This window comes from Phragmites australis, chromosome 2, assembly GCF_958298935.1.
Source record: "Phragmites australis chromosome 2, lpPhrAust1.1, whole genome shotgun sequence".
Classification (NCBI taxonomy): domain Eukaryota; kingdom Viridiplantae; phylum Streptophyta; class Magnoliopsida; order Poales; family Poaceae; genus Phragmites; species Phragmites australis.
Genome location: NC_084922.1, coordinates 46511594 through 46581849, shown reverse-complemented (window position 1 = coordinate 46581849; position 70256 = coordinate 46511594). Strand labels below are relative to the sequence as shown.

Genomic DNA, 70256 nt, shown 5'->3' with positions numbered 1-70256 from the left:
TCTTGTTAGTGTATTTAGCTCTTTTTGCTTCCCTAGCAATAATAAGCTGGAATGATTTAATAATGCAACGCGGGTTGTATACATTCTAGGATGTAAAAGGTCGGAACTTTTTACTTTATTAAAAAACGTATAAACAACACTTAGATTGCATATTTATACACTTTTGCAGGGTTATACTTGTTGCAGACTCCAGTAACAGGAAATTAAAGAAGAAGAAGAATCTTAAATTAGTTATCCTACTGGCATTGACAGCAGCTTTTGGGTGGTTAGTTAGGTCTACCTCTATTTTCTAAGAAGATACTGGTAGCATCTAAGGTCATTTTTAACGCATACATTAAAAATTTATCCTCTATAATATTATTATGGTATTCTCTAACACTATTACAGTATCTCTTATTTTTTCATCTTCAACAGCTACTATATTTACTAATTTTTATTACTCTTCTACTCTATTCGGACCCACATGCATACTCTAGCTATAATAATACAGAATTTTTTTTCCTCCGCAAATTTGTTAACTTCCCACCCCAACCTATATCCTGCAAAGGTTGATATGGGAGCTGTTAGAGTGCTTTGCGGTACGTTAGGATGGTAAAAAGAACATAAAAGCGGTTGTCACAGTGATTTACGGGACGAAAGTCGGCTCCGGCGTAAGGCCATCTCCAAGAAAGCCCTCAAATCTCACTTTTCTAGTGCTACAGTGTTTTTGCGGGCTACTGTAGCACTGAAAATTCATCCCCACCCGATCCTCTATCTAGTGCTACATTGCTGCTAGTAGAAAAATAGGGGATACTGTAATAGTATTTTGAGAATGAAAATTTAAGATAGCTGTTGGAGATGATCTAAGCAAGATTATACTGCACAAACCATTGCACAAACCATCGCATAGGAATGTGCACTGGGATCAGAATCTTACTCGTACTGCTATAGTCACCAAAGGGTTAATAGTGGGACATTAATAACTAGATACTTTTTAGATAATAGAAAAAAGTTTTCAGCCTCTAGGCCGTGCCGTTGTGCTAGCCTTGCACTGCATCCAGAGACATTGTTATTGACATGTCGCCGCATTGGATTCTCCATCTTTTCTGCCGCTAATGACAGCTCACCCAGAGCGTTACCCATCACAGACAAGCCGATTTTATTGCATTATCCTTACAAAGTGTTTGTCACATCATTTTTACCAGTTTCCTGTATCAGTTCCAGAGATGGTAGTAGCCGTTCCTTATATCACAATCCAAGTACTAGTCAAGTGCACAACGGGTAAAGGACTTGCATATTCTGGTTTTCTTTCTTTTTCTATGACGGATTCTCTTTTGTTAGAGACAGTCTCTGTAATTCTCTACAACCCAATCAACACTAACCCATAAAATTCGATCCTATTGCAGGCAAGTTGTGCTCGTAAGGCCATCTCCAATGAAGTCTCCAAATTTGAGGATTCTAGTGTTACAGTGTTTTGCGGTATACTGTAGCACTAGAAATCCATCTCCAACAGATCCTCTATCCAGTGATACAGTACTGCTACAGTGTTAGGGATAAAGGATACTGTAATAGTGATAGGGGATGCTGTAATAGTATTTTGAGGATGAAGTGTCGTGTGGTTGCAGATGATCCGCATAAACATCTGGCGGTAGGGTACCTTTGAGTCTCAGGGAATCAGCAGGCCACGCAGTCCTCCTCGCATCCTCCACAGAGTCACGCACTTGAGAGTTGCAATGATAACCATCTTCCTTCTTCCCCATCACAACAACAGAAGACCACTCACTCGAATTCTCCCTTGGCAGCAAAGGGAGTCACAGACTCACAGTCCCTTTGCTTACACACGCACAAGCTCACCATCTGCTAATCCAGCAATCCTAATCATCGTAACGACTAACACGACTAACACACTTGCATAGATACATCCATCATACATTCAGACATCCATGACATGCGGACGTGTTGTACTAGAATGGATGTATACACCGCCAGTTACCTGACGTGGACCATTGATGCGCATCAGAGGCCGATTGGTTCCCTGCACAAAGGCCGCACTTCCCTTCTTTCCACGAGCTGCTTTTCCTGCATCGCCCGCGTCCGGCCATTCCATTTCTTTCGCTTTCTTTTCCTTCGTCCTGGCCTTGGCCTCAGGTACAGGCTACAGGCCTTTGAATGATTTCTCCCCTCCTCGCCTATACGGGCACTAGTCTTTATAGGACTATCATGCGGGCTGCTGCTGCTACAGAGTGTGCATGGGAGTGGGGAGCCACTCCTCCGAGCTGCCCAAACATGATTCTGAGATTATATTTTGTGCCAGTCTCGCAGCCTTGCCTTCAACAGTTTTTCACATCAACTGTTGAAGACGAGTGTGGCAGCCTTTCTCGCGGCACTCTTTTTGTTCCTCGAGACTTTTTCGCTCTTTAGTTTTCTCCCCGCTCCACATTGCCACCACCAGATCAGCTGAGATCTCACTTTCGATTCAGTGACTTGTTTTAAGTAGAGGCAGCCGCCACTGAGCAGAGCTCCCGTGATCCCACGAGCACAGCCAAGGCTGATAGGGCTATAGGCAGTTGCTACCTCCTGCCTTCAGTTCAGTTTAGAGAGTGCGGGGTGCTAGTGCTGAAGACTGCTTAAGATAGGGATTCGTAGGGTATACACTCTACCCTCTATTCTATTGTTTTTCCGTGGTGCCACTCACAATACAATATAAGGTCAGTGGGTAAAGACTTATTTATAGACTCTATTTTCACATACTACATATTTTTTTGATAAACTGTTAGACTCTAAAATCATGTCATCAACCACGATCAGATATATCAGTTATATGAATTTACAATATACTTAGACCCTAACATATATGTGTGAGTCACATGCTATGATCATATTGTATATGAGATTAATTCTAATATGATCACATGAGCCAACAGCATGTAGAGCCGATCTTGCAAAGTAAACCCAACTATTCCACCATGTGTTGTACCGGGGCTAAAATATATGTGTACATATAAATTCCAATAGAATATATCTCAATCAATTCCTTATTCCAGCATAATCGCACTCGGCACCTAAGTATTAATTACTCGAGTTAAATTTCGCATCAAATATTCCCCGTCATATACAATAGTTAAACAAATATTTTCATATTGAATTGAATGAAAAAAATCACAATTATATAACTATGAATAAATGCTGAAAGAAAAAAAAAAGTCCAACACTAAGCCACAATGTATGCTCTCTTTAGCCTGCAATGCACGTATAATTCTGAATCCTCTTATGTTGCTCCTGTTTCTTCTCCTCTCCCTTTTCATTTTTTTTTCAGTTTTCGGGGTTGATCAGTGGCAGTGAAGGAATAGAGGAGATAGCGAAATAGTTGCTATGAGTTCTTAGTGTGATCCTTGATTCTTTCTGAGACTTCATCATTGGTCATAGAGTAGCTAGTCTCAGTTCCAAAAGCAGTCAGCATTCAGTTCTTGACCCTTAACTAGTCGCCAATTGTGCAACTGAAATTACAACTAGATGCCATTTCTTCAGCAAAACTGCTTACCAAACTGAAAATGCATGGCGTGCAGGGAGTCGTTTGATTGCAAGCGAAGAAGTGTGCGCCGATCAGCCATGAGCGGGTTCGGGCAGAGGTCGCGGCCATGGCCAGGGCCAGGGGACTCCGCATCCACGCCGTCAGAGCCAGCTGCTGCAGTTGCTGCGGCCGCGGACGCGAGGGGCGAGGCGTCCACGCTCAAGGACTTCGGCACGTCGATGGACGCCATCTCCTTCGGGTTCGCGGCCACGGCCATCCTCATCTCTCTCTTCCTCCTCACGACCATCTTCGAGCACCTCATCAAGCCCCTGGCTTTCCCACCGAACTCCCCCGACGGAAGGCCCCACGCCGCCCGCCACCGGCACAGCCGCTCGCCTGGCAAGCTCCGGAGCCCGCCCATGGTAAGATCACCCAACCGTGGCAACCACTCGCCGTTCTTCTTGTGTGCCTTGCAATGTGTGCATGTACAAGATGGGATCTTGATTGGTTAATCTTGGCATGTTTTGGCTGTTTCTGGTAAAAACATTGGCACGTTTCAGGTGGAGGCGGTGCTGCAGGCCGCGGACCTGTCGGTCCTGATGCCGGGGCAGCGGTACCCGACGTACCTGGCGCAGCCGGCGCCGCTGCCGCCGTCGTGCCACAGGGAAGGCGTGCACTGGCCGCCGCACGACCACCACAACTCCTACATGCCACCTTAATTCTCCACAGAAACATGTTACTCACATGCTGTGGACCGTAATGTTCATTCGTTGTATAGCGGCGGAGAGGTTGTAAAATGCAGGAGAGATGATGAGTCGGATATGGACATTCTGTCCTGCTTGCCCTATTGTTCTTGTCCGTATGCATGGTCTTTTCAGGTTTTCAGATGCTGAAATTCGCGAATATCTCAGGCACAACCGTCCAAGTTAACCGGTTGGTTAAACTAAACTATCGCGTGCCATGTGTAGATTGGTTGAGTTTATGCTGACTTAACCAACATAACATGGCACCTGATTCCTGCAGAGGCCACGGAAACAATAGGAATGTGTGGTCACAGGAGAAAATTCAGCCAGTTGCAATCAGTTTCAGTTAAGGCATAACCGCAAAAACGTCAGACCAAAACTGTTTCCGCTCCTCTAAAAGTCAGTAAAAGAGGAGGATCTAGTCCGGTAAAATATACCATGTGCTGATACAGTGTTCACAACGCAGGCACAGTCTGGTGTGCCCTGCCCGTCGGACACGGCAAGAAAGCAGAGGAGAAGTTTGCGCCCGGTGTCACCTCCCTGTCCCTGGTCAACACAGAGCTGCAACTGTCAACTATGAAAGTAACAAGATCCGAGAGACTCGAGCTTTGCACATTAACAGTGCGAGCTCCAAGTTAACGACAGGTCAAAGAACAACGTTTAGCTAGTTTACGAGTAGTACTACTGATGCAATAACGCAAAATTGACTGTTCTCTCGAGTTGAACGTTTCGGGCACGGTCCTCTTTACAGGCAGAGCGTATCCACCTCTCTGTTCTCAGCTGCCTGTCGTCCCAACACCGCTGTGTCACGCTCGAATTTAGCTACAGCAACTACACAATTTCTTGTTGTCATCTGAACATAAGCACGTAGTGTAACACATCACGACTACACGAGGTATGAATACATGCCATGTGATCGCTAGTTTTAATCAAACTCTCCATACTACTCTGGCAAAAACAACATTAGTCAGTAGTGCACAAACACGCCGAATCAGACTCTCCATGCTGCTCTGGCTGGTTCACCGGGTGCAAAGCCAAGGCACGGGACATCCCTACACACCAACACCAACTCGTTCAGTTCAGCGTCAGGCCCACCGCCGCCAGCAGCAGCACCCCCGAGCGCATCGCAGTCGCCGGGGACGACAGACCGGAACGCCCACCAAGCGGCTGGCCCGCCACGTTCGTCCCCGCGTTCCGAGGGTTCAGGCAAATCCACAGGCAACAGCCTCCCGTCCCGCACTCCCGCCTCATGTCGTCCGCGTTGCCTCGCGCGTCCGGGAACGGGGCTCGTGCGCGCACACCGGCCTTCGTCACGCAGAGCCGGTTCCCGAACGGCTCATGGCCACGCAGCTCGTGTACGGCAGAACGCCCACGGTGAGAGGGCGCGGGCGTTGACGGATCAAGCTTCAGCAGGAACACCAGACATGATCGTGTAATCCGGAAAGGATCGCACTGCACGCGTCCCTTTTCTGTTCTGAAAAAATCGCACTGCAACGGGCGATTCAGGTCTAGTAAAGGAAAGAGCCGTCTCTTTCAGAGGTTAGTCTCCTTTGGCAATCGGCTCGTACTTCCTTTTCCCCCCACGTGCAAGCATGCATGAATGTGCACAAAAGTTTGCGTGACGCTATGAGAAAAAGGATTGACGTATCAACGGGCCCTTGCTACGTTGCACGGAAATGACAACCGGCAGTGGTCGTCGGTCGTACTCCAGAGACGAAAGTGCAGACGAGAGAGGTGCCTCGTGCCTGTGTCTACGCCACGCACGTTGAAGCAAGGTACAATTGCGCAGCACAACGCCATGCACGTTGACCGCCAGCCAGCGCATACATGCGCGGGCCCTACAAGTGGCCAAGGAAAACGGTGGGTCCCACGTGCAGCGACGCAGCCGCCGCGCGAGGCGAGAACCCTAACCACAATAGCCCACTTCCGTGCGCCACGAGACGCAGGCAGCCCATCGTTTATTACTGCAACTGGTTTCCCTGTCGTTATTCTTCCCGCACCGGGCTGCCCTCCCCCTCTCCCCTCTGCCTCCCTCCTCGAGCTCCATGTCGACGCCATCCCGACGCTCCTCCACGCCTCATTGGATCCCAGGAAGCAATCGTGCCGATCGGAGCCGCCTGGCGCCGGGAATTAGGGCCGGAGGCTGGCGCTAGCTCGAGCTCGCCGCTGCGGCAAGGTCGGTGGTTAGGTCTCGGCGCTTGATGATTCCAGCCCTAATCAGTGGTTAGGTTTTTGTTTGCTCGTGCTCCCGGTTCCTGTGTAGTCGCGGTGGTGCTTAGGGATTGGGCTCTTCTGAGGCTCCGATGCTTGCATGGAGTCCAATTTAGGCTAATCCGTTCGATGATTGACTTGTGCTGGGTTTGAGCGTAGCCGCTTTTACTTCCCACTTTTTGGTGCACGAGGTCACGAATTGCGTCAAATCTGAATCGAATTCGCTAATGATTGAGCTTTTGTGGTTGTGGGCATGCTGAAATTTGGGATAATCCCCGCTTAGGTTTTAGGGAGATTGGGTTTGGCGGTGCAAATTGGGAGTCCATCGTTTCCGCGCTTCAGGCTTCATCCTGATCCCACTTAGGGTAACTTGGGTGCTCAGATTTGTGGAGCATCTGAAGCATTTGGTTCCAGAACTGGTTTTAGCGTAACCTGATTAACGCATCGATGATTTATTTGGATCCAATACATGATTGTTTCAGTTCGGGGTTTGCGGCTTCCATTAATCTCTTTGGCGCCACTCATAGGGTTCCAATTGGCAGCGTGGCTAAATGCACCTATTGCTTTATGTGATTTTTACGTTGCTGGTGCTGATTGTGGTCAGATTGTTTGATTTTTTTCTGTTGGCTTCGGTGAAAGCTTTTTTCACGGACGAATTTTTACGTTCGTGTGCTCAATCTGAATCCCTGCCTTAGGGTTTCCTCCGTCTAGCACTAAATTTTGTGTTTTGATGCTAGGACTGGTTGAATTGAGGGCTATTAGTGGTATCTTGTTTGCATAGTAGCGCAAAGATTTTCTTTTGTTGGGCGCATTTTAAGTTGTGACACTCACTCTTCGGTGCGGTGTTTGGAATCACTTGTATTGACATTCTTGATGGGCGATTATATTCAACTGATTGGGAAATTTGATACTTTCTTGGGCGTCAACTGTGATGAAATTTATTTACTTTATTCAGATTTCATCAGGACCTAATGTTTTGCAGTTTGTCTTGCCACAGGTGCTGGAAAGGTGAGGTGTCCTCAGTACTTTTTGGGTGCATTTGAAACCAGCTGCTCTATTCTGGTAATTATATCCAATTTCTGGTCAACAACAGGAGTTCTTTTTTTCAGTTGTTGCTTGTGAAATCCTTGGATTGCTACTTGTTGCATTTTATCCATTGAAGAATGTTACAATGGTCTATCAACTCTAAATTGATAGGTTTGGAGTATAGCTATGATGGCACTAACAAAAGGAAGCATGTTATGGTACAAATCTAAAAATGCTTTAGTTATAAGGTCATATTTAGTTATGTCTTGGCTGGGGTTTGTATTCTAATATTTGAAGAGAGTTTAATCTATAGGGCAGTGGTATGATTTACTTCAATTGTATGACTGGGTCACAGGTCAAGCAGTCACAAAGAATATGACTGCAGCTAAAGCAGAGTCACAAAGAGTAAACTTGCCAATCAACTTGCCTCTGAAATTTTGAAAGCTCCAGTATCAAAGATCCTCAGGTTATTAAAAAATCACACTCTTAAAATAGTAAATATATTTATGAAAGTCCTATTTATCCAAGGCGACTTCATTATTCACACGGCATATGTAATTCCATCCAATGACAACCAACTCTGTCGTTGAAGCTTGCTCCACCTAATGATAACTAGCAAACTTACCAATGCATCAATAGATCTATTGCTACATATCCCATCATATGTAGTTACCTAATTGGTCCATTATATTATAATTCTGCTTGTAACTACAAAATATATTCAAATATAAGAGGCTCTGGAATTCACTTGATCTTTGCAAAACTCTGGCATCTTGTACTTCTAACTACTAGCCAAGATTAATTGATCACCATAGTTAATAGATTTATTGGTTTGATCTCCATAGCAACTGTTCGTTGTCAACTTTAGAAATGATGGTCTTGAATTTGTATACCTTTTATGATAGGAACCTTAAATATGTATGTGCCAGCTAACTGGAATATCCTCCAACCTTTGACACTATCGGGTTTGGAAATGTTCCAGGCTACCTGATAACTTGAACTAGCTCTAACATCGCTTGGTCATAAATGAGCTCTTAAATCATGTTGCTGATACTCTTTCATACACATATTGTTTTAATCTACTCACATATTTAGTAAGACTTCTCCTATTCGTTCATGCTAGTCTTATCAACAAACAGATCACCTGGAAAAAGCTAATTCCATAGCATACATAACCGATTAAGGTGCTTTTGCATACATACCCACACAGCCACACTAGTCATTCACTCATCAGCTCTGCTTTCATGCTTGAGGTCTCACTTGTACTGCCATCTGCTTCTTATGATAAAGGATTTTTAGTTGATATTTACAGACAGCATTTGCTGGTATGCTGTTAGTTTCCTTTTGGTGTTTAGTTTCTATTGTTGAGACAGCCATGAAATGGAAGTCTGAACATCCTCAGTGAATTGTTCGGTACATTTCGGTAATTAAGCTGAACTTTTTATATTAGTTCAGTTCAGATTTTGTTTTTTAGTTTCCGTTATTCAGACAGACATGAAATGGAAGTATGAACATCATTACTGAATAGTTTTAGTATGCTTTGGTAAAGTTCAACGTTTTATTTTAGTTCAGTTCAGTTTTGGTGGGGTTTTCAGTTTTCACTTCCAAAAGACCAGACCAGACCAGACGAAAACTGAATAAACAGCCTTTATTACTATGCATTTCTATGATTTTGAATTGATAACAAACATGTACTGTTTGTCTGTTTCTGCACGTTATGGAAGTTGATAGTGCTTTTTAAAGATTATCATTATCTTGCTAGCTTCAGGTTGCTTTTTTGGTATGGAAACATGCTTTCAGTCGTTGGCACTGGATTCTTTGGTCAATTAGAGTTGTCTATCAAATCTCACTTGATCTGTTTAGTTTTATTTCTATGAAGAACTGGGTAACCATCTACTTGGCCATAAGATGATCCGGTTTGTTTCTACATAGATCGGGGTGACATATACCTCACGTATAGAATCGTGAGGTAGCAATGTTGTCCAGAAAATGAAAATGCATGTTAGAAAGTCCCGATATATGCCAATTTATTGTTTTTGTATCGTGCAGCACTTTTTGCGTTATGTTTTTTCAAATTTAAGGCCTGATAATTGTGTACTGCTGCAACGCAGAACTAGAGATGCTCGACGTCAGAGAATGAGTTCAACTGCAAGGAGAATAGATTAACATCGCATCAGTGGTCAGAGACAACATCCATGAACTCGAAAGGTCCAGAGAGGTCTTCAGGTGCAGCTTACTACTCTCCCTCTCACTATTTACATCGCACTACATTATATACAGTCATCCAACTGTTGCCATGCGCCCAAACTTGCCTGCGCCACCAACAGATGATCCAATCTCATCCTTGCACCTCCCAGCCGCACTAACCTCCATTCTTCCACCACCATTGCTACCCCCACCCCCGCGGCCTTTTCCTCTGCGTGGGCTAGCGCACTTCCTGCAGATGAAATTTTCAGGGACGTCCTCAAAATCACTGATTCCTGAGCACCTGGTGTGCTGCCAGACTCCACACACGTCACATGCTAGCATCCGTTCCCCATCATCATCCTTGGCACCACATGAGCAGTCAACCGTCCAGTTCTCCAAACCCCTCTCCATCCTGAATTGTACAATTCTCCTGTAATCCCCAGTGCAACGCCCCCTTACCCAAACAAGCTGGCCTGATCCAAGCACATGCTTCACTGGGGTTGTGTCGCTGAAGTCTGGGAAGTCAGGGAGCTGTTCAGCCTGGAAACTTTGGAACATGAGGTACGTTTCTTGGAAGGCCCTTGAAGCCTGTACTTTTAGTTCAGCAAGGGTAGCACTTGCTGGTAGAAGTACAAGTTCCTCTGGAGGTGTTGTGTAATCTTTTGGGTGATCAAGCAGTTCAGTGGAGCATCTCACACAGAGCAGGAATGGGTTCGAAGGAGTGTGCAGAGCATGCTCATCATAATGTTTGATGAACTGCTTGCAGTCAAGAATCTTTGCTGCTGCGCTGTGTGATGATGCACCCACCACCTCTGGTTGTGAAGACAGCATGGACTCTGGGTTCAGCACAGCATCATAGAGGAATCTAAGATCATGCAGGAGATGTTCAACAGAAGGCCCAAACGTGGATGCATTAACTGGTGACTGAATGGAGGAAGATTCCATCCTGCTTATCATGAAATAATGGTCAGGAAAGTTACCAATTGAAGTTCAGCAATTGTAGCAAGGGACTGCAGACAGGGCTCACCTGTATTCAATTGCATTTGTCTCAACATTGCAGCGGACAGCAATGAAATGATCATCATCCAGTTGTTTTCCACCCAATCCTCGGAGAGAATAATCAAGCAGCTCCTGTGAATCAACAGCCTTTGATGCAGCTCCCCTAAGTGCGCGCCAGGACACCCACTGTCCAGTTTGGACAGCCCGGAGAACCTTGAGCATTGCTGCTTCTGCTCGATCAATATCTTCTTTTGTCCACATAGAGAGCACATTAGATGTATGCTCTTTGTGCTTGTCCATGGAGGGTTTTGACGTCTTCTGAGCTTGATGAAGCAGGTGCAGAATGAAGCGAAAAAGGTCCCGTAGTGTCACTAGTTGGCGATCAGAGAGTGTCCAATAAAGAGCAATTGTGTTCTGCAATGGGGTCCTAATGGGGTTGCGATGTGAGAAGTACAGCGCCAGATGTATACTGGAAAGCATGTCTACTGCGTTTTGGTATGTGTCTGAGGTGAGTGCAAAGCTGCCCGCGCCGAACTTGTATCCCCATTCGCCATACCATGGGTGCCCACTTGTGACTGCGTGCAGAAGCCTGTAGTCCATTCCATGTTTCTTGGATATGTCCATAACGGTGACCTTCCTGCAGTGATGGAAATGATGGTTAGGTTGAAGGAAGCATTTTGGATAGAGGTCAATGGCAATGAAACATTGATGTTCTGCTCACTGCACCGACCAAAAATGTCATTTACCTCACATGTAGCACCTTGCACAGGCGATCCCAGAAGCTCATTATGTCACGGCCAGTGAGGAATCTTGAGCCACCTTCACGGCCATTGACCCTGAGAAGGTGCCCGTAACCGTTCGCATGCACCACAGCATGCAGCAAGTGAGTGGAGTCGTCCAGATGCAGGTAAGCACACTCCTCGAGCTCCTCACCTTCCATATCAAAGTTGCACAGGACGCACCTAGAGAAGGCATTGCATTCAGAGTCAGGTTTGGTTGATTCTGAAAAACTTTCTACGCAACAGAAACACATTTGCACTTGGCATTTTTTGCACATGCAACCAAAGCGCCATCTAAACGCAACGTATTTGCAGAGGGCATCATTGTAGTTACGAGCTGCTTGCATTTAGGTTCGAGCATTCGCTGATGCATTCACACTTCAACCAGAACACTATTGGCAACAAAGACGCAGCATGTTGAAATCGAAGGGCCATGTAATCATGTATATTTTCTCCTTCCATGGTTATTATATTTTCTGAAAAGTTCTTCCCACCTTGATTCTCCAGCGACCATGGGAGTCCCGCATCGGAGGCAGCAGGTGCGCCGGCAGCCAGACATCTGGTTACTGTCGTTCTCGATGATGAAATGGTATCGCTTCCCGCAGACCGGGTGCCCACTCCACCCTGCAACAAGACAGACACATATGAGACACGAAAGTCCATTGCATATAACAGTATATGACAAGGCAGATTGGATCAATCATGGTCCTTTGGGGATTGTACATTGAAAGCAACAGCCTAACGATCGGCAAACAAGAAAAGCTTCCAGAAATCACAACGCAACAGGTCGAAGGTGGCATTGCCCCTCTATTTCCCCCCAAATTTCAATAGAATTTGAACAGAAATAGAGAGACGTTGGATTTTAAAAAGCACTTAGCGCTCAAAAAATCGAGAAAAACAAAGCAGATCGAATCAGAAGACGAAAGGCATTATCCCGTGAGCGCGTATCTCTTTAAAAAAAATAAAAAAAAAAATTATGGGAAAAACATTTTTCCGCCAAAAAGGAAAGGAAAAAGAGAGGAAAGCAACTCACCCACGACTCTGCACTGATCACAATACACAGATCGCGATCGGAGCACGTCTTCCTCCACGACGTTGAGCTCCACCCGGCCGCCGCCACCGCCGTCCTCCCCTGCCTCCCCAACGCTCAGCGACACCCTCCAGATCAGCAGGTGCGGCGGGGCGGCCGCGGCCGCCGGCGAGAAGATGGACGGCAGCGGGAGCAACCTTGCGTGCCTCGCGAGGAACCCCCTCACCGCCTCCCTGAACGTCATAGCCGCTCCGCCATCCCCGGTCGCCGGGAAGCCGGCGAAGTCCCTGGCCTCCATCCGCGCCCTCGCCCTCTTCAGCGGCCGGCCGTTCACCACCATATCCCCCTCCGCCGCCGTCGGATCCCTTCAGATCTGCCACCTCACCGTCGTCTTCCTCGTCGTCGATTAACCAGATCGGAACTCGGGTTAGGGTTTGCGGCGGCGGCGGCTGCGAAATAAAGAGGAGGAAGGTGATGAGGTCGATTCCTTCGAGGGGAAGCTTGATCCGGTACGCAAGGTCTTTGGGCACCGGAGCGCTGGAATAGGTTTCGGGCCCACGTAGGAGTGTGGGGTGCACTGTGGAATGGGTGCATGCAAGTTGTGGTGGAATGGGCTCGTCAGGACGTGGCAGGGCGCTAACCAGGGTTAACCGGTGGCTCGGGTTTGGTTGGTGGTTGGGTTGGAGCCTTTCCAAAAGGGAGAAAAGGGAGGGAATAAAGGCTCGGAGTAGTATCGTCATTTCGTACCCCGGGTTTCCGGAGGGGCCGAGTACGGTGCACCAACGTGTCCTTGTGTAGGTCAAATTACACAAGTGCCCCTTGGTCCTCAGGGTTTGATGTTTCCTGGATTCGTTGGCTATTCTGTTGCACCGCTGTGCGCTCTCCACGTAGCTTAATGCGGACTAAGGGTGCGTTGGATGGGATAGAATGTGCGTGTGATTCAATTTTCGGTTTAATCAGATATATATAATGAATCAGTTTTCTATTTGATCGATAAGATTAAAGTGGATAGTATAAACTAATTTTTTATTTGATTTGATGAATTGGATAAGCTGAATTGATTACGGTAGTCTTAAGGGTCTATTTGGATGAACTAGTGCATGTTTGAATTTATTTGAATTCAAATTGAATTAAAAAGTGAATATAACGTTAAATGAAAAAAAAAATATAAATAGAGCTTTATAAAGTAACTCATTTTTCATCAAATAATCTAGGGTTAAAATATTTTTATAAATTAGTACATCATATGAGAAGAATATTAATAATTTTTTTTCATATTTTTAGAAATTTATTTGAAGCATTAAAAATTGTTAGAAATTACAAATGTAGGATTTTTTAATAATTTTAATTAAATATTGACTTAGTTTTTTATTAAATTAATTAAAAAAGATTGCTAGTGAGATCTAGTCAGCTCATAAAAATATTTAGAAATTTTAGATCACTCTTATACTTCTAAATAAAATCAAGAATTAAATGAAAAATATAAACACATATGTACGCACATGTACACCAAGGAATTAATGAACGCCACCCGCCTGCTAACACGCGAGCGGGAACGCGGACCGCTTTGTCCGGGTCTTTTTAGAGCTCGTCCGGAATCTTAATGAAATATTCCTTTTCTTAGATGACCTATCCGTTTTTGCCCATAAACCAAACAACCGGACCAGGCTAAAAAGCACACCAGGACCAGGCTAACCAAACACTGCCTTAGTTAATTCCTTAGGTCCTCGGTGTTTGAAGTTTATTAGGACTGTTTGGTTCACACATAGAATTCCTAAAGGCATTATAAGATATCATTTTTGAACAATAAAAGGCATAATAAGATTTTTAAGTGGGCAAAAAATTGCTCCCCGCCCTATTGTTATGTGATGTAATTGCTAAAATAATTTTACTAATATTGGAGCATAAGATTGTTTAGGATCACCCTCATATGGTATCATCATAGGGTGAAGACGATGATTGTGATATTGGAGTGTTCTGATAGGGTAATTCGAAAAATTGGTAGTAGAATAGTCGTAGGTCAAGTTTCACTATGAAATACTCATACGGTTGTGATTTACTCTCTTCAATCATAAAATAAGTATCGTTTTAGATTCCGTGCAGTCAATCATTTTAAGTGGCTACCCATTACCCTTTTATTAAGTTTAAATATTTAAAAATGATATAAGTAGATTTATCTCAAAAATAAAATAATATATATTAATAATTATTATAACAAAAAATATTAGTTAAAGTTGTATTTTAAGAACCGTGTTAATATATAAAACAACACTTATTTGTAATTGGAGAGAGTATTAACTATAAGTATGAAGTTCAACTTTCACCCTACAAATTGTGCCATGCAGAAATCAATTAGTATATGCAATTTTATGATCAAATTAAGGCATGCTCTGAAAAATGCTCCCCATTAGAAATACTCCACTTTATTGTTTACAAATACATGTACATTTGTATTTTCCGAAGCCTAATTTTTCATTTATACCCTTGTCGAATGTATACTCACCTGTAGTCTCCCACGGTTCTTCCCGAGCCGTAGCCTCAGGACATTATTTAATCATGTCGGAAAATTAAGGTAGTATATTTCCTCATGCACTCACGCGTGCACTAAAAAAAGGATAAAAGTTAGGGACTGGTGCTCCTAGTTTTGCACTGGATAAACGCGTTTTGGTCAGCCAAGGGACGACGCACTGAAATGCATGGTACCACGGTATTAGAGCAGAAGTAATGCAACACCTATAAAAAAAAGTTTCACGAAAATTCTATTTACATGTTGATGTGGATAATAACAAACATATATGTTGATTTGCACTTACCGATTAAAAGGTTTCACGTGATAGAGTATGCATAGCTGTTATTGTATACGTCATCACGTAAGTAGAATTTTTGTTAAATTCTTTAGTAGTTGTAGCATTACTCGTTAGAGCACTACTACTACCTGCGGGTGGCGAAATATTTTTTATTTTAGTTTTTTTAAATTAATATTTTAAAAATAACATGTGAAATAATAAATTTTTAAGAACAAGTTTCTTTTATCACGCCAAAATATATGGTGTAACTCACCAATATGATCACACTATATGAGTTGGCGTGACTAAGGTGACTACGAGGTGTTGTCACGCTAACACCTTTGACATGACTCATACCAATACAAACCGCCACGCTAGCTGCCCTCCTCTCCCTCCTCCTCTTTCCAAACCGGGTCTAAGGACATTGTTTTCGCCACTCTTCTATCTCATTTAAATCCTCCATCAAATCCATCGATTTTAGGCCTAAATCAAAGGGATTTCACCAGGGATTGTTCATTAAAGGTAAATACTCTATCAATTTAATTTCGATTTTCTTCGTAGTTTTAGATGGTTTTGGGCTAGCTATGGTTTAGAGATTAGCGATGAAAATGTTGAAATTTGGTTCAATTAGCTAATTGTTGTTTGTTGTTGTTTAATTTAGAATGTTTATTATGCTCGTATGTAGACCATTTTACTATTGTAGTTTGTGTTGTAAAATTGATCGTTCTAATATGGTAACTAAGATTAGTCCATAGGATTTGATAGTGTTGAATATAAAAGTATTTGGTGCATATCAAATTCGTAATGGATTGGTATTTATGCAGTTTTATGGTGTGACAGATAATTTATAGCGTAAGCAAAGTGGGCACACATTGGCAAGAAATATCTCGATATTAGTTGTAAGGATGCCCCTGTTCCTCCCGCCCTCCCCGTCCCAACTTGTGACTGTTGTAAACCTGTTATGATCCTTCAGTCGTTACACGAAAATATTGTTGGTCATGCTTACTACATATGTAAGTATTATCGTGTGATTATATATTTTTGTTATGAATTAGGGTAGAAGCATATAGTATTATTTTTGCTGATATGGTATTTTAATAAGTTTGTTCATTGGGTTCCTCCTTCACCAAATCCACCAAAACTGACGAATAAATAGAAGTGAGAAGTGAGCAGAAGATGTGTAGCTGATCCTCTGTTATGCAAGTGTGGGAAGTGAAACGTGTTTTATGAACCTTCTGTGGGATCTCCTTACTTCCATTGTGAAGGAATGACAAAGGTAAAAACTGATCATCGTTGCTTGTTTACAATTTGAATGAGGTAGAATTAGATGTCGTGTACCTTGTATCATGAATTCGAATACAATGTCATGGTGCTACTTGTAACTTTTGAAATTTATTGTATGGTCCTGATAGTGAATGGATAGAGGAGAAAGAGGATCAAGTGAAGTGAAATAGGGTGATAGAACATGTCGTCAAGGAGTTGCACTTGTGGTGTGAAAGCTCGATACGGGATAGTGCACTTCGAACTGGGTGTGGGATACTACTATGAGCATGTGATTGATAAGGATATGATTAGTTTTATTCATGTTATCTATATTTTCTGTTTCGATATCCTATGTTAGTTATACCTTGTTAATGGGAGTTCATATGATTTTGTTTTGGAAAATAGAGTATGCGAAGATGTTCATAGGAGGAGTATCTTGATAAAGATGAGGTGGATCATGAGATTGCATGACGGAGTAAGTGTGAGGAACCGTCTAGATAATATTCTAATTAATCATTAAGTCGATCATTTGTATAATCACAACTACAACGATTAATCAGAATATCACCCTGGCAGTCCTAACACGTGTTCTGTGCTCAAGATTGGAACACATGTATTTTCAACGTATACATCACAACAAAGCTTAAGAAAGAGCGAGTAATTAACATTATATTACAAGTTCTTAAGCATTCGACCATTTACACATTTACAACAAAAGGGATAAACTACGCAGCGGAAGAATTAAAACTTAACAACAACAAAAAGACCAGTGGAGCCATATGCCCTTAGACTCCATCGAAACCTAGCCACATGAGTAGATGACACTACTATTGCCCGCCGCCAGCACCGGCGAACATAAAGTAGCCAAAAGCTAACCTTTCCTCGCCTGTAAACCTGAAAGAGCAGCATGAGTACAAAGGTACTCACAAGACTTAAACCATATAGGACACGTATAAATAGCCCGACTCCAAGGGTTATGCATTGAGTTATTAGCAAGAAAATGCCATAAGGTTAAGTAAATATTCATATGTGTAAGTAGCCTAACATCTATGTGTGAGCACCTATACTTAATCAAAATACATATCAAATCTATCATGTAAACATCAACCTGCACATAAATGTAAAAGGATCCATCTCATGTAACCAAGGATCATCACCAACCATACCCAACATACTCTACATACCAAACATCCTACATTCGTAACTCTACTACTGATGCAGATGGACAAAATCTTGCTCATAACCGAGAGCGTATCAATTCGAATTGATTTTACACCCTGTAGGGGAGTACTCCTAGACCCACACGACACGGGACCACCCTTCGTACAACACGTCGGTTGCAAGCGATGATTCACGCCTCAACCTTTCACGTACCCATCTCGAACCTTTGTCCCCATGCCTGATGCATGTGGAGGCCACCTAGACCCCATGCGTACGACGTATTACTAGCGGATATCATGTGCCTCTACAAGCCCTTGCTCACACCCCGAGCGTATGAGTCAAATGGGCACGGTGACTTATGGTACTTGGCTTACCCGTCCCATATTCGGGTATGTAATGAGCATAGAAAAGTGCTAAAGCCAACGGCACCGACGAACTATGCTTAAACGATGCAAAAAGTTTATAGCATCCAAGCTCCTCTCCTGACTTACCCCTAGCACCACCCACATCTCATCTCATTCCCACATCTCATTCAACTCGACATCATGAGTAAGCCCTAAGCCCGCAAACAACGGCCACGTCATCGCTCAACTTCTACCGAGAACCTAAGCATTGCTAAGTATTTCGATTAACCATTGTAGTTAGACATCGATAATATCATCCTAGGTTACAATGAATAAGGATCATCAACAGATCAAGATAGAGGTAATGCAATAATATAGGTTCTACCCACATAGCCCGATATCGACTCCCTAAACAGGCAAACATACATAAAGCATAATTTATCAATTGAGACTCCATTCAATTTGAACAAAAAGGATGCAATATGCTTAGTTGCTTGTCTTGTGGTTCAGCTTGATCACAAACAACAAAAAAACAACCTCCAGATCGCCCTCGATCACGCCCGCGTTAACCTTCGGTCCTTTGTTCACTAAAGAGAACGTATGCAATGATGAGTATGAGAGATATGTGATGGTATGTGCTACATGATGTATAAAAGTAAATAATGTATCACAAGATCAAGCTACAAGCATAAGGCATACAAAGGAATAAAGAAGACTTACGAACTAAACTACGTTAAAAGTTGACAGCAGTTCGGATCAGGCCAGAGTATCTGGGTTCGGACCCTCCGGGTCAACCTCCGATCTGGTTCTCGGTTAACTCCTAACTCAATTCAATCCGGACTATCCGGATACTCCGGGTTAGTCGGGCTGTCCGGGTTATACTTCGAGAGTGGCTCTCGGTTAAATTTGAACTAAATTACTCGGAGTCTCCAAGTGGACCTGGATACTCCAGATGCTGGAAGACTAGATTTTTGCGGTAATTCTCGCGGTCAATTCAATCATGCATGTTAAATCCATTCCACCTAAACATGGATAAGAACTAGTACAAGGGTTCTAAACCCAATTTGGACCCTAAACCCTCAGGATTTTTGAGCATAATACTCGGAGTATCTGGGTTAAGTCCGGACTATTCGGGTTGCTGCAGAGAGCATGTTCGTGTTATTTCATCGATCGATTCGACTTGCATGTTGAAAGGTAAACCACCTAAACATGTAATGTCACGAATACATTAGTTCTAAACCTAATTTACTCACTCTGCACCCACGAATCAAATGCTAACTCATCCAACACCCTTTTAGCTCTAATGTCTCAAGAACACAACATGCTCCACCATTCCTCGATTGCAATCCACATATCCATCAAAAAACCAACCGAGACATGCACATGCTACCATAGAAACCCTAGGGACATACCCAATGTCCTTGTCAAGACTTGTGACCGTTGGTTGGGGAAGATTCGAAGGGAAAGGCTCGACGAAGAGGGATGCCAAGCTGCTGAAATTTTAGAAGAAAGGGAGGTGACGAAATTAGATGCCAAACCTTCAAATCTTCATGCATATAAGATATTCTTGGGTGGATGTGAAGCTAGAGAGGTGGGGAATGCGGTGGCATAACATGCAAACCTTGATTTAGCTTCTTTAGGGCACATTCTTAAGGAGAGATGAGGGAGTTTGTGAGAGAGGGAGAGTTGAGAGCAGCAGCTCTTGTGTTGCTCATTTAAGAGGGGGAGTGAGAGTGTGGGAGTGTGAGAGAGTGATGGAGAGGGGCTACTGGTGGGGTAGGCAGCCGAGTGGGGAAGGGAAAGAAAAGGGGTGGGGTCGTCTAAGGTGGGCCCTATGAGCTAGAGAGAAGCTAATTTCAGCTACGTAACTATTATAAAAACAAGCGCAGTGACAATAACTTCTAAGCGAGACTTAAACTAACAAAAATCCTTATGTTGGTTATTTTTAAAACGCAAAGCAATTATCAAACCACCAAATAAGATAATAAGCAATCGACCATGCTTTAAACATGATGCTAATGATGTACAAGATGCATGATTACTTGATTAAAGAATTGGGACGTAACAATAAGTGTCATTCGATGGTGCTAGCAAGCTATTTGGAGCACCGTAAGAATGCAACTAGTGATTTTTACCGTTCTATGTATCCCAACACAAGAGGAAAGACATGGAGGGCTAAGATGCAGCGTCTAAGATGGTACAAATGGAGAGAATGAAGATTCTTATTGCTAATTTGCCTATGCTAGTTCGGACGACATGATGATGATGAGTTGCTCTATGATAGGTTGGACGATCAATATGAGGGGCAGTTTGATGGGTATATAGTTAGTGTCTTATATTAACGTACTATGTGATGAACTATTTATGAACTTCATGTGTAAACATCGTCGATGGTAATATATGAACCATATGGACTATTTTATTTATATGTTTGGTATGTTTATTTGAGAAATTTGAACGCGTTAAAATAAGACGAGAGCAACAGTTATGCTAAAATAATGACGGTAGCATAATAGATGGATGCCAAGAACAGTTCTTTAGAAAATGATTATACTATGTTGTGATGGCGAAACTCGTCTACTTCTACGGTAAATACGAGTATCGGCTTTGGTGGGATTAAAAACAAAGTACTTTGAGAATAAAACATAATGCCACCCAACACTCCTCGTGTATTCTTGAAAGTTGTTAATCGTTGAGTTTAAAGCTGTCAATTTAAATGCCTTTTCTATGGTTAAAAATAGTGAACTACTTCGTATAAAGTTGTTCGTTTGTACTTTTGAAGTGTCTATTTTGAAACATAAAGTGGTGACAGAAAGCTATTTCATCCTCCATACCTCGTCATACAATACCCGGTAATTGATAAACACAAGTATAGAGTCAATTAGAAAGACCATAGTCGTGTCCGAGTCCACTCAAATGATGGGAGAAATGCGTCGACCAAGGTACCTCGCCGTGCACTAGGAGTGCACTTGTTCGGGCCTTGCTGACTCAGGGTTATTTCATATTTGTGACCTTCCATCATCAACCGTCACTTGAAATAAGACAAACCTATATACCTCATCCACAACCTCTCTGGTATTTGAAAGTGTGTCTCTCCTTTGCATAATAATAAACCATGTTGTATGGCTTGTGGTGCCACACTGCATAGTCCCTGAGCTAGAACTTCACTTCGTCAAGACTGTCAAATATCATCCCCTTGTTGATCAACTTCTTTTCACTTTCTTGTTCCTCCTCCGTAGACATTAATCCATTATTCATAAAGCTTTCTTAGTCAATGAAATATTCGTGCAGCCCAGCACCTCAGGCACATCCACATGTACAACCTTAAATGTCCTCATCTCCTGCTTTGTGTAAATTCCATTCGATCAAGCCTCCTCCTCATCCATGCTCGCTTCTCCTTCCACCTCAGCACCCACGTGTCGTTGCTCAACACCATACACGTGTTGTAATTCTTCTACCTCATCACCTTCATCTTCGGTCTCACTGTCCGACGAAAAGATTGGTATTTTCTCAACATTTGCTTGGGTTTCTCATCCTCAAAAAACCATCATCAAAGTCATTACTTACCACAGCTAAATCAAAGTTATTGGAACCACCGATAGTTATCTCCTGAACAAAGGCACGAGGTACCTCCGGAACCATAACATTGACGAGTTCGGAGACACCAGCCATTTCTGGGACAATAGCGGTATTTTTCCTAGTCAAATGTTCAACAGGCTCCACTGCCTGATACATCTTGAACTGATGGCATTGAGCTTCCTCCCATACCCACATCTACTATATAATCCACGCAACAAACTTAAGAACCAATCACACAATCCTTGTACAACTTCTAATCATTCTCCGACACTAACTCTATAACAGCATAGTGAGCCCTACCACCACGACCAGTATCAAACCTTCCACGTACAGTTACATCACATATATCCTCGTCAACATTCATAATTGACCTAACCCAAGTAACAATTTCATCAAAGCAAGGTGGTTTCCTAAATTTTAACACATGCTCCCTCATCTTATCAAACTCACTATTTGCATTAACCGTGCCACCACAGAAGACACAAACAACTTGATCCATCTACACAAACCATCCAAACATTTCACATATAAAAAATATCCATCGCTCTAACACATACAAAGCTAATACATAATCCATTTCAATCCCTACATCTCATTATTTCATGGTAACAATTCAAAATTACTCATATGTATATATATAGAGAGAGAGGGGGGGGGGAACATGCTTTGCTCATACACATTAAGCCTAATCATGTATTATTCAATTTCCTACACTCAAATAATTACATACAACAAATTCTATATGTTACACATGTGTAACTATATATCCATAGCACGATATTTAACCTCTGATCTAACTTGAAATATACAAATTTCATAGAACATTATCAACAAAATCGTAAACTCTTAACTACCCTTGAACTAAAAATGAAATCGAAAAAACTTGAAGGGGATTAAGGAGTTACCTTCCTAAGACATGTCCCTGCGAAATCCTCTTCGAATCGGACCCAATTGGTGAACGAATGAGGGTCATCGTTTGACCTTGGACGCCGCCGCCTATGTCACCTCTGGTCGGGGCCCAATTTTTAGAAAGGCGCAGGAGAGAAGGGTCAGCGTGACTCTCTATATGCCCCTGAGTTGTGCTAAAAATGTTAGCATGACAAGCGATCGTGTCAACCTCTTTTGGGTGACTAACACTACCACGTCGATACCACATATTAAGGTATCGGGGTGAATGTTAGTGTGATCACTTTGATCACACCACATATATTAATATGATCGTATTGATGAGTCTCATTATATATTTTGATATAGTAAAATTGGCTAGTTTCTAAAAATTTAATTTTTCACGTACTGTTTTTAAAATATTATATTGAAAAGGATTAAAAAATCCGCTGCAGCAGAGCAGAACCGCAGAAAGTGGAAGAGAATTCATCAGAGCAGAGGGCATTTGCGGAAACACAAACCGACCTAGGAACCGTTGATCCGTGGGCGGACGAAAATGCCCGTCAAAGTGTGAAACGCGAACTCGTCTCCAGTTTCTCGCGGCATCGCCGGGCGTCCAACCGAAACGCCCAAAGCTTCGTCTGGCTTCCCATGCTCCTGACTTGATTGAGAGCCACCGAGAAGTCACATGGGAAGTCAGCTCCTGATGCCAAAAATTCTATGCAACAGTGATATAGACTTATCTTATGGTAGTATCATTTGTGTACCATCAGCTATCCCAACACGTTAATCTCAAAACGATAAATCTCAACTAAAAGAAATTATCATGCATACTTATTACTTAACACATATGATTAGCGTTTTGTAAATCTTATCCATCACTTTAAAATTCACGTTTGAAACATGTAAGTATCTATTTAGACGGTGTTGGAAGAGCATACGTCTGCAGCCGGTAGATTTTTTTTTTGCATCATTATCCATTATCCATGGAGACAAGGATCATGGCAGGAAAAGTAAAGTCCCAAAAGTTTTCCTCACCTGCTGACACTACACTCCATTGCACACAGCCGTTAGCAGCAGGATTCGGACTTCGGAAACAAGCTCCGAAAGGAACACAACTTATATGCCGTCATCACCAAGTTACACCGATGTTGACATCACAGACCGATGCATATGCATTTTTTACGTGGCTCCTCGCATTCCATCTCACACGAAACATGTACAAGCTAGCCATGTGCGCGGAGTCCTCGTGCAATGGCTCAAGCCTCCATCTCCCGCTCACCTTCGCAGTTCACAAATCGATCTGGACGTACGCCAGATGGAGCTCTAGATTGGCAACGAACGGTTTTGACCAGATGACTGATCTCGTCTCATCTGATCATATAGCGACGTTCCAGACGGCTCCTTCGCCTTCGCCGCACGACTTGTGGATGTGCCGCATCCTGTCCGCCGACCTGCACACCCCGCTGCACGACCAGTCGAACGACGCCACGCACACGTTCCCGGCTCGCTTCTTCCACTCGCAATCTACAACGGAAGGGAACGAACAAGCGTTACAGCAGAAACGCAAAGCGAATTCGATCCAGATACTGCGCAATGCTCGGCAGAAGCAGAGAGCTTATCGAATGGCGAATCTGACTCTGAATCGATGAACCTATGAAAGAAAAGGCTGGGTTTTTTTAGGCGGGCCGACCTGGAGGCGTTGCGCAGCACATGCTCCGATCGTCGACGTGCTCGACCTCGAGCCCGATCAGCCACGCGCCGAGAGAGACGCCCTTGTTTGCGAACCTATGCAGGATCGGCCTGGAAACGATCTCCAACACGTACGTCAGATAGGCACCGGCACGCGCACGCAAGATATGGTTGCAGGCATCGCAAGAACCACCATGCTTACTCGTTGATGGAGATGTAGGCGGCGAGATCCTTTGAGATGGCGTAGATCTGGCCCGTGGCGTGGCGGAAGTACTTGTTTCCCTCGTCCCCGAACTTCCAGTACTCTGGCTCGTGGTACTTCACCCCTCTGCAAAAAATAAACAGGTCGAAATCAACGGGTCCGGATGGACTCTGAGTGCAAGTTCTCAGCAGAAATGCATGTTCCTGATACTCGGTACGAGATTTTGCTCACTTTTGCGACAGAACAGGCCCGGATTTCATGCAGCCTGCTCGTCAGCGTCCCTGCAGTTCAGAAAATTTACTGCGACTTGCCCTGTAACATGACACTATACGGTGACATGCTACTGCTGCGTGCGTACCGAGGTTGAGGTGGACGTCGTCGTCGACCTTGACGTAGAAGTCGGCGTCCCAGGTGGTGACGGCGGTGGTGTAGTAGATCCTCGTCGTGGACGACAGCTCGTCTGCTCGTGGTAGCCCTCCACATGGTCCACCCGCAAGAAGTCCCTGGTCTCCGCCTCCTCGGCGTCCAGGGCGCGGTCCATCGCCCCGCCCGGCGTGCCGCGGTGCCCGATCACGAACCGGATCACGATCCCCTTCTCCGTCTCCAGCTTATCCCCTGCGTCGCGTCGCGCGTATCAACAACCAATCAATGCTGGCACAAGGTGAGTGCTGATTTGGCGTTGAGCAATGCATGCATGGCATGGCTGGTGTGTGGTACCTCTGGGGACCCAGGTCTCGCGGAGCGAGTCGCGCCGCTTCTTGCTGGTGAAGGCCGTGTTGATGCCGATCACGACGAAGGCCTTCTGCGGAGGCTTGCACTATATGAAAAAAAACGTTAAGGTGACAAGATCATAACGGATACGGTGACGGATCTTATATCTATCGCTCTAAACACGTCATAGATAATTAATCATTATAATAGTGTAATCGGTGACGGATCATAACCATAAACCGTCACATATAAATGTCTCTTATGTGTTAAGATGAGAGAAAAGTGACGGTTAATTAGGTTACCTGTCACTTATGTCTGTCACTCATGTGCTATGGAGGAATATATAAGTGAGCAACAACTTAGTTATCTGTCACTTATATGTGGGTTATCATGTTGGATTGACCTGCTTTCTGGCTGCATCATAGAGCGTAGCCAGAATTTGACAACCGTCTTCTCCCTACAATCAACATCAACGCATCCAAATTCATATCGGCAAACACTAGCTCAAATAGTATTGATCACATAATCGTAAATGTTACAAAGTTCTAATCAATTTATTACAGAATCACAAATATTACAAAATTTTGATTAACTCATATCACATAAGACCTCACGAACTAGGAGTTCTATAGTGCAACTTACCATGTGTGTTGATGACTTCAGACACCAAGAACGCAACGATCCATCGCCCAATCTCCTAAAATGCGCATTCATTGAAAAAAAGAACGTCAAATTTCTGCATAATTTGACACATAACCAAGATCATACTATCATAGAATTAAACTAATTACCGAAATTAGTTACGAATAATCTCGTTGAACTTACATCGTATAATTTGGTATCCTTCATGCAGAGTGTGAGGAGCATATTCCATGCAACATAAAATTCACATGCATTGTCTGGTGGTTGTTGGTGGTACTGTTGAAAAAAAATTAGTGTTAGATCAAAAAGAAAAAATAGCAACAGAGAGCATTTGGTAATACATTTGGTAACACTTACCGCGAAGCAAGTCTTGTGTGTTAGTCTGCAGCTGTCTTTTTCATTGTAGTCTGGTTGAGCTTGAAAGTACTTATCAAAAGCCCTGCATAAAGATGGATCGATTAGAGAGCATTTGAATGTTAGAAAAATTAAATATATAAACTAAGTCAGGCAGAACTTATGCGTCGAGGATTGCTTTTACAATATTGTAATCATGCTGTCTAAGCTTGCCTTTTAGTCCTACTGGTCATGACTAGTCGAGGTAGAACACCAAATCCCACTTGAGACAAATGATTAGTAAATTCAATAGCCACCGGTATTGTAGGTATCTATCAGGTACTGTATTTTGAAATATTGTTGTATTGCCATGGTCACATGGTCCACAACGTAGTCGGGGTGAAGTTGGATGACCGGTATTGTAATGGCCTCAGGGTCAAGACATGCGATGGAATCCTTATTCTTCTTTGTTTCTTTCATCAAGTGTCTACAGATAAGAACATAGTTAGATTCAAAACTTAGTGGTATTAATTCATAAATATTTAGTTTTAAGTGACTTACAATGTGAAGATCTATAATAACAAAGCGTCTAGACTATCAAGTTTAAAGAGGTCATATAAATCATTGAACCCCACAATGAAGTAGCTGTCGTTATTACTTAAGATGCGTCATCGTTTGTACAGTACGATTATAGATGTGGTATTGCTATCTCTAGAAGCTTGCATGTAGTAATTATGCAGGTCGACACATATTTTTTCCGCTCTTGTTAGACCATCTACCGTCATCATGAGCTTCTCATATTAGAATTTTGTGTTAGCACTAGCCCACACTACTGCAATGTCCGTGGACTTCTTCGCCAATACAATGGACTTCGACATCTTTGGCGGATGCTTCTTAGAGTCTTTCTTCTTAGCCTCATTTTCCTTCTTCTTTGGATTCTCTGGGGGAGATGAAATTGGATCTGGAAGCGAGGTTTCCAGATGCGGAGCCTTCTCTAGAAGTGGGTTGCACGACGACGGTGTACTTAGAGCTCGTCCAGACTGTGATGCACTGGAGACCATGATGTCATCCCTCTTCCACTGGATCTTTTGACGAAGAGCTTCACTCAGAGTTGTGACTTCATCATTTTGGGGGAGGGAGCTCTAACACGTGATCGGTGTGATTGCTATGTACCATATCCACCGTAACTACGGCATAGCATGCACGTATCGAGACCGTATATAAGATACGGACGCCTAAAAGCACATGGCCCCTTGCAATCTCGATGTGATACCCGTCAAGCCTGATTACAAAGCTGCAGGGCGTGGGCCCTTCTAGCAGGTCACTCGTATCCGACTCAGTCACGGCAGCAACTACTTGTTGCTCAACCTCCTTAGAGGCACATCTACTCTTCCCTACAGCTCCGGAGCTAGCTTTTGCTAGTATGGAAATACGTGTTCCCTATGATGTAAACTGCTCCATGATGTTTGCATAATTTTTTTAGGTGATGTCATGTGTTAATGTCTGTGTCAATGCATCCACGTCCATTGTAGATCTCTTCCTCTTCTTGTATATCCTGAGGTCTTTGGAAAAGTCATATTTCCAGTCCTGAGAACTTGATACACTCCGTACTCGACCTAGGTGCTCTGTATTTTCCAGCGCCGCTGAGAGAACATCATGTTCCTTGACCCTGGTGAAATAACATTGGCTAGCTTCGGCTGCCTTTTCTTTTACTTTTTTACAACTGACTGGGTTTCGTTGTTTCTGAATGTGATTTTCCTGCCTTCGGGCAGCTCACTCCCTTGCACACAAATATGACCACGATCGTCCCGAGAATTGCAACCAAGGATTCTTGCGATCTTCTCTGGCTAACTTTTCGTCCTCTGCCTGTCATTTTGGTCGTTTCCAGCGTACCCGGTTACGTCGATCCTATTGTTATACTTGTTCCTAACGAAGCTATTTTTTCTCCTCACTTTCCTTTTTGAACTGCCCTGAGTTATTCATCTGCACAAAAGCATCCCAATTTTCCCTTTCAAGTACTTGTAGCTCTCAAGGGGCGTCATCCCTTTAGCCAAGTACCGGTTCACAAGCTTGCTTTTAAAGCTTTGGTAAAGTTTTGCGATCGCTTTCATTGCTGCATTGACCGCAGCGATCGTTTGACGCTCGCTCATATTTTCAGGGTATTCCAGATACTTATTGACGATATTACTGAACAAGTCCTTCTTAGCTTAGTCACTGAGTTATTCGAATTTAGTCGTTATCGGCACTCTCTCCTGAGCAATGAGCCATGCGACCCTCCGAAATACTATTCAAGGCTGTTTCATTTGTAGGTAGCCCGTCAGCATCAATTCCCGTGACGGTAAACTTATCTGTCGACTACTGTGTTTGTGATCTTGCCTTTTGGGCTTGTGCACCACTACCAGCTATCTGGTTTAGAGATTGCACTTCCGCCATCTAAAGAGAAAATAAGGAGAGTTGATATAAATAAAAATATTCCTTCATTCAATAAGTATAAAATACATTGACTCATATCAATACCTCTTCAACGGGATTATATTCTTCGTTACTTGCCCGACGTTGACTCTCCCGCATCGGTGACGGGTCAAGGCTCAGGTTAGGACACTGTATCATATTACGACCCATCACTTATAACTGATACAAGGAGACCCGTCACCTATACTAAGCATAAATGATAGGTCATAACACGACACATCAATTATGACCGGTGCAGAAAGACTCATCACTTATAATCATGTTATAAGTAACGGGTGTAGTCATTACCCGTCACTCATATCATAGATAATAAGTATAATATTATGAGGACATCACCTTTTATCTGATATCTATAACGGGTCTATACACTGTCGTGACCCGAGACGATATAAATGACTGATCGTGTATTTATCTGTTACTAAATTTTATCTCATTTGTCTATTTTTCATGTAGTGTTAGATGCCACGGCTGTGCCGGCGCCATTCCTCGCGTGCTCCACGGCCAGCTTCATCTCCAGAGTGGACACCGCCTTGTCCAGCGACCCAGGAGTTCACCAATGAATGAGGTTTTCGAAGACCAAATGGATGAACGGATGTCAATGTGCTTGATGTGTTAACAATCGAGGCCGAATGCACACAGAATTGCATGATGAGTCCTCGACACCTCGTTCAGGAGATCCTTCGGATGCAAGGATGAGTTCCAACGAGTATACATGCTCGGTAACCATGCAACGCTCAATGACAGAATTGTGCTACCAGAAGTCAGTACGAAGTATGTATGCATGTGTACGCCACTTACACGCTTGTTCTCGCAGCCATAAGCACGAGTGCTTTCCCTGGCACTGCCCCTGCTCGCGGACCGCGCCGAGGCCGGCAGTAGCGACACCTTGCCGCTGAGCAGCAACCCCGCAACGAAGCTCGTGACGCACAGCGCGGCGACGGCCTTCCCCGACAGAGGCGCCCTCGCCCGCGGCGGCTTCTTCTCCAGCTGCGGCTGCCGCTCCGTCAGTGCCTGCACCAGTTTTGACCAGCATACACGCACGGAAAAGCGTCACTTCATCACAGCAAGAAAATCTCGCAAACTCGTCAGGCTGGCCAGCGCCGACATTGTCTAGCATGCAGCATACACACCATCATTGCGGCAGCTGGGCAGGAGCTAGCGCTTGGCGCGGCAACTTCTGCTCAAGAGCGCGTAGGCCACTGCGACTACGAGCACGCCCCCCAGGTGGACGTGTATGGCCCGGGCGCCTGGAGGCCGGAAAGATTTATGCGCCGAGGCGCGAGCAAAACGCCGGCTATATCTGCCCGGAACGCTTGCAGCGCGCGAGGGTTCAGTTCTGTAGGCCGTTTCGTGTGAGGCGTCTCACGCCGACCGTGTGAGGTTCGCGGCCGAATCGCTGCGCGACTGCGCGAGAACCGTCTAGCCCACGATGGCTCGGCCAATCATGAATCCGCTTGGCCGGAAAAGGCCGGGAGAATGGGGGCACTTCTCAGTTCAGGAGCTCGCGGCTTTCGGCTGGGAAGTCAGGGACAGTGTTTTATGGTTGTGCATTTACGCAAGTAATGCCGGCTGATGGCAGTTTACTGATTTCACGTGAAGTTCTACTGAAGTCATTGTACTTGATACATTTACAGGTAGTTGCAGTACTCAGACAAGGCGCTGCTGCACCAAAATTTATATACAAAAATGACGGCTACGGATACAAAAACGCACGGCAGAACTTGAACCATCAATGACACATTGGAGAAAACCATTTGCAGCAAGACTCGTTTCCTCCTCATACGATTAACATTCAGTGTTTGCCACATCAAGCAAAGGTACTCCTAGTTAGAAGCTACAGTTGAGAGAAGTCAAAAGCTTCAATGTTATATCATCAGTACAGTACAAGCCATGCTCATATATGCTTTGTCACAACAAAAATCTGGATATATGGGATATCACCACAACGTCAGAAACAACCAAAAGCTTCCAGCATCAACTTCAATTATCGATCCCCGGTGCCTCAGCTGCACACGATTTTCACAGAACATCAAACGGGTTTACAATTGAAAGTTATGATGCAACTAAGTAACTTAAAATGTTATGGAAGGTACAGAACAACCTTGGGTGATAACTTTTTGGAGAAGCTTGTCCGACCATGGATCTAGTGCCACTACATTTAACAATTTGACAAAGCAGAAATTCTCTTCATAAGTGAGAGCATGCAAGGTAAAACATAAAGCCCTGTGAGTGCTTGAATACACTTTCATCAATGGAGGAAGCATCAAACATACAAACAATATCCAGCAATGTAACTTGTCACTCGATTCATGTCTTCAACATATACTTCTCTTGTTGAAGGATTCCATTGTCAGGTTAGCAGTGAAGGCTGGGATGGAATGCATCTTCCTTATGAAAACCTCGACCTGAAACGTATGGTTAGATCTTCCAAGGCAGTAAATTCCGGTTCCAATTCAATACAAATTAAAAAATGTGTACAGAGTGGTAGATCAGATCCTTAACAAATGTATTTATCTAGGAACTAATTATGAGCAATCCAACTATTAAAAAAGTTTGGTTCCTGTTCTCAACATACCAATGACACAAATAACTGAAGTGCAACACAATACTTCTAATCACCTAGATTAATCTGTTCCAGCGGTCCAACCTGATTCAAGTTTCAGAATTTCGGAACCTTGAAGATGCCATATTTTGACTTGCAATTTAGTGACATACACAAACAAGAGGACTGGCATATCATTTATTTTAAGGTGGAGATTGGGAACTTGAAACCTGTGATCTCAATCACCATAAGCTTGTGGTCTACCTCTACAATGCACGGATGTCTGCAAGTTAAATGCAATCGATCAGCTTAATACCTGCTGAGCAATTTCATGTTGAGACGTGTAGTCGTTGACCTGTATTTACAAATAACATTAAATAATGTACCATTGAACAATATGAAAGACCATTTCAACAGTGCGACAGTCCTACCACAATATTAGTGCTTCCTGATTCATAGTCAAACTCAAGCTTTTCATCGTCACTTTGGGCATAAACTGATTGCAGAATAAAGCGTGTTACAGGGATCCCATTTGATTGATGCTGGTCATTCATCACTATCTAAACCGGGAAACAAGAAAAAAATATAGTTAGAACCATGTAACAAGGAAAATTAAACAAAATATAGAAGCAGAAAAATAAGGAACACGAATATATGATGTCTACTGATATGGGGACATCACATACGCAAACGAGGAACATCAAATTTTCCTCTAAAGGGCAGTCTGAAAAATGTCATCATAATAAAATATAAAGATGAACTCTGTTGACCTCCAGTCATAAGGTGCATATTGCTTATTAGTTAGCACTGATGCTGGGTATTAAACTACATGCTCTCTGTTAGCACAAGTTTCAACAGCAGGATCTGCATCTACCTTTCAAGATCCTGCTAGCCTTCTGATAATCTCTACACCCATAAAACGCACTTGAGCTAAAGGGGAGTTTAAATCTGGATGAAACTACAAAACAATTGATTCCATCAAAGAAAATTGCATACGCAATGTCACAATGTCTATCAGTAGCTAAAACAGTAAATATTGAAGGTGCTAATATAAAACATTCTGCTACTATACATGGCGTCTCGAGATTCAGATATAGCCTTAAATTGAATCTTCATGGGCCACAGCACAGAAGAAAAGGAGAAATGGAAAAAAGAAAGAAAAAGAGACATGTAACCAAAGTCGATCTCACTATGAATTGTGTTATATCATCATTACCTTGTAACCAAAAAGTGAGCAGCAGGCCTTCCGGAAGACCGAGATCCTCTCTGCAAACACTGTCTTATATCTGTTTTGAACAAAGTAACGTCATATCCAACAGAATGTGCAAAAAATTCTAGCAGAGAAATAATAAACTACATACCTTTCTTCACGTTTCTCAAGTGTGGCAATTTGATTTTTAAGTTGTGCTAGCTTTTCAGCAATATTCGCGTCTACCACAGTTCCAGCATCTGCATGTTAATGCTCTATTTACAAATGCATCCAAAGCAAAGTAACAAGGAATTGAGCATAAAACGTAAGTGCTATTAAAAAGATGGTTCACTCCAGTACAAAATACAGATTATCTTGTAACTCTTGTTAGACTAGGCAACTACTCCAAATATAAACAACTAATCGAATATTGTAGAAGGGAATGAGCAGAATTACTCAGGAAAGAAGCTGACAACTGATTACTGCATGCTACAATAAATGAAAATAGAAATTCATTGCACAATAGCTCTTTTAGCAGACTATATAACTGGAAAGAAAATGCAAGCAAACAAGAAACTCAAAATCCAAACCATGAACAGCGAAGATAATGAGACTACATACCAGCTTGTCCTTTCAGTTCTTCAACTGCTTGCAGCCTCTCTTTTGTTTTCTTTAGTTCAGCCTGTAGTGCTTCTATTGTCTGCTTTGCTTCACTGTCCACTGCAAGAGTATTTACCATATGCAGTACTTTTGTGCTTGAGGTAGAGTAATCTCCATGGCCTAACTGTCCAATATGACAAAAACTTTCAAGCTAACAGAAGCATGGTACACTGAAGAGAATATTGCAAGTTAAATTAGTATTCTTCACGGTGTACTTATTGATAATTGCACACAACTATCGTCCTTGAGGCAGAGTAATCTCCATGACCTTACTGTCAAATATGATAAAAACTTTCAAGCTAACAGAAATAGAATAGAGTCTTGCAAGTTGAATTAGTATCCTTCACCGTGTAATTATCAATAATTGCACACTCAACTAACTATATTGTTGAAGATGCTACGCATATTTATGTGCTGATATTCACAAGATAAGACCACTAGACGACTAGAACAAAGGATAACCTTAATGCATCAACAAAACGAACATCTTCAGCATAAAACCATTCACCAACGTTTCATCTGAAGCTGAACAAAACACAACACTTAGCTCTCAAGCTTCAGTTCATAGGCCGCTCTCCCATACCTAGTGTTTAAGGTATGATATCAGTAGGATAAGAAAGATGTGACATGCTCACTGACTAACTGTACCAGCAGGACGAAGGCATGGATACTCTACACTGAAGTCGAAAAATCTACACCAATAAGGCAGCTGCAGACAAGAACCTGCCCTAAATGTGCATAGAGCAAACGACAAGGAAATCACTTTTAATCGGCCAGACACTATTAGCTATTCCCTCGTAAGGAAAGGACCTCTACAATCATTCATCCTTTTCTTGTACATAAACCTTACTCTCTATATTTATATACTGTAGGGGGCTGTCCACTATTTCCCATTTTAAAAAAAAATTGCGGTCACGATTTTTTTTTATAATTTCCCCAGCAGCGATTAATCCAATTTTGTGACGTCTGAGACAGATTTCAGCAGTACATGCAAAAAACATATTCTGAGAATTATGATGGGGGAAAATGTGGAGCTGCCTTTTTTCTGAAAATTTTCCAACTTCCAAATAACAGAGTAGGGGATATCAAGGCACAAATTTATAGGGTGATCTCAGATGTCCTTACCTTTGACTCTAGTAAGGCCACCTGAGAGCGCATTTGGTCTCCCTCTCGCTCTAAAGACTTCACTTTCCTTGCTTCAAGGCTTAATCTTTCATTCATTATATTGAGTTCGGCATGCTGGTGACTAATCAGTTCTTTCTGCTCGTGTATAGTGCCCTCCAGCTCTCTTATTATTTTCTCCATTCCAGATAGATCTGACTCCATATTCTGCATTATTCCATCAGGAAATATGTTATGTGAAGACAAGAGAGAAAGACAGTAAACCACCATTTTTAAGAATGTACACAAACTCTCAACCTTGAATGGTGTATCATCCCCATCACCAGATTTTTGTTTAGGGAGCATATCATGGTCCTTTCTCAGTCTATCTCTTTCTTCACTGATTGCAGCAAGCTGCCCACAAGAAATAGGTCAAAGAGCAAAGCCAAAGCATGTATTCTTGGCATATCAAAGGATGGATTTTCAACATACATATGAGTTCTACACAGGAAGAGTTATTTCTGTCTGAAAGTGGACTTTTGATAAAAGTGCATCGAGGATAAAAGCAGAAAACAGATAATTACTAGTACAGCAGGCTGCAACAAGATTATACCATAAGTTCAAGCCGCTTGACCTCTCTGGTAGCACTTTCAGCCCTCTCTTTAGCAAGGGTAGCTTCACCTTCCGCACATTGCTTGCCAAGATCAGCAAATTCCAGTGCAACCTCTAATTCTTTCAGCCGTGATGTTACTTCACCAACTTTGTTCAAATTTGTCAATGCTTGCCTGTTAACAGTTCATATACAACAATAACAACAATTCTGCATAAATTTTATCTGAAGAGAAGACAGTGAGAATACTAAAACAATAATGTTTCATACAAGTTTGAAGCAAAAGAAACCTATATGTTACGGTTTATAAGTTGCGACATGTACTACTTGAGTTTATCATCATAAGATGAGATAATAATCTGGATAGTGAAAATGACAATGAAATATCGAAGAAAAATAGGACCAGAATAGTGATTACGCATGCGCACTTTTGCAAATCTGCAAACTTTTGAGGTATGTCGCCATAAGAAGACACATCAGGTATGTTGCTGAGCAGCGCTGTACATGATGCTAATTCAAGCTCCAACTTATGTGCTTTGGCTTCAATATCCTGCAGCTTTGATAATTCCATCTCTGCTCTTTCTCTGCGCCCCTGCTCCTCCAATAGTTTTTCTTTCAGCAACTCAACATTTGTGTGGGAAGATTTCAACCTTCTAGCTTCATGCACTTCCTTTTCCTAAATATATATAATCATATGGGTAACCAGTGTTATTGGTTTTGGGAAATTGCATAGCAGGTCATTAAACAGAGTTATTGGTTTTAGGAAATTGCATAGCACGTTATTACTGGAAGATTGGATATGTCTAAAATTGAGGAAACAGACTTCAGCAACTAAATTTAAGACAGTGCCATCTCATCATGCAAAACTGATACAACATTGCATAACAAAATGCAATAGGAGGTGAAAAGCTGTCTTGATGAATGAAGTTATGCACTTGCTCAGGGATTTTTTTCTTATTTCTGTAAGATAACTTTGAGAATATGCTTCTGCTCTAGCTGTCAGTTTGATGTTTTGCTTTGTCTCGCCAGTCAGGTATTTATGCTTGATGAGAAGACTTTGGCATTGGGTGAGTTAGCTAGCCACATCTGTTGTCTATTGTAACAGCACTGTATTTACATTTAACGGTAAATCATGGATAGGAGAAGAAAGAAGAGATAATTGTGTGGAAACAATGTATGTTGTACCTAGACTCAAAAGTGGCAGGATACACTTCTAGAAGAAATTATCCAGTGTGCTAAGATTAGAACTTCCTACATGGTTGGAATGGTGGAATGCCCCCACATTTATGGCAGCTTAGAGAACCACATAGGACAGTAAACATCCTCCCTTGAACTAAACATAAATCATGCATCAGTTACAGGTGCTAAGCTGAGAATGATGTAAGCTTACATATCGGAATAACGATGATAAATTGAGAACTTTTCTTCAGGTCAGAAATAACTGGATTTCCTTACTAAGCAATATTTATTGAAAGAAGCATTTCATATAACAAACTACATGAAACAAATATTTCGTCAAACATCTACTAGCAACCATCAAGGAGACATCAACTTTGTTAAATGCTCACATAATTCCGGAGCTCCTCTTGCAAAAGCTTGATCAACTTCTGGTCATCTGTTGGAGCATGTTGATGAGACAAAGCACTGGAATTCAATAGCTTGTGCTCCATATCATTCTTTTCGTGAAGACACTAACCAAGATCATAACATATAAATCAATGTGACTGTTGCACCAAAATGAAGAACCAATAAACACAAGTTTGGGCATTCTGGTGAGGGGTTCCATTCTCAGAAGGGGCAAGAATGGGAAATGGCATAGACAATATGATCGTGTAAATCAGATTGATACTGACCTTGTCAAGTTGCTTTTTCAAGTCCACCAACTGCTCGATTAATAACTTTGCTTCACTCTCAGAGTTTTCTGCCCTGAGTTTCATTCTCTCAAGCTACGCAAAGGTTAGAAATAGATAAGTCAACAATCAACCGCAAATCAATATTTGCAAAAGTTTAACAATACAGACCTCAGCGTTAAGTTTGGAAACAGATGAGGTTAGGTCATCTTTCAAATATGAAAATTCCCTATTAAGGGTTTTCTTCTCCCTATCTGAACTTTCTGATAATCGCTGCAAATTTCCTTCCAAGTCTTTGATCGATTCCTTTGCAGATGATGCTGATGATTCAGCACTGATTCTAGAATTGGTCTCTTTATTGAGTTGTGCCTACATTACCATGAAGCATGTCTCTATTCATATCCACTGATAAAACAAATATACGATAGACCACAAAGTGTACAACGTATGTGCACAAACACTAATGGATAGATTTGCGGTAGGGTTGCCACCATGGCATTACATAATAAAATACACGTTTCAATGCCCCCCTCCCCCCCCCCCCCCAAAAAAAACAAGAAAAAGAAAAAACGAACTGACAGAGAACAAACAACCTCCCAGCGAATATGTAACATGATAGTGGTTGTATCAGCCCAGAGCAATGTCGATGCTACAGTGCAATGGTAAATATGAAGCCAAGCAATACACTACTGCACTGAAGTCCCTTGCAAGAAACACAGGAGTGCAACTAACGAAATGATAGAGATCATGTGCCAAAGAGGATTTCCCCAAAAAAGAATGTCAGAGGGTAAGATTTATACCTCAAGTTCATTTATTTTTCTTACTTGCTCACGGTACCACTCCTGATAGTCACCCAACTCCTTTAGTAATCGTTCCTGTAATGCACCCTCCCGCCCTTTTGTTGCTGCCAGTTCTTGCTCGACATAGTTCAGTTTATCCTGGAACTGCATCCTTTCATCCTCTAAAGCAGTAAATATTAGTTTGTTGATTTAGTTTGTAAGTACGTTAATTCAATGGCTTACAACAGAATAATGCAACATCTGAGCCCAGGTTGCTTAGAACAGCAGGCCACATCAATACTACCTGTTATTCCTAGTTTCCTACTTCCAACAAATGAGAACTTGCTGTAGATATAACCTGGATGATTGTATTGTTTGACATATCTTGAAGTGCCAGTTTTAATGTATCATATATTTCGTGCTTCTCCAATTCATGTATCTAATTAACAACTAAATGAAATTAACCATGTTTCCACACAGTATGCATAAGAAAAGAACTAATGTTAAAAGCATGGTAAACCAAAGCATACCACTCTTGGATAATTGCTCCTCCAATGCACCAAGTTTTGTTTGATACTCCTGAACTTGCTTCTCTGCAGTGTTCAGTGCCACCATGAACTCCGATTTCACCTGTAAGAATTCAGAAATGTACACATGCTAAAAACCAAAACCAAAACATCAACATGGCTATCAAAATGGCAAACGCACTTAGTTTTACAACATCAAAGCACAATTTCTTCAATTCAGGGATCCCCTTGACTCAACCAACAAATCACTTAGTGTCCTTTCAAAGAGCTTTTGGTGTGGGTATCAGAGCGGCAGCTCCCGACCACGGTAGCAAAATGCTCTACAGTTCTAACGAGCTAAACCATAGCAGCATGAGATAGGGACGCAGCGATCTCACCATCTGGCGGCAGTGGTATGTACAGACCATGTCGTCGGACGGCTCCCCGGGGGCGCCGGCGGCTACGAGGGCGTTGGGGCGGTCGTAGAGCACCAGGCGGCGGTCGGAGATAGGGCTCCGGCCAGTCACGCCGCCGATGGATTCAACAACGGCGAGGTCGGCGTCAGCGCGGCGCTTCCGCTGCGGCGGGGTCCGGAGCATCATCTCGCCTGCTCCGCAGTGACTCTGGCCCTCGGGGGTTCCATAAGCTTCTCCTCTAGTTATTTCTTTTTTTCGAAGGGAAAAGGGTTATATCGAAATTACAGAAAACACCCTGAAGAATAAAAGAAAGTAAGTAAAACAGTCTTTGTGTCATCTTTACCTCCGGCGATCCCAGTATGTCTGCACAAACTAAGATCTAGAGTAACTTTTTCCGTACAGAGAACGTCGATCAACTCTAAGTCTTGAAAACGTCGCAACATTCAGCACTCCATTAAAAGTGTATCGGCAGTTGCATCACCGACTCAAATATAGAAAACACTCCTCCGCTGCAACTGGCAATGAAATCTGCAACCTGGAGCCACAATCCACAAATGGGATGGCAAAGAACTCCAATCCTTAAAACCAGCACCACCGGTGATCTAATAAGAACAACCACCCACAAACGAACAAAAGCAGCACATAACACACATGCATACCTTCCACAGCTCTCCCTAGAAACATCGCTAGAGAAGGCAGCATCACCATAGAAAACGCGCGGAAGCAAAAGCTCGCATGGTGTTGTCACTAACGACTCCACCGGGAAAACTACCTAACCCACTAGATCTACAACTAAACCAACTTCTACCAACTTTACCAGCTGTGTCCGACATCGATCTACTGAAACCCTCCCTCCTCCTACGCCGAAGAGGTAGCAGGAGGCAGGAGTTCGATGAGATCTGGAAAAGGAAGCTCTAAAGCAACAAAGAGAGATAAAACCAACTTATTGCTAAATAGAAGGGGACTCTCACCCTAATCTACACCACCGCCAAGCCGGAGACGGAAGGGGAGAGTCTGATCTGGCTTGGAATCAATGAGCAAGTGGTTATTTGCCTCTCTGCACTGTAGCATGGGAAGGTTCGTTTCGTTGTTTGTGGTTTGATACAATGTCCATATGTGCTTCCTTTATCTACCCTCCAAATGTTAGTAAAACACTTCCAGCCCATAACATACATACACGATCTAAGCAACACATAACACAAATATACATACATGCTTCCTCTATGGTTCTGGCAGGGAGCGACATGGTGGAGATCGGAGATGGTAGATAATGTTGGGGAAGGGGAGGAGGATGCACGATTTAATTTCAAGGGGATGTTTGGTTCTCCACCCTAGGAATAAAGTTAAAATTTGGCTATTATCAAAACTGAGGTCATATCAAAATCGTGACAATTAAAGTAATATTTAATTTAAGGCTAAGTTAAAATTTTGGTTTGCTAAAAATTGGAATGGTGACGGCTAATTTTTGATCTTAATCTAAACAGAAGCTAAATTTTCTAGACGTAGCCAAATTTTGGTTTGATTTCCTGAGGCATGAATCAAACAACCCTAAATTGCACCGGTGGTGACACGCTGCCATTTTTTAAGCCAATTATTTTTTTTCCACCGCTAAGAAATGACATCGCTTATTTGTCACTTTGATTCACAATCATTGACTTAAATGATCCTATATTTTATTGACATGAGTGGCCCTACAATCAAATGGTCAATATTTTCTATGATAAATTCTCAATTTATTCATATTTTTGTGAACTCAAGTGGAAGGGGAAATATTTGAAAGCTGGACGGGCAAAAACCGTAGTAGAACACGTTCACACTGGAGTATAGTTTGTGGGACCTACGATTACGTAGCCCGCCTGCTCGCCGCCTCAATGACTTCCCTGGATTGCCGTCGTCGACTGGCTCGGGACTTACGACTGCTGGCCGGGCCACACGGGGACGAGAGGCGAGCCGGCGTGGGGACCAAGCCGTCTGAGCGGCGCTACCTCATCAATGGGCAAAGCGATGGTCTGTGATCAATGCAGCCACGTGTCCGTGGGCCTAGGCCGCCTAGCATCAGGTCAGGATGGAAACGAGGCTTTGGGTCTATTGGGCCAGTGGGCTACTGTACTAAGGTTGCACAAAAGTGAGAGAAATTTGATTATATGTCGTATTAATTTTTAATAATATATTTGAAGTTGATTATCATTTGATCTTATATCCTATAGGACTAGTTTGTAACAAAGTTTATGTTCCACCTCTCTTACCTAATACAAAATTTTATTACAAACTAGTATATGTGAGACATATGATCAAATGATGATCAACTTCAAATATATTATCAAAAATTAATCAACTTTGAATATATAATCAACTTTGAACCTATGATCAAAGTTGATCATCATTATAAGTGATTGTTCCGTGTACATGTGTAATATCCGAGATAACTATTGTACTGAAACCAAAGCTACTATCTGATATCAATACCGAATATGAAAATTACCCATATTTTTCTACCAAAAATCTGATCCTATTTGTGCCCGATGTGTCGGGAATTATCTGGTCATGCTGCACCTCTATGCCAAAGAGGGTCCACTTATAATTTTGGATGATACTTGATGAACCAAACATTGAGAGCGGAGAGGTCGGTTTGGAAAGGAGCCGTGCGCGACAATAGCGGCGGAGAGAGTACAACTCAAGGAAGGCAACGTGACACCATGGCTGCAATGTAGGAATGAAGCGGCATCGGGTGGATGTGGCGCACGTGGTGGGTGGTGGATGTAGGGATGTCAATGGGAATTTTTCGTCGGTCCCCCTCCCGTTCTGAATGAAAGAAAATTCCCTGTTTCGATTTTCGTCTCAACTCACAGGAAATATTTTCTCTCCATTCTTACCGCCATCCTCACGTGGGGAATGGGACCTGATAGGCTCCCTTCCCCGCTACATCTCTCATGCAGTAGCACACGACCGCTTCTGCTCTGCTGCTCACGAAACAGCTTGGCGCCTGAGCCAACTCCTGTGCTGAGCCGCACCACCAGTCTCAGCCTGCTCCCGATCGTGCATGGGCCTCACGCCGAAATCACCTGCTGGGCCGCTAGTCAAATGCACACCAAGCCATGTGGCCTGCTTCGCTCCTGTGCCTGGGCTAGTAGCCTCGGCTGTAGCTAGGCGCTTCCACCAAGCCATCACACACGTTGAGTCGCAACCGTATGGGGATGAGAAATCGTCCCTGCTCCCATCATACTTGACCGAGGGGGTTTTTCTCCCATTAAACCTCCCACGGAGGAAAATTAACCCCATCTGTATCCTCTAGTAGAAAAATTCGAGTCAGAGAACGAGGATCGAGCTTTATTAACATCCTTAGTGGTGACAAGAGCGCACCCTGAGCGAGTGGCCAATGAGTGAAGAAGCAAGCAAGGACTAGACTTACCTCATGGAAACCATTTGTTGGCGATAGTGAGAGATCACGGCGAGTAGACTAACTAAGGATAATAATGGCAGATCAATGTCTATTAAATAAAGCTTTTTTCTCTTTTTCTCCTCTCCTATATAAAAAATAAGAGTAAATTTGAGAGCTCTTAAGTGCACTCGAGGGTTAAGCGAGCTTGAGCCCCCTCTGCTCCCACGATGGATCTACCCCTTTAAGGATAAGTGGGGATCCGCTCCTTAAAAGGATAAGTGGAAGGAGAAAAATAAAATATGGTGGTGGCACATGGCAGGTCTGATTCCTTTAAGATAGGGTAATAGTTTTGATTGGTATAACTAAAATTTATAGGTTTTTGTTGAAAAATAATTTTTACTGAAAGCTTTTTATGACTTTTGGCTTTTGACTGTTAGCTTTTATGAAAAAAATTAAATTCTTAGCACATTAAAAGTTAAAAGCTACTTTCAGTCAGCTTATCATCTGATGCTAGTTTTTCAACTTTTCAAAATTCTATTTATTTCAACTTATGGCTTCTAAGCAGACAAAAAAAAGTAATAATCTATGCTAAACAGGGCAATGTCCTCAAACAATCTCAGTCAGGAAAATAATCCAAGTAGCAAATGCAAATGTAAGGGAAAATGTTATATGAATCTCAGTCACGGAAAACAATCTCATATCGCAGAGGAAGTATAACAAAGTGGAACTCATGCGCCAAATCTGATTACCCACCTTGACAGCTGAAAGTTCTCTATTTTAAATAATCCAATTTCTCACTTGTCGAATAAAGCATTTCAATTCAAGATCTCAATTTCAAATTCACGAATCTCAATTTGCAAAGCCCAACTAAACCCCTCCGTCGTTTTCCCCGACTCCCTCCGCTCCGCGCCATGGCTCCCGGTGCCCTAGCCCGCCTCCTCCTCCGCCGCGCGCCCACCCCTTGCCTCGCGCGCCCCTTCGCCGCGAAGGCCCGCGCGTCGCGGCCGCCGCAGGAACCGGAGCTCCCGTCGGAGGACGACGACGACGTCGCCGGCGGGGAGGTGGCCGCCCCCACCGAGGGCATCAACAAGCCGCTCGCCGAGGTCCTCAAGGAGCTCGGGAAGAGGGTTCCCGAGTCCCTCGTGAAGACTCGCATCGAGGATGATGGCTTCGCCATCAAGTACATCCCATGGTAAGCCCACCCGCTCGATGGTTGGCTTGGCGATCATCCATCGAACCCTTGCTTTTAGCGTGCAATGTTGCGAACGATGGTTCAATGGGGGAGATTTTGTGCACATTTTCGCTTAAGTTAGGCGTATTTCACAGATTTGTGTGTAATCATTAGGTTATGTTGGAGTTACATATAAGATGTTACAGAGTTGATGGGTAGGTTGGTCGAGTGTTTTCCATTAAGTTTATCGGAAAATAAACGTTTTAGATATGTTATGTAGTCATCTGAAGTGGAAATCACATCTACTAGGAGCAACTTAATCTTAATTTTTGATTCGCACCTCAACAGTGCTGTGATGAAACCTTTTGGCTGATGCATGACTAGTTAGGATGAAAGCTACCACACTTCTATAGGATAAACTTGATCTATGGGCTTTCTAAGTTGAAGAGTCTGCTATTGCAGCACGACTTTAAGAGAACTTTCATGAACTGAGCATGTCTCAAGTGAAACCCATCGTCCTGTTAAAGTAACCAGACAGTCTTTAATCGGAAAAATAAACCAAGAATTTCACCATTTTGGCATCTGTTTAGCTTGACATTTTTGGGGCCCTCCTTTGCAATTCGAGAATCAGATTTTCTTCCTGGTTTATGGTTAGTAAGTGCTTCGATTTTATACCTTGAACATTTTATAGAGAAAAAAAAATGCTTGATTCTATGAGCCATATATGTATTACCCAAATCCGTATTGTTTTTGTAAGGGGAACCGCATTGTATCCTTGTGATCTCACTTCTGATGCCTCTTGCAGGCACATTGTCAACAAAATTTTGAACATACATGCTCCAGGTAAACTTCTAGTCATCACTAAATCAGATATTTGTTTTCCCTCTCGTTGAGGGCATAAGTTCGAAGAGGTCAAACTGTTGAGGAACTATATTTCCTATTTTACTTCTATTCTTTTGTAATCCATTACAGAGTGGTCTGGTGAGGTCCGCAGCATTGTATATTCATCTGATGGGAATTCTGTATCTGTTGTCTACCGTGTAACTCTTTATGGGACTGATGCAGAGGTACCACTTTTGCCCCAGCAAATGCTTTGATAATTACATGACTTATATATATAACTAAAGGTCATTCTGAAAGCCGAAAAATTGGCTGGAGTCTGAATTTTATGGCTTGCATTTGTATTTTGGCAATCTACTGATAAATCTGCTTTTTTTCGTCTTTGACAACCTACTGGCTACTGATAAATTCGAACTAAGTTCCATTCTGTTTTTGAACCATTGTTACCATTACGATTGCCATACTCCATTCGAATAGACACAATACAAAGTTCTGTAACCTGCCCAAAGACTGTCTACTGTATCCATCGTCAAATGTAACTATTGAATATCGATGTTCACCAGCTGTGTTGCAAGACCCCAGCTGTTATTTTGAGCCTTTCCTTTATAAATATGTTGGTGTCTACTGAGTACTGACCCTCTTATGTTGATCTTAATTGGCTGATGCTGAATTGTGAATTTCTTTTCTTCATGAATCTTTTATTATGCAAGTTTTGTGTTGTATAGCCCTGTTGTTATCGTTGGACCCATTTAGTTTCATTTCTGTGGTTGATTTTCGGGTTTTGAACAGAACGACTATTTGTGGCTTAGTTGTTTAGTTATTGCTGCATGTTAATTATTACGGTGCTTTTGTAAAGTGGCCACTGTTTGTCAATGCTATAACTGTTTGTTCCACTTTTTATTAATAAAACATGGAAAGGGAGGTCTCCTCATTTGAGGAAAATGGATCCATCTTGGCATTTACTATATTTTAGGATGATACTATTCTTCCGTACAGTCTTCTAGTACATAATTCATACTTTGGTGAACGGACTCAATATGCTGGAGATGCATAAACAGATGAGATTTTATACATACATGACATAGGGAGGATCCTAGAGATTACTTAGTATTTAATTGTCAATGTGAACTCATCTCAGTGTTGTTATAGGCGCAAGTAGTTTTGTTTAATATATGGCTAGTACTAACATAAATAATATTTTGGCACTGTTGTGGTCTATTTTTTATCAGGTCTATAGAGAGGCCACTGGAACTGCTTCTGTTGATGATACAAGCTATGGTGATCCTGTACAGAAGGCAGAAGCAATGGCGTTTCGTCGTGCTTGTGCACGTCTTGGTCTTGGACTTCATCTCTATCATGAAGATGCCATAGATGCTTAATGTTAAATTGTTTGTGGTATGAGCTTTTGTGTTCAGCCAGTTTGTGGTATGTGGACCATTGTCCTATAGTGGGCTATCCGTTTGCACTGGACATGCTTTTTTTATGCATGATATGAATGCACCAGTGTTTAAAGCTTAGGTTGTCATTTAGGTGACTATATGTAAGCTACTAATGCAACTACTTTCTGAACCGTTAGCTTATTATGCAGCAGCTTGTTGCAAGGACGAAGTTCCTTGCTCCAAGTTCACGAAATCTTGATTGCTCTGTTTGCTTAATTTTAATATTTCTTAACTGGATATTTCATTCACATGCTTCCATACTAACGTGTTTTCAACTGCAAGGTTTTTTTTAGGGGGGCTGCAAGATTATTTGGCAAGTCTTTCCAAGGTCTCTGCTATGATGCTGCCTTCACAAGATTATCATGTCAAATGCTGTACTGCTTATATTTTTGCTTAATCTTATACCGAGGCTGCTGATCGCTGTCCCTTACAAAAAAACAAAAAACAAATTCACAATGTGATACCGATGATGCCATATTGGGCCATGATGTCCAACTAGTGAATGGTCCAAACTGTCACAGTACAGGTTTGCTGGGAATATAGTTATCATAAGCTGGTCATTATTTTAATCTACATATATGACTGCTGAGGCCAAGTAAACTGTTTGTTTATATTGTTAGTAATTAAACATGCTACTTCATGATCACAGCAGTCCGAGCATGATGACCATTTGGCATGGCTTCTTGCAGAACTCTTCAAACTCTCGAGGGCCTTACTAGTGCTAGGATATCTAGACAATATAAGGCTACTGCCGTGTTTTGTTCAATGAAACTGATGCATTACGAGATTGGTTGCTCACGCAATTATTGGAATTTATTCAGTAACATACTACTGGATGGGGTTGAATTTAATCTCAAGGCTCAGTCTTCTTAGTGTCCGTCCAATGTATGATATATGAAGTGGATGCTTTTAGGGGCGGACCGACGTTGAGGCTTAGAGGTGCACATGATACTGGGTGATTTTTCGTTTTTCAGTGATCAATTGTATGTATCAGATCTGTAGGACACCCTCTAGCTTAATAAATGAGACATTTGAACTTCTAGACTAATAAGTGGGACATCCGGTTATTTTTGTTCTTAGTTCGTCACTGGATGCTTTAAAGGTATAGTTTCACAGATCTAATTTCACATCAGCAGGAGCATAAGCTATTGAAAGGCTGATGAATAAGAAATGCAAAAGACAGGGGGCATATTTTACACAACATTATATGATGCACTACAATGTTGGAAAATAAGGTACTAACTACTGAATTGAAATGGACAGAACATTAACAACATCTGCAGGGTAGAATAGCAAATAGTTCTGCTGGTCCTACGAGTAGCATAGTACTACTTTATTATTACAACCACCATGTCTGGTAATAGTAGATTAATAAACATTAAGGGCTCTCTGCGCAGAGTGGGCTGGAGGAGGATGGGGCGGGACCTGGACCTAACCATGGTAGTGACACCGGGGATGTAATGAACATCTACATGAGTGGGTGACCCAAGAGAATAAAAATATATCTATGGGTCCATTGGGTTAGTGAGTTACACAACAGTGCTTGGCTACTCCAAAGCCTTCTTTGGAGTCCCCAATACTGTGTTTGGAATGACGGGAGGTAGTGCCAAGTGCTAAAAACCAAACATCAGCACTCCTCTGAACCTGTCTCTGATTAGGGGCCCAGGCTCTCCTTAGAGCCTTAACCACCTAGATGCAAGCTATCAACTGAAAGATAAAATAAAATGTTAGTTGGTGCATCTAATCATTTGCTTGGAAAAGGTGAGATGTTGGTTACATAAGAAGTTACCACATGATGTGTCATAAAGTTGGTGGGGGGTGAATATGCATTGGAAAGAGATCATAGACGATGGCCACATGTCAAATTCAGTTTCTCTAGGTAACACCAAGACTAGAAGATTAGAGTTTGCTAAATGGTTCATGCTTCACCCAGAAGCACCAGGCCTAAGCTAAATACAGTTTGGATTCTACAGATGAAATTTGGGAGTGGCGTTCTAGCTCAATCAATTGTTTAGCGCCACTTTTGTCCAATTTGACTAGTATCAGCATGAACCCTCCCTGGGTCATGCCTGACTGTTAGAGCTTCTTTTAGCTACAGCCTTCTCTTCCTAGGGCTGAAACTAACTCTCCCGGATGAAGTCCTTCCTTGGACTATTGTTAGAATGGTTGGGGTTTGTGCTTGTCTGTTAGTACACCCCATCCTAGGGGCATCAAGCTTTGAGCACATCCTGGGGCTAAAGCTAATTTCCAATCGCCACATGACCATGTGGGATATGGAGGTGGGCACTTCGATTGATGAACATGATCAACAATGGTGCCTTTTGTTGTTAGAGATGGATGCATGGACTCAACACGTAGGAAACAAGAACAAGACATCAACAATGGGAAGGGAGACCATGGTTAGGCCAAGGGTTGTTCTGGAGCGGCAGACACTTCAAAGTGTGAGGGAATCAACCGGTAAGGATGAGCAGCCTGAGTTGGAGTTGCCAGGGTTGGAGCTGCGAGAGCCGTAGTCATGCCTGTTTAATGGGGACACACACTGTCAAGATATTAGTACCACAAGTGAGCAGGAATTTTTTTTTGTCCAACTAATTCTAAGAACATGCTAAGTGAGTCTTCCTAGCAAACCAATGCAAACATACTTTTGATGATACTGTCTACTATATTCAATGCATGGTCACTAGCTAGTTTAAATTCTTGTATTGTAACCTGACAGATTGACAAATGAATGCTGGTGGCTGATTTTTGTTCTTAGAAATGCTCTAGAGCAAACTGTGGATTGAATTTTCCCCATTATTAGGACAATATGCGACATGAGGTGTATTGTATCGAGTGCTACATTAAGCTAGGATCACGTACAAATGCACAAGTGGGTTTTGAATAGCGAAAGCTGAGTTTTTAATGATGTTATTAATCAGATACATACAATAAAGCTAGTAGTACCTGCTTGGGCTAGAGGGCTCGCTGCAAGTGACAATGGTCCTCCATACTGCTGAGCAAAACCTGTCACAGCAGCAGCTGTAGAAGCCGCAGTGGAGAAGTGGAGCATGTGTGGGTATTGCAAGTTGTAGCCTTGTCCACTTGTATAGTTGGTTGTAGTGTTTCCTGACTGCCCAAACTGGAAATATGGATAGAAGGGATTTGTTCCGGTCATCATGCCAGCTGCTGCTCCTCCATAAAATGGGTACTGGGCTCCTCCATAGATGTTGTAGTAGTTCTGTTTAACAGACAAAGAGAAACATATTTTATTCTTTATGCTCATGATAAGAAACTCTGTCCAAGAAGATCCCTTGTCCCTTGTTCGATCCGGTTTAGTATCAAGTTTTTTTTGTTTTCTGTTATCTACTATTCCTTCCGTTCGTAAGTATTTGATGTTTTAGAATTCTTAATATAGTCCAATTCTTACTACAATAGTCACTGTGTAAATCCATGCACCTACTTTAAGATATGCTTTATTACAGTATTCCAGAAAATATCCTGCTAGCAGATAATTTGGATCTATAGAAACCAGAGTTTCTCTCTGGATAGAATTAGAGGGGCCCAAGCATGTGCTGTCATAGCTTATTTGGTTAACAAGGGGGCTCCTGATTGATAGATGGACAAACTAGGCCCCCATACCATGTGCGGCTGGGTAAGATAGAAGTTGCTAGAACCAGAAGGCACTATATATTCAGCACTGCATTGCTTCATATATAGAGGATACATAATCATTTGTTGTTTTTCAGTGGACATGGGCATAGTAGAGAAATAGAGATTGTGCCATTCATCTTTCGAAATTACTGTTTCGGGGAAGATTTGAAAGCAATTGGACTTCGACATGATAATACATCTTTCCCTCTCGAAGCTGAAATGATTTTGAAAGGATAGTTTTGGTGTTGTCAATGCATATTATTGTCAATATGCTGGACAGCTAGGAAGAAGATGAATCTTGTGTGTCCACTAAAAGGAAAAAACTAAAACTAGTTAAGTAGCTCTCTGGGACTACTCCAATATATGTCTTTAATTTTTACATAACCCCAGTGGAAGAGGCAGAAGAAAATCTTCGCGGCAGCAGAAACAGAATGATTAGACCACACATCATTTATGTGAAATCATGTGGCAGTTAAGATAATTCAGTAACATCGAACCACTAGTGTTTTCTTTTTTAGATTTCCCAGTAGGAAACATGATTTTGCAGATGATATGGTTTTATTCTTTGCCTTGCCACGTTTGTTATATTCGTTTGATGATAGAAAGCTACTTAAAAACTTATTTTGTATTCATGTTGAAGCAATTAGTGGGAGATTCGTTATTAATTCTGTGCTTTCCAATATAAACAGAAAGGATAACGGCATTTGAGCAAACATTTCTACCATTTGTACGTCTTATTACTATGATGGGCTGTACATGCAACCTGACAGTTTTTTGTTAAACTTGTGCGGGACTTGTTTCCAGCCTAAATGAAGTGTACATTAAGCGCACAAAAGCATGAATACCAATCCTCAAGTTTTGGTTTGAAAGGTTGCAGAAGCTAAAATGGTCAGTAATTCGTGCATTCATTGCTTATTGCGTATTATGTGCATTTATGTTCATGGTGCAGTATTCTGTGCTGTATAATGTTTCCTTTTAGCCAGAAAATATATACACTGCAATTTTCTATGCATTGTTTGTCACATCATAATTCTTGTGATAAATACGTTATGCAAAAATACTTTTAATGCACTTTCGATTGCATGCACGCAAACATCTAAGCATGGTGATTTATGGTTCCGATCCCCACAAATCGACCAAAGTGAAATGAATAAAATAACCTTATTATGCTACTGTTGGTCGAGTTTAATAGAGCTTATTAGCAATGCTATGTAGTAACTTACTGTGGGATAACTGTAGTCTGGAGTATAGGGAGAGTACCTGCAGAGAGAAGGAAAATAGGATATATTACTTCTGTTTGTTACATAATAATTATGTATTTATGTCGTATTCTAATGTGCTACAACGAGGTAATTGATTTTCCAGAGAGAGAGATTATGACTGGGACGCTATCATGTGCCACTAGAGAACGCACTGCCCCTTTATGCTTGTGTCAGAGAGGAGAGGCTGCATCTGCATGCCCATTCACCATTGACCAAGGTGGCATGTCACAATGCACATGTCATGCATGTGAATACGCCCCCCGTCATGTTTGGTCCTTTGGGCACTTTCAAGTTTCGTAGGGTCCCGAGTCCTGGCCATATGAGAGAGAGGGGCAGGGAGAGGGAAACAAATTTTTGTAGGATATTCAGGTAAAAGATTCTTTGTCTATGTTATACATTTTAGATCTAATGGCTCGTGCGTGTGTGAAGATCTACGTGTCACGTAAAAATAAAGATCTACTTGTGAGACCTGATCCCATATAATTTGCTTTTGAGGGAGAGGAGGAAGAGAGAGGGGAGGAGAGAGAGTACCCGTAGACATGGTAAGGGAGGCCCTGTGGGGTGGCATAATGAGGGAAGGTGGCATGAGGAGGAAAAGCTGCGCCCAGTGCACCTTGGATCCCTGTCTGCTGGCTAAAGGACTTCATCACCCTAAAGCTCCTAGCTCCTCCTGTAGCAACATCATCGGAAAAACAGAAACAAATTTACCCACATTGCTTGTTTATATTAGCAGGAAAAGAAACTTATTTAAACCAGGCGTTCACTTGTTCCAATGCACCACCGATGAATTTATTCAGACAGTGATACCAGTCCAGTCTATCAGTTGCAAGACGACATAATAGAAGTAAAAGATTCTTGTTTCCGCCCCTTATTAATTTATGATTAAGGGTTCATCGGCTAGATTTATTATCCACGCCTAGGAATTACAAATAGTATACTACATTATCTGAAACAAGGCACTTAGCTCTAGGATAACTAACATCTTCGTACTAATGTTCTTTTCGCTCTACTTTTTTTCCCTGCAAGTAATGTCAGCAGCATATCCTTTTGTCTATAGATATTTATTGTCCTAGTTGAAAGCTATTCCTGTAAACATGAACTTTTTTTTGGGAAAACCACTGTTCTTAGGAAGATTGGCTAGCACTAAGTTAAAGCTAGGCATTTAAGCATTTTATTCTCTCTACTGGATGCCAACACGAGATCCTCATTTAGCACTTGAGGTTGGGCCAGTTTTCAAAGTTAGGCAAACTTGTCGTCTTGTTTTTTAAGCTCTTCATTTATTCTAGTGACTTGAAGGAACCTGAGCGCATAAAATCATGACAGTTAGTTTGTGATCATATATAAAAATTATTATAACATGCAAGACGTAGTGCATCTATAATGATTATTACTTTTCTTTTTTCAAGAACTTTGAGCTATGGGCTCTATTCAACTCAAGAGAACTCGTCGTCAAAGGCTTTCGATTAAGCAAGCTAGCTAACTGCTTCTTCTATGTTGCTTTGTATAGCTGGTGAAAAAATGCTAAATATCTAACCATGCTGGGGGGTCGGAGGCCTAGATCTTTGAACCCCAAGTGAAGCCAGATTGCAGTTAGCCCTCCTTCCATCTATCACTGGCGCGGGATCAACGCAAGCCCTCATCGCCGCATCCGGGTCCCGGAAGGTAACCTACAATGTGAATTTACGGTGCTTAATTAATTGAAATCAAGCAAACAGTACATATTGCATCAGAAAAGGAATAAAAAGGAATACATGGACTGAGAACTGAAATGTCTATAAAGTGAACTGCAATTAAATGCATATGAAGGAAATGAACTGTGTAGGATCATACAAATCCGTAGCCCTTGGATCTGCCTGTGTTCTTGTCGGTGATGACAACGGCCTCCAGGATCTCCCCAAACTGCTCAAAGTACTTCCTCATGGTCTCCTTCTGGGTTTCCCATGCCAGTCCCCCTACAAACACCTTGGTGTAGGTTGTGTCTCCAAACTGCCCCATCACACTCGGTGGACTCATGACACTAGCTTCACCTCGGCAACAACAAATCTAACTCCAACAATAAACTGCAAAATCAGCAACCAAAGATCTGAATGGCTAGGACTAGTTCTTGTTAGAGGAAGGGAAGAGGAGAGAAGAAGGGAGGAGGGAGAGAGGGAGGAAAGCTAAAGGTTAGAGGAAAAGGGAGAAAGGGAGAGAGAGGGAGGGAGGTACAGAACAGCAATATATACTAGTGTTTGCTACTCCATGATGCACCAGCCATGTCCTTTTGGTCCAAGCCACGCTCATATAAAAATACCACGCACCAGGAGACACACCCACCCCGTCCAATAGTCGGTAAAATGACCCAACTACCCCTATCCGAGTGAGCAGTAGTTACAGGGTGGCGTTGGGCTGTCCTTGTCAGGAGAGTGGCAGAAACGGAACGGAGGATGAGGAGGATTCCAACGGGATATGGGGAGTTTAGGTGTTTGTCTTCGCGAACTTATCTGAATCTTAGCATGCGTTATTCTTTTGGTATTTGGATTTGATTGCATCTCTTCTGATTGATCATGTCTTATTAGCTAAGTATATTAAGATCATCTCTAACTATATTCTTTTTATTTCGTTCATTTCTTGATTTTTTTCTCCGTTCCTATTTTCTTTAGTTTTTCTCATCTCCAACAGCTTATCTTTAAAGGTATTCGTGAAGAGAAAAAAGAGAAAATCATGTTCTGAAGAGAATGATTTTGAAAATTTTTTCGTGACGAGAAACCGTTGGAGTGTTAAAGGGAACGAAATTTTCTTCGTGAAAGGATTCTGTATCCTGACAGAAAACGGTTAGAGATGTTCTATCACGAGGGAGAACAAATAATGAGTGATTAACATAGTTCTTTTTTGTTTGCTGTATTCTGGCAGAGCATATTTGGTGAGCACATACACTGCACAGGTGATCCAGGGTCTGCGTTCTTTGGCAATTGGAGGTTTGTGAAGTTGGTGCAACATCATATCTGGTAGTACATAATTATCAAGCAAATTTTGGTAACTACGTTTTGAGTTTTATTTTCTTGGAAGGTGGTCGACCGGCTTGGGCTAAGGAAATATACATAAATATTTTGAGGCACTTCGATTCATTACTTTTAGTAGATTATATGTTGCCATATCTCTAGGTGATTAAGAGACTATCTATACTAAAACTGCACGGTACAAAAGTATCGACGGATAGTCAATTCTATTGTACTCTTATAGCCGGTGCTTTTAAATTTGGGCTGTTTATCCCATGTTTCTTACCCCTGCGTTGTCCCACAAAAGACCAAGGCCCATCAGTTGTTGGAGCAAATGAAAATCAGTAGAGGCTGGAGCAATACTCTAATGTTATTGTGAGCTCTCATGATCCTACCCACTTTGAGTTAGAGCTACAAATTGTGGTGGAGACCGGAGACTCGTTCACAGTACATTAAGCACAAATAAAGGCATTCTGCACCAGAGGAGATATTCGACGATGTGTGTTGCCTGGCAGCAAACTGAAGGGAATGCATGATGTGCCATCCGATCTGATCTGGAGATGGACGACTGTATATGCCAGCCCAGTTGGTGTGATCGGGAGGAAATCACCTGTTCCGTGGCTCGACAAGGACGCAGTGCCAAAGCTTTTGCCTCTCTCTAGCTCCTAACTCTAGATTTCTCGTGGCCTTTAAGCCACCTTTTGATGACAACAGCGTCGTCCATCCTCGGTCATCTCTCTGACAGCAACAATACAGTCTTTGACGCCCCGTGTGTATGTTCAGCTACAATACAGCTATCCATGCAATATCTTTCAGCTGACTAATAGTTGTCCCTTTCAGTTCCAGACGAATATAGGGGAATATACCCAAAAAAACTAATGAAGAGATATATGGCACAAGAAGATCAATTGATTTAATAACACTGGAAGCACATATCTATGGGTGATTATGCATAAATTATTTTCCAAGTATACGGTTATAAGTGTATATCAAATCTACAAGGTGAGTGAATTCCAATGGATTCTCATATTAATTGGGGAAAAGGTAAGTTTAGCATTATAGTTTTGTTGGAGAGATTAGAGAAATCCTCAATCGATAAGATGGAATGTCCTTGTCTATTCTGGAGAAAGTTCTAGGACAGTAGTATCAGTATGATGGTGCTATCCGGCTATGGTCTGGCTTTTAGCAGACGGAAGTGTGAATGTCTGATTTAAGGGCATCAGCTTCTATTTGAACAATGTAAACAATGTTCCTTGTGTGCTCTGAATTCATCCAGTGTTCCCTTGAATGCTTCGTTTCACCGAACATGCGTTCTGGCCTTGTGATTTTCTTCAGAAATGTGCTCCTGATCCTTTTCTTTATAGGTGGTGAGCCCCTCACCGATTGTTGTTGACATTTTCACATAAAGAAAAAACTGGAGTTCTGTTTTTATTTCTTCTGCTGTTTCTTTTCCCCTATTTGGTTCTTTCTCTAATCATTTGGCTACCTACTTCATCGCAAATGGTGTATTTCCTCTCTCTCTGGGTGTATCTTTCTTTACAATCTGTGGGTGTATTTCCTCTCTCTCTGAACAAGGGAGGAATCAAGTCTGATCCAGTGTAGTCTGACGTATGTATCAGTGTCCTAGATTAACTTCCCCAGGCTGGATGTGTTTGTTGACTGGCTGACTGACATTGAACGTGGGTACCGAAGTAATTTTGCATGTTAGGAAACAGTCCCTTGCTGCCTTGTGCCTAGATGAATGTGTTGAATGTTGACAGACAAGTTCGCTCGTCCCCCTTCTTTCTGTTTAAAGCTTAATTTTGATCCTCAGAAGTCTGAGTCATGATTTGTGGCATACTGGCATCCAAGTAAGAAATGAAATCCTGGTTTGTCTAGTCCTTTGCGCGAGATTCAACTTGTATTATCCTGGCACAATTTTTGCGCGATTCTTTTTTTAAACAAAATCTTTGCATGATTCGACAAGTATTTCTTGCATCATCTTCCTGCTATGAAAAGTGGTTCAAGTGTTGGTTATTTTGGTCCCGTTTGGTAGAGCTCTGGGAGCTGATTCCGTTCCGGAATCACTCTCAGCGCTGCCAAACGGGTTGGTCGGGAAGTGATTCTGCTCTGGAATTACTTCCTGTTTTGTATAGCGAGGTGAGAGCTGAAAAAACTAGCTTCCACCTGATTCCCGATTGATTCTTCTCGATTTCAACACAATATACTCTCATGAATCACTTCCACCACTAGTATACCAAACGATTTTACAAACAGAACCACTTCCATCACAGAATCACTCTCATCCTACTTCCACTACAGAATCACTCTCACCACAGAATCAGAGCTCTACCAAACGACCCCTTTGTTTGGAAACGTGGCTTGAGTTGGCGAGTATTCCATTTCCAACTATCATGTGTCTAGCACTTTTCTTTTCTCCAATACTTAGGTGAGTTGCGTATTATTGAATTAAGAAGAAAAAAAATAGAGATTTAAGGTACACCGCAACCACGAACGGTCAAATGAAAGAAACGGAACAAGGAAAAATACAAAGCCCTAGCGGCCAGAAACTAATCAAGAAACAACCGGAGGCGACTAGACAGAGTAGCCGATGCTAGAACACTGAGCCGAAGGTATCTAGCATTTTTCACCCTGTGAATAGAGAAAAAAACATAGCGGCAATGAAACCTACTGGTTTGAGATGGCGGCAATGAAATCTACTGGTTTGAGAAGGTTGTCAACTCTCATCAGCATCTTGGATTGCACTCTTTTGGTAGACGATATTGGAGGTTGTCAACTCTGATTAGCATTTTGGATTGCACTCTTCTGGTAGGCGATATTGGGCTGTGGCAGTGATGTAGGAAAAAATCTCGATTGTTTTCCATTGGAAGAAAATGTTGCCATAAAGAGAATCCTCGCAATTTTCTATTGGTAGAGCGTTGAATCATACTATCAAATATTCATGATTCATCTGTGTTTTGTAATATGTGTAACTTTCACAAGTTTCGTTTATTGAGAAAATCGATAGCAAAGCCATTGCAATATTTTTACTCAAATAGGTGTAGTATGTTTTCTAATAGTAGTTGAATGCATGACTCAGTGGCTTGACTGCTCATTTGTTATCTTATTCGTCTGCGCAGTGACCTTGCACGAACATGCACAGGGAGCATCTTCACGGAATATATTCGCTTAAGCCGCGCTAAGCTGATTCTTTTAAAGCCGCGCTAAGCTGATTTAGGCTGGTTGGTTAAGTTTTTATTTTATTTTTAGCTTTCTTGGTTTTTGTTTTTTGACTGATGATTTTTTTCTATTGATTTTTGCAATAAATTTCTAGTTTTTCAGCACATAAAAAATTAGAAAAACTCATTTCAACCCTTAGCTTTTAGTTCAATTCATCGTAAACTAACTTTTTAGTTTCCAAAACACAACTCATAGCTAAGCTATTTGGTTCAGCTTCTAACTTCTAAAAAGAAGAAACTAAAAACATCTAACCAAACATACCCTTACTGTCAGCAGGACAAGATTATGCAGGTAAAACATTAACTTTTCTCAATTCCCTGTGTGTGTATGACGGCTAATCGTGCCTCATTTAGACGAGTCTAGCACTCAGCATAGCATATTGTTCCAGACGCTGAAAATCGTGCATCATTTTAATTGAGTTCGGTACTCTGAGTACTCTTATTCTTTTATTGATTGGCAAAAATGTTTTCTGCATCCACTTATTCATAAAACACTGTTTAAAAAGAATCTCATAATATCTTATCCATACTATCTATCTTATAATTTAATGATCGAACTAAAGAAAAAAAAGTAATAAGTATACATGTGTCATTATAGAGATGATCTTTTATAGGATAAAATCCTATAAAATTTGTTTGATTTGCATTAGGAAGTTTGGTTTGGAGAGTCGTAGTTTATGAGCGGTTTAGGTAGCTGATGGAATCGAATGAACACAATGGAATGAGTCGCGATACGTCCGATTGGAGTACTATAAAACCCCTCGAGAAGTTTGGCACACATTCATGCACTTTTGCTGCATACCGCTCTTTTGAAAACACGTTCACGTTATCATGCAGTCGGTACATCTTGGCTGCACGAGCCATCCTAACTTTTCTTTGGTTCGCAGGGGAACGTGAGACTCCCTGCAAAATCTCATGGGGTTCATACCTGCGATTTGCAACATCGAGCAAGCGCCCTTTCTTCTAAGCGGGCTTTGTTCAAATCGCACCTGTAACCAGCTCGTACCGTGACAGTACACTGTCTCAGCCTCTGCCTGTGGGCCACCCGCCGTTTGGACGCAATAATTCTTGAAATAATTGGCGCGTTCGGAGGGGGACGGGACGCACACCCACTGAGCCTGTCCCACGTGAATGGACAGCGTCCGTCTCCCCTTGCGAGGAACGAAACCAGCTGTAAAGCGGGCCCGCTCGTCTGCGCGGCCATCGAGGTCCCCCCACTTGTTTCCAAAAAGCCACCGTCCACTGCCTCTCTGCTGCCCGGGCTCGGCGGCACGTGCGGCCTCACACAGGGTAAGTGGGGCATTTGTCACTAACGCCTCATCACGGACTAAACCCGGACTGTCTGGTTACGTTTGCTGATTTAAATTCTCCGTAAAAAGTAATTTTAAAAATAATTTTATAAGTGAAAGTGATTCTTTATTGATTTTTAGAATAAATTATATGGAGAAAACAATTTTGTGTGAGAAGTGAATTAAACAAAACTACTTTTTTCAGCTTATCAACTTCTAGTTCATTTCAGATAATTATTTATACGGATTCCACTCAGAAAGCTAAAAGTTAAAAATTCCTGTTTAGCATAGCTCTTCCTGATTTTAGCCGAAAAGCTGCTCTGGAGCTCTGCCAAATAGACCTTTAAATCATTCTTAATGGATTCTCTTCGCGAAAGAGATTCCCGTCGCGAAAGAATTATCGTTCCCTTTTAACACTCAAATGATTTTTCTTTATGATTCTCGTTACAAAAGGATTTATAAAGTTATTCTCTTTAGAACACGATTCTCTCTCTTTTTACTTTACAGATTCCTTCGAAATAAAGATGTTGGAAATGAGAGAAAATAAACAGAATAAAAATAATAAAGAAATAAGAAGAAAATAAAATAAAAAATATGATTAGACATGGTCTTAGCCATATGGGGTGGCAACGAGCCGTTCGCGGCCGTATTGTTGACTGCTGAGCTGAGTGGATCCTCCCTGTACCAGCAGCGCAAGAGGAAATTTACCTGGACACCCTGCTCCGGTAATTCCTCTAAGAAATAGAATGGACAACTGTGGTAATAAGAGCCAGGGGGGAGAGAGACGGTATCCTGTGTTCTTTTGTAGCTTGACGTGCACTTGATGGTGCACTTCGACAACTTGAGCTAGAACCATGGAAATGTGGAAGGTGAAGCCAATGTCGAGCGTGCACATTTATTCCTTCAGGTTTATGGTGAAGAGGTTGGGCAGCCACCCAATCAAACCCAAGGGCCAAAGGTGACTTCTCCCCTGCCCTGCACCGGAGGTTGAACAACACATGCACCTTCATGCTTCACATTTTGAAGAACTTGGTTGAGAGTTGCTTGTGTATTTGCGGTCTTCATTGCACCCAAACGGTTCATGTATTTCGTTTCAACTCATATCAGAAGTTAATTGGAGGAAGTGTAGTATAAAGAAGGAATATGAATTAATGAACATACTACTTCTCAATTATCCATCTATTTATGTTTTATTATACTCCTAAATAATTATTGCTACTGATCTTGTCTGCTTACTGACAAGATTGAAACGCAGAGACGGCACTAGAGTGAAAACAGGTCCTTTGACATTGAACAGTAGCTACAGTAACCCTTATTCTTGTCATAGTGAAATTGATACCGTACTAGTTCATGGTACTGTTCACGATCAAAAAAACTGTTCAGCCGTTACTTTTGATCTCGGAGTAAGAGCATCCGTTTCCCACCAGAGGAGGGCAAGGTTTTTATCTTTTTCGCAGTGCAGGATGCAACACGCTGAGATGTGTGCCGCCCCAGCAATTCCTGATACGGTGCCAGTGCGGAGCGGGCCCCGCCGCAGTCAAATCATTGCGGGTGCGGATCTCGAGGCATGTGGTGTGGGGGCAGATTCTGCAGCTGTAGGCCTCGCCGTCTCCTGCACCAACGAGGCAACGAATACTGCTTTTGTTCCCGTCCGCTCCGTACAGCTCGACAGTCACAGGTTAGTTAACTAACGAAATCCTCCAGCTCGGACGCTGCTGACGGTGACGTGGCGCGCAGGCTAGATGCCATCACCTTGTTTCGTCGTCACGCATGCATGGACCGTCATCTACAGTCTAGGGTGACCGACGCCGAGGAGAGACGGTCAAAGCAGCTGTAGCGCCTCAGGCGAACCCTTTTCCCGGCACGGCCTCACTGGCATTGCAGAACAATTCGCAGGCTTCGCTACGGCTAGACGACAGCGGCAAACTATAGCCTGACAGGTAACAAACTTTACTCGTCTAGTCGTCTATGATGACAAAGGCAAGGATCCAAGTATGATTCCCTGCTTGCACCCAGCTTTACCTGGTCTCTGTCGACAGCTCGAACTACACAAGCCGGGCTGCATGTTGAATCGAACGCGACAGCTCAGAGATGGATCTCCGCCGTGGCATCGCGCGAGTGCACCAACGCCATGCAGACGTCTAGGCGTCCCCAATATTGAGATCAGGATCCTCTCACTTTGAAGTCAGAATAATTTTATCGCTGACACGTAAATCTGATTTCACACGTCAATACGCGGATCTTTATCCCTAACAGTGTGGCCGCCGGAAGCATCTTGCGTCCCGACGGGGGAACTGCGAGAGATCAACTAGCCACCCCACCACCTTTCCCGGACCAAATTGCACGTCACGTACAGGTTCTCAAACATTCGTCCAATCTCCAGAGCCGCGAGTTGATCTGTGCTTCGCATCTGCCACTTGCATAATCGCATCGCTATCTCCCCGTGCGTCGGTGGCCGTCGGCCACGACCGCGTCCATTGGCGATGAGGCGTATGGCTAGATGGTAGGGGAGTGAGTACACGTACCGTCTCCGTCCACCTGATTCCAGCCCTAGGTTCGGTTCAGATGCTCCCTTCAACGAACCGACGACTGGCCGGCAGTGTGCCTTCTACATTGGCACTAGGATCGGTTAAAAAAACATTGGCACTAGTAACTTGGTACAACTACCTTATGAGCAATTGCGCCTTGCCTAGGTTATATTATTAATTTATTATAAACTAGCAAAGTGGTTTATGTTAATAGCGTTGTTAATAGTGTGACTAGTCTTACTGTAATATTTTATCACGATAATTTTTAATAAAAATAGTTCTTTTTATATTTATTTTATTTTTTCTGAACTTTTTATTTAGATATTTTGCTTCCTAAACCGTATATATGGAAAACGAACTGGTAATTTTCTATAATTTTTAATTACAAATTTAGGTATTTATTAATCATATTTCATATGGACTCTTTGATTTTCGATTTTTGCTATTTATTAATCGTATTTGATATGAGTTTTTTTGTTTAATCTAGACCGTTATATGTTCGTAATAATAGGTAGCATATATTTTTTTCTTTTTTTCAATTAACGTGGTAATTTCGTGATCTTGAGAGCAAATATGATGACTTTTTTTCTTAAATAATAATATAATAGATTACCATGATTGTTGAAGATTGCGATTACAAGGTGTTCATCTTGTGCATGGTGAGAAATGTTAGTTACTCTAGGTAAGAGGGGCATGGAGCAAGTCCCAAGTGCTGCGGACAAGGAAGAGTATAAAATACAAAGTCATACGCAAACCTTGAATACCAGTAGGTAAGAGTCGAGAACTTTCCCTTTGCTACAGTGCAGAGAGGCGACTAAGTAAACGTTCGTCGAATCCGGCCAGATCCGACCCCTTCCCTCTCCCTCTCTAGCCTCGTCGCCGGTGATGAGAGGGAGGCCGACCGACCCTTGTCTCTTGTAGTCATGTAGCTAGTTTTTTTTTCTAGTGGAGGGCTTAGTTTTTTAGTGTTTAGGTCCGGCCTCCGCACATGGCGCCGATGGCTGTGTGCGGCCACTTCCGTGCCAGTGGCTAGCTGTTGGGCTTGTTCGTGGTCCTGGAGGCTGTCGTGGAGGCCCCAAGGAGTTCATCGGATGGCTTCTGCGAGAGCTCGAGGTGTTCTTCGTGTGATATGCTACAGGTGCCTCGTTGCGAAGGATGTTGGCCATGCGAATTCTCATCACTGCCACTATGCTGCAAGTGGTCGTCGTTCACGTCGCCGGTTTTTTTTGTTGCTGGCGTCTTTTGTTATGTGTTGTCTTTTGGTGATAGAGATGGAGCTTTTGGCTGTTGTAAGTGAAGTTTCTACGTCTTATGTTTCCTCCTTATATTCTCCGGAGTTGGCAACGAACGTCTTCTCCGGTGAAGGCCGATGAAGGGTGTGTAAGATGAAGTTGTGTTTGGGGGGATTTCACAGATCCCCTTGTTGCTGCTTCTAGATCTCTAGACCGTCGAATCTTTGTTTGACAGCGCCGAACAAGGTTACTGGACCCCCGACTTCAGCAAGCCGATGGTCGGTGGTGCCAGTCTGTGTTTTCCCTACTGGTATTCCATGTCGAGGTTGTTGATTCTCGTTTAGTGGTATAGATGCAGTGGGGCGGTGGTTTTCGGTCGTTGGCTTTTACGGCTTCACAATGTTTGGGTCTCCTCGTGGATTCCAGTGAGGGATTGGTTGCCATCTTGTTGTGTCGAACTGATGACTCTGGATTGTCGGTGTTGGTGGCGGTGGAAGTCGAGGAAGATGGTGAAGATTGCAGAAAAGTCCTTTAGATACTATTTTATAATGTTTAGTTGTTGTTGGGGTCTAGATGTAATGCGGGGATGTAATTCCAAGCCATATGAATGAAATCATCCACCGTTCGGAAAAAAAAGAAGAGAAGTATAAAATAGTCGGTGATAGCTGGCCCCAACAGTGAGGAAAGAGAGGGTTTTTTTACCAGCACCAACTCAGACCGGAAGATGATAGCCCAGCACTCAGCTTAGCTCGACCGGCAAGAGATTTTTTTAATAATAGTATTTTAATAGAAAAATGTAAAAATAAAAATAAAAATACAAAATACAAAAATAGGTGCTAGTCATGTGGTGACATCCCATGTGACGGCACACATGTGGCCATGAGAAAGGAACATATCGACACTGGGTCTCACTCTGCAAGCTAATAAGATGCTGATAGTTGCTATGTGATCACTTGTCAGCACTTGAAGTGTCCATGGGTCTCCGTGTATGCACAAACAATAGCTTTCGTGGTATCGAGCTAGCCACTTGTCACCATTCGTAGTGTTGACAATGGTCTAGTCGCAATTCCAAATACTGATAAATGTTTAGTCGGCACTCGGAGTGCCGACTGACACCTATTTTTACGATTTTCATTTTGAACTTTATTTTTGCAATTTTCTATTAAAATATTTTTATTAAAAAATTATCTCGGAGCAGCAGGAGGAGGCACATGCCGTTAAAAGCGCCAGCAGCACACCACAGATCAATCCATGCTGCACACTGCACAGCTGCTGCACTGCAGCCCGTGCTCTGCTCCCTTCAGCTACACCACGCCAAAGACTTTCAGCGGGATCAGGAGTCCATCCTCCTGGCATGTGGCGGAGCACCACGACGCTGCTGCAGCTGCTGGCATTGAAGGCGCTCATGAGTGCATGTGACGGACGCCGGCCGGGTAAAGGCGGTGCCCGTTCTGAAATACCAGGGGCCTGAAACGGCCTCCCTTTTGCTTTGCCGCGACGCTGCTTTGCTTGCGTTCCGCCGAGGAAGTGAGGGCACGCGCGCCTTGATCTTTGCCATGGTCAGCAGCGAGCAAAGCAACAGAAGATTGCTATCCGAACAGACAGGTGATGTGATTCTGATGCAGCAGAGGTAGAAAAACAACAATAACTAGTAACACTAGTTGTAGTTTTAGCTTAACATCAACAACGACGATCAGCGAAAGATGTATATTCTCTTTTTCCTTCTGTCTTTTTCAAGGAAAGAAGAGCTGGTAAATTAAAACAAATAAAAGTGTATTCCGATCTCCTGTCGGGGTCATAGGCTCATAGGCTCATAGGGTTATTGTTTCTTTTCATTTGTTTATGTAAAGAGGGAGATATTTTTCTACTACCCTTTTCCGGTTTGGAGTGTTGGAACAAGATTGATCGCCATTCGTCAACCACCGCTGCCCAACTCCAACCACTGCCTTGGAAAAGAAAAGATAATCTGCTTCTGGGTCTGATGGGCCACAAATAGGCCGAAGAGGATGGCCCAATACATACTATCCGGTAGAGTTTTTTATTTTTATATTTTTTTATTAAAAATTTAAATAAATAAATTACTCGTGAAAAATTGTAAAACTAGACATCTGCAACCTCCTAAGAGGATGGTTAGACCTACTTACCACCCCTGGGAAGGCGGGTGGCTTAACCGCCCCCTCAGAGGGCGGCAAGGCTGCTAACTGCCCTCTGAGGGGGCGGGTTAGCAGCCTTGCCGCCCTCCCAAGGGGCGGTTATGGCATATTATTTTCTAAAAGTTGCAAAATTTAGAGTATTTCATCAAAATTTAAAATAGGAAATTTGCAAAATTTGGAATTAAAAAGGTTGAAGAGTAGTGAAAACGGTATACTGAGGAAGCGAGTGTCGGAGGATTAACTCCTGTCGCAGGGATCCCGAGAGACCCCTTTTTAGAGATTCGGCCGGGGGGATGATCCTAAATAAATTCGTCGGAGAAATGAATGAGAGTAAATGCAACGGCCGGTGGTGGGGGACGACCTAGTGCGGAAGGAAGTAAATGCACCGGAGTTTTAGACAGGTTCGGGTCGCACGGGGACGTAACACCCAACTCCTGTATGGATGCAATAACTGTCCCGGGGGAGATCCCTCAGGGATGTAGCTAGTTACAAGGAATATGATCTATCTAAGAGCTTGAGGCTCATTGTTCTTCGGCTGGAGCTATGCTCGAGCTTGTTCACAATGTCTCTGTTTGCTTGCTTGGTTCGTCGTGGGGCTCGTCCTCCCTTTCTTCCTCTGTGTGCTGATTCTTTTATGCACCCGCCGGCCGCGACATACCCCGAACGGGAAGGAAGGGGCACAAGTTCCGAGATGCCCTGACTGAGAAAGGCGTCATCATCTCCTCTGGGCGAAGTGTCTGGGGCGGTGGAAAAACGCGGCGCGCATCCGGTCACCTGTCACTGTGGATGCCCTAGCAACGGGCGCCGTTGAGAGGGCCCACCGGGCAGTCACCTGTTTTCGCAGTAGTCCCCGAACAGGGCACTCATGAACTAGGTGCCATTGTCGGTGATGATCCGGTTCGGGACGCCAAAGCGACAGGTGATGCCGCGGATAAAATAGAGCGCCGTGTTTTTGGTCACCTTGATGACTGGGACCGCCTCCGGCCACTTGGTGAACCTGTCGATGGCGACGTAGAGGTACTCATAGCCCCCGACCACTTGGGGGAATGGACCCAAAATGTCCAGCCCCCAGACCGCAAAAGGCCATGACAGGGGGATGGTGTGAAGAGCCTGAGCTGGCTGGTGAATCTGCTTTGCATAGAACTGGCACGCCCTGTAGCGCCGAACTAGCTCGGAAGCATCCTGGAGAGCTGTAGGCCAGTAGAAACCTTGCCGGAAGACCTTCCCGACCAGCGTGCGGAACGATGAATGGCCACCGCACTCGCCCTCGTGGATCTCAGCGAGAAGTTCGCCGCCTTCTGCCCGGGAGATGCATTTCAGGAGGACGCCTCCTGCGCTACACCGGTAGAGATCCCCATCTACTATGGCATAACGTTTGGACTGTCGAGCAACTCTTTCGGCAGACGCCTCATCCCCGGGGAGAGACTTTTCTTTCAAGTACCCTCGGATGTCGTCCATCCACGAGGCATCTTGAGAACATTCAGCAAGTGCAGTGCACTCGCCGGACGGCGGCACCCTGACGAGGCTTCCCACTGAGGGCGCCGCCGGGGTCCCCTGAATTGGGTTCGAAGTTTCCCCTTCATCCTGTTCGGCAGGCAGGACGGAAGGCCGTGTGAGTCTTTCTTCAAAGACTCCGGTAAGGACGTGCGCACGGGAGGAGGCCAGGCGGGAGAGCTCGTCGGCCAGAGCGTTGTCGCGGCGAGGGATGTACCGCAACTCAAGGCCATCGAAGCGCTTCTCCAGCTTCCTGACTGCTGCCACGTACGCCGCCATTTGAGGATCCGTGCTCTGGTACTCTTTGGACACCTGGTTGACCACCAGCTGGGAGTCTCCTTTGACCAGGAGGCGATTAATCCTGAGCCCCACCGCAGCTCAGAGGCCGGCGATGAGGCCTTCATATTCCGCCATGTTGTTGGATGCGCGGAACTACAGCTGCACAACGTACCGGAGTTCTTCACCCGTTGGGGGAGGTGAGAACCACTCCAGCCCCCGCGCCTTTCAGCGTGAGGGGACCGTCGAAGTGCATGACCCAGTATCCGGGCGCGCCGTGCCCGGGATACGCAGAAATCTCTTATAGGACGACCTCGGGGACGGGTGTCCACTCTGCCATGAACTCGGAGAGCGCCTGGCTTTTGATCGCCTGGCGACTGACAAAGTGCAGGTCGAACTCCGCCAGTTCCACCGCCCACTTGACAACTTGCCCGGTGCCTTCTCGGTTCCGGAGGATGGGTCCCAGCGGATACGTGATAACCACCGAGACCTTGTGCGCTTGAAAGTAATGGCACAGCTTCCGGGAAGCGATGAGCACGGCGTAGAGCAGCTTCTGAGCCTGCGGATACCTTGCTTTGGCCTCCCGGAGGACTTCACTGACGAAGTACACCGGTTGTTGTACCCGGCGGGCCCGGGCGGTGGCTTCACCCGAGGGGCTGTTACAGCCCCCAGGCTTGGCGGCGTGGTCGGGTTTGGCCGGGTGCCCGGGCCCGACTCCCTGCTCGGGGGGAGCCGCGAGGACTGGGGAGTGCCCCGGGGCGGCCGAGAGCTGAGACCCAGCACCTGGCCCCGCGCACTCGCTGCGCTCCACCACCAACACCATGCTTACGACCTGAGGAGTGGCCGATACATAGAGCAGTAGGGGCTCGCCTTCGGAGGGAGCCACCAGCACGGGTGGTGAGGTGAGGTACTTCTTTAGATCGCGGAAGGCCTGCTCGGCCTCCGGCGTCCAGTCGAATCGACCGGTCTTCTTCAGAAGCTTGAAGAGGGGGAGCCCTCGCTCCCCGAGCTTGGAGATGAAGCGTCCGAGGGCCGCCATGCAGCCGGCGAGACGCTGGACCTCCTTGGGTCGAGCCGGGGGTCGCATCTACTCGATGGCCCGGATTTTCTCTGGGTTGGCCTCGATTCCTCGGCTGGAAACCAAGAAACCGAGGAGCTTGCCCGCCGGCACCCCAAAGACACACTTCTCGGGGTTAAGCTTGAGGCGGGTGGTGCGGAGACTATTGAAAGTCTCGGCAAGGTCCTCGAGCAGGGTGGCGCGGTCTCGGGACTTGACCACGAGATCGTCGATGTAGGCCTCGACGTTGCGGCCAACCTGTGAATTAAGGGTAATGCGAATGGCGCGCTGGAAAGAAGACCCAGCATTGCGCAAATCAAAAGGCATTGACATATAACAGTAAGTTCCCACCGGGGTGGTAAAAGCAGTTTTTTCTTCATCCTCAACGGCCATGCGGATCTGGTGATACCCAGAGTATGCATCTAAAAAACATAAAAGATCGCATCCCGCGGTTGCATCCACAATTTGATCAATGCGGGGTAAGGGAAAATGATTTTTAGGGCAAGCCTTATTTAGGTCGGTGTAGTCCACACACATGCGGAGCTTGCCGTTGGCCTTCAGGACGATGACTGGATTTGCCAGCCAGTCAGGGTGGAGGACCTCTCGGATAAATCCGACGTCAAGGAGCTTGCTGACCTGCTCCCGGATGAATTCCTGGCGCTCAGGCGCCTGCCGCCGGACCTTCTGCTTCACCGGGTGTGCGTCCGGGCGCACAGCCAAGTGGTGCTCAATCACCTCCCTAGGGATCCCGGGCATGTCGGACGGTTGCCAGGCAAACACGTCGGCGTTAGCCCGGAGGAAGATGACGAGCGCGCCTTCCTATTTGCCGCCTAGGTCGTCACCGATTCGGACGACCTGGGAAGCGTCTTCGCCCACCACGACCTCCTTCGTAGGAACAGAGGCATCGGCGACGAGTCGGGGTTTGGATGAAGAGGGTCCCGGGCCCCCTGTGCAGCCTTCGACCTCGATCTGCGCTGAAACCAGAGCCATGTATGACTGCTCGGCGCAGGAGACGGCGCCGCCGGAGTCGGCAATCACGGAGATGGGGCCGGCTGGGCCCGACATCTTAACCGTGAGATACGCATAATGCGCGGCCATCATGAATTTGGCGAGCGCCGGACGCCCAAGTATGGCGTTGTAGGGGCGAGGGAGCTCCGCGACGTCGAAGAGGACGTTCTCCGTGCGTAAGTTGTCCCGACTCCCGAAGGTCACGGGTAGCTCGACCTACCCGGGAGGTAGGAAGTGCCCGGGCGTTATTCCGCAGAATGGAAGCGATGGCTTTAGGCGTCGGGAGGGCACCTGCAACTTTTTGAAGGCCCCCTTGGATAGGAGGTTGAGGCCTGCACCCCCATCGATCAGCACTCTGCCGACCTTGATATTGCAGATGGTGGGGGACACTACCAGGGGTAGTCGCCCCACGGCTGCGATACTCGCGGGGTGATCGGCCATGCTGAACGTGATCGGGGCGTCCGACCACCTCAGGGGCCTGGCGGCCTCCTCGCTCGGGGTTGCCGAGCACACTTCGTGCCGCATGACCTTGATGCCGCGGCGCGAGGAAGGCGTGTAGGCGCCTCCGTCGATGAAGGCGACGGTATGCTCGGGCTCCTAGAAGCCGAGCTCGGTGTTGCCGGAGGCAGCCTCAGCATCGCCTCCCCCGCGGGACTCGTCGCGCTCCCTCTGGCGTTGCTCAACGAGACCTTTGACCGTACAATACTCCGTGAGATCGTGCCATCTGGTCTGGTGTATGGGGCACCATTTGCCTGGCTCGGGCCCCGCGGAAGTGGGGGCCCTCGCTGGAGCGGGAGCCCGGCCGGGTGCCAGGGCTCTTGCGGGATCCGGTGCCCTAGCTGGTGCTGGGGCCCTTGCGGGAGCCGGGGCCCTAGGAGGGGCCCTGCCCGGGGCCCTTACGGGCGCAGGCCACCTTTCGACGGCTGCCCGGCGTTCTTGTCGGCGATCGGGCTCTCGGGCCATCCTGTGGGCAGGGCCCTGGGCCGGCTCGAGAGGAGCGGCTTCACGCTTTCTTCTCTTTTTCCTTTCCCGCCTGTCGGAGCGGGAAGAACTTGGTTGGTCGGTGGCGGGGTACTCAGGGCGCGGAGCATGCCAAGCCCGGGCCTCCGCCTCCTTGGCGCACTTATCGGCCAGTGCGAAGAGTTCCGTAGTGGTCTCGATTTCGTGCGTACCCAGCTTTTCGAGCATCCGCTCGTCGCGGACGCCCTGCCTGAAGGCAACGATGACAGCGTGGGGGGCCACCCGCGGGATGGTGTTGCGGACCTGACTGAAACGCTGGATGAAGCATCACAGCGTCTCCCCCTCTTGTTGCTTGACGGCGTGGAGGTCGCACACCAAGCCGGGGCGCGTGAACGTGCCCTGAAAGTTAGCCACAAACTGGTGGCAGAGGTCATCCCAGGAGCTAATAGACCCTGGGGGTAAGTTCATGAGCAAAGAACGGGCAGAGCCCTCAAGGCAACATGGAAATAATTCGCCATCACCTTTTCACTGCCTCCGGCCGCTTGGACGGCCGTAGTGTAGATTTGGAGGAACTCGACGGGGTCGATGGACCCATCGTACTTCTCCGGCAGCTCGGGGCGGAACTTGGAGGGCCATTTGACCCGTCGGAGTTCACTAGAGAAGGCACGGCAGCCGGTGGCGTACCCCATGGCGCAGGTGGCGTTCCTTGGCGGCGAATGCCGGCGAGCCGCGGATTCCTGGCGATCGTGAGCCGGAAAAGAGGAAGCCTGGTCCTCAGCCTCTGCCTCTTGCCGGGTTTCCCGCTAGCGCTCGAGGGTGACACGTGCATCTTCGTGGCCCCTCCGCTCGTTGAGACGCAAGCGGAGGTCATGGGCTTCGGACGCGGCCAGGGGGTGGCGCTCCGCCTGGAGGCCCCCCGGCCCGTGCGAATGTTGCCCGTTGATGAGCCGGTTCTGGCAGCGCCACGCTGGGTGGTGACGCGAGAACTCCCGGCCAGGACCTGGCGGCGAGCAGTGCTGACCAGGGCAGCGACGTCTTGGATCCAGCGGCCTTCTGGAGTGTTCGGCGTTGCCTGGACAAGCGGATGCCTGAGGAGAGCGTGCGCCACAAGTAGCGCACTTCCGGGCCGGCTTCGCCGAAGGCGAGCCTACGCCGCAGAGGCGCCCGGTGCTGTCCCGAGGCGGACCTGACGGTCGGGGTTTTGACCACCTGATGGGGGTCGGACGGTGCACCGGTGGCGGCGGCGGCCCTGCTAGGCCCAGCGCCTTGGTCCCCTTGGGAGGGGAAAAACGCGCGTGCAGATAGCGGCTGCTGCTGGGACGCAGCCGCAACGTCGGGTAGCATTTCCTCACTGGAAGTGGAGCCGAAACGCTGGAGACGGTGTCCACCAGCCATTTTCTCCTGCAGAAGAAAATAAAAGAACAGATTCAGGGATGTTCCCCCCTACCTGGCGCGCCAGCTGTCGAAGGATTAACTCCTGTCGCAGGGATCCCGAGAGACCCCTTTTTAGAGATTCGGCTGGGGGGATGATCCTGAATAAGTTCGTCGGAGAAATGAATGAGAGTAAATGCAACGGCCGGTGGTGGGGGACGACCTAGTGCGGAAGGAAGTAAATGCACCGGAGTTTTAGACAGGTTCGGGCCGCACGGGGGCGTAACACCCTACTCCTGTATGGATGCAATAACTGTCCCGGGGGAGATCCCTCAGGGATGTAGCTGGTTACAAGGAATATGATCTATCTAAGAGCTTGAGGCTCCTTGTTCTTCGGCTGGAGCTATGCTCGAGTTTGTTCACAATGTCTCTGTTTTCTTGCTTGGTTCGTCGTGGGGCTCGTCCTCCCTTTCTTCCTCTGTGTGCCGATTCTTTTATGCACCTGCCGACCGCGACATACCCCGAATGGGAAGGAAGGGGCACAAGTTCCGAGACGCCCTGACTGAGAAAGGCGTCATCATCTCCTCTGGGCGAAGTGACTGGGGCGGTGAAAAAACGCGACGCGCATCCGGTCACCTGTCACTGTGGACGCCCTGGCAACGGGCGCCGTTGAGAGGGCCCACCGGGCAGCCACAGAGCCACCCGGCGTGCCCGCCCTGTCTTGTTCCTCTGCCATGGCAGGGCGGCAGACGAAACGTCTTGATCCGGGCAATGTTATCCCGA

General features: G+C 44.3%; 5 protein-coding genes, 1 long non-coding RNA gene and 1 pseudogene across 17 annotated transcripts; 3 read left to right on the top strand and 4 right to left on the bottom strand.

Moving 5' to 3' along the window:
• The first annotated feature begins 3525 nt into the window (after positions 1 to 3525).
• LOC133908251 (uncharacterized) lies at positions 3526 to 4209 on the top strand. Its single transcript, XM_062350253.1, has 2 exons — positions 3526 to 3975; positions 4051 to 4209. Exons 1-2 carry the CDS (start codon positions 3535 to 3537, stop codon positions 4207 to 4209), a joined length of 600 nt encoding a protein of 199 aa, XP_062206237.1. The 5' UTR covers positions 3526 to 3534.
• Positions 4210 to 6190: 1981 nt separating this feature from the next.
• LOC133909296 (uncharacterized) lies at positions 6191 to 12257 on the top strand. 2 transcript variants are annotated; one of them, XR_009908356.1, is made up of 5 exons: positions 6191 to 6409; positions 7442 to 7506; positions 9582 to 10218; positions 10336 to 11563; positions 11943 to 12257. It is a non-coding gene; the product is annotated as an uncharacterized LOC133909296 (long non-coding RNA). The 2 variants fall into 2 exon arrangements; XR_009908355.1 differs by having other exon boundaries at positions 9582 to 11563.
• On the bottom strand, positions 9612 to 13033 carry LOC133909295 (PHD finger protein At1g33420-like). The gene is made up of 5 exons (XM_062351664.1): positions 12469 to 13033; positions 11930 to 12059; positions 11403 to 11618; positions 10685 to 11293; positions 9612 to 10603 (listed from the first exon to the last, which is right to left on the bottom strand). The coding sequence occupies exons 1-5, from the start codon at positions 12803 to 12805 to the stop codon at positions 9751 to 9753; spliced, it is 2145 nt and encodes a 714-aa protein (XP_062207648.1). The 5' UTR covers positions 12806 to 13033; the 3' UTR covers positions 9612 to 9750.
• A 10828-nt stretch (positions 13034 to 23861) lies between these two features.
• LOC133908250 (probable beta-1,3-galactosyltransferase 8) lies at positions 23862 to 29671 on the bottom strand (annotated as a pseudogene).
• A 704-nt stretch (positions 29672 to 30375) lies between these two features.
• Positions 30376 to 38442, bottom strand: LOC133909294 (mitotic spindle checkpoint protein MAD1-like). Of its 10 annotated transcripts, none has more exons than XR_009908350.1 (17): positions 38171 to 38442; positions 37797 to 37896; positions 37288 to 37448; positions 36659 to 36856; positions 36491 to 36583; positions 36206 to 36328; positions 35066 to 35313; positions 34641 to 34812; positions 34346 to 34441; positions 34052 to 34255; positions 32888 to 33050; positions 32439 to 32526; positions 32294 to 32363; positions 31509 to 31637; positions 31394 to 31432; positions 30634 to 30940; positions 30376 to 30541 (listed from the first exon to the last, which is right to left on the bottom strand). XR_009908350.1 is itself a non-coding variant. In XM_062351659.1 (16 exons), exons 1-16 carry the CDS (start codon positions 38372 to 38374, stop codon positions 30851 to 30853), a joined length of 2178 nt encoding a protein of 725 aa, XP_062207643.1. In that variant the 5' UTR covers positions 38375 to 38442; the 3' UTR covers positions 30376 to 30850. The 10 variants fall into 10 exon arrangements, 4 of the variants coding, with proteins under 4 accessions (XP_062207643.1, XP_062207646.1, XP_062207644.1 ...); XR_009908349.1 differs by having other exon boundaries at positions 30637 to 30940; XR_009908354.1 differs by lacking the exon at positions 31394 to 31432 and adding an exon at positions 31183 to 31360 and having other exon boundaries at positions 30376 to 30940; positions 31464 to 31637.
• Positions 38443 to 42323: 3881 nt separating this feature from the next.
• LOC133909291 (DNA repair RAD52-like protein 1, mitochondrial) lies at positions 42324 to 45210 on the top strand. The gene is made up of 4 exons (XM_062351658.1): positions 42324 to 42759; positions 43544 to 43581; positions 43711 to 43805; positions 44808 to 45210. Exons 1-4 carry the CDS (start codon positions 42479 to 42481, stop codon positions 44955 to 44957), a joined length of 564 nt encoding a protein of 187 aa, XP_062207642.1. The 5' UTR covers positions 42324 to 42478; the 3' UTR covers positions 44958 to 45210.
• A 953-nt stretch (positions 45211 to 46163) lies between these two features.
• On the bottom strand, positions 46164 to 52153 carry LOC133909290 (uncharacterized). 2 transcript variants are annotated; one of them, XM_062351657.1, is made up of 6 exons: positions 51740 to 52153; positions 51444 to 51576; positions 50441 to 50579; positions 49871 to 49907; positions 47961 to 48234; positions 46164 to 47556 (listed from the first exon to the last, which is right to left on the bottom strand). In XM_062351657.1, exons 1-6 carry the CDS (start codon positions 51920 to 51922, stop codon positions 47531 to 47533), a joined length of 792 nt encoding a protein of 263 aa, XP_062207641.1. In that variant the 5' UTR covers positions 51923 to 52153; the 3' UTR covers positions 46164 to 47530. The 2 variants fall into 2 exon arrangements, with proteins under 2 accessions (XP_062207641.1, XP_062207640.1); XM_062351656.1 differs by having other exon boundaries at positions 46164 to 47536.
• Positions 52154 to 70256: the final 18103 nt, after the last annotated feature.

Bases quoted from the DNA above. Each gene is read 5' to 3' on its own strand.
- LOC133908251 (XM_062350253.1), top strand. From the start codon at position 3,535: ATGGCGTGCAGGGAGTCGTTTGATTGCAAGCGAAGAAGTGTGCGCCGA. The intron at 3,976-4,050 runs GTACAAGATGGG...GGCACGTTTCAG, and splicing joins GTGCCTTGCAATGTGTGCAT to GTGGAGGCGGTGCTGCAGGC.
- LOC133909295 (XM_062351664.1), bottom strand. From the start codon at position 12,805: ATGGTGGTGAACGGCCGGCCGCTGAAGAGGGCGAGGGCGCGGATGGAG. The intron at 11,619-11,929 runs GTGGGAAGAACT...TGCCTTCTCTAG, and splicing joins ATGGTCGCTGGAGAATCAAG to GTGCGTCCTGTGCAACTTTG. The intron at 10,604-10,684 runs GTGAGCCCTGTC...CATGATAAGCAG, and splicing joins ACAAATGCAATTGAATACAG to GATGGAATCTTCCTCCATTC.
- LOC133909294 (XM_062351659.1), bottom strand. From the start codon at position 38,374: ATGATGCTCCGGACCCCGCCGCAGCGGAAGCGCCGCGCTGACGCCGAC. The intron at 37,449-37,796 runs GTATGCTTTGGT...TTACTGCTTTAG, and splicing joins GGAGCAATTATCCAAGAGTG to AGGATGAAAGGATGCAGTTC. The intron at 32,527-32,887 runs GTATGTAGTCTC...ATTAACATGCAG, and splicing joins AGAACTGAAAGGACAAGCTG to ATGCTGGAACTGTGGTAGAC.
- LOC133909291 (XM_062351658.1), top strand. From the start codon at position 42,479: ATGGCTCCCGGTGCCCTAGCCCGCCTCCTCCTCCGCCGCGCGCCCACC. The intron at 43,582-43,710 runs GTAAACTTCTAG...AATCCATTACAG, and splicing joins TTTGAACATACATGCTCCAG to AGTGGTCTGGTGAGGTCCGC. The intron at 43,806-44,807 runs GTACCACTTTTG...ATTTTTTATCAG, and splicing joins TTTATGGGACTGATGCAGAG to GTCTATAGAGAGGCCACTGG.
- LOC133909290 (XM_062351656.1), bottom strand. From the start codon at position 51,922: ATGAGTCCACCGAGTGTGATGGGGCAGTTTGGAGACACAACCTACACC. The intron at 51,577-51,739 runs GTATGATCCTAC...TTCACATTGTAG, and splicing joins GATCCAAGGGCTACGGATTT to GTTACCTTCCGGGACCCGGA. The intron at 49,908-50,440 runs GTACTCTCTCTC...TTCTCTCTGCAG, and splicing joins CTCCCTTACCATGTCTACGG to GTACTCTCCCTATACTCCAG.